Below are 72,089 nucleotides of genomic sequence, written 5' to 3' on the forward strand. Positions count from 1 at the left end.
CATACACAGATTTTTTAAAAAAATCCTTTTTGAACTTTTTATTGAGGTATTTCTGCTCTCTGCTGATGTTTATAAGAGTCTATCGGGGGGCGGGGAGGGAGTGGTTAAGTCTATTAGCAACAACAACAAACATCTTTGGACCTATCCCTTCTCCTTTTTTCATTCTCACCGAGCATACATATGTCTGCTTATTGCCTGCTGTCTTTTCAGTTTCATTTCTGCTGCTTCAGTTACAGATAAACATCTTCTAGGGTTGGGCGATGAAAGTGCATGTGTACTCTTCTCAGAATTGTGTCTGAGTGCAATATTGTCATAATGATACCATAGAGAAAAAGTGCTAGTCGCCATTACCATTATTCATATTATAGCACAAAGATCCCACCCAGGATTAGACCTCAATTTTGTTGGGCAATGCACTAATACCTAGATAGCTCTTGTCACCAAAGAACATAGGTTCTATATGCATCAACAAAAACAGTGAAACTGACCATATATAAAGTAGTATTAAATGCACAAAGAAAACAAACTGAAGAACAGAGACTTTTTTTTCTCTCTGGCTTGTAATTCATAGTCATCTGAAGTATTATTTGTAATACAGACAAGTACAAAATTTGTAGATGGAAATGTGGGTGAAATTATGAGTACCTAAACCCTGTGCAGCCTTGTAGAAGTCAAGAGAATTGCACTAGGTGTAAGGCAGTGCAAAATTTGGCATATACTTTTCAAGATGACTATGTCTTTTTATAGGGGGAACATAATTTAGCTACTATCTCCAATTTTTTGTAATAGTGGCTCAGGGAATTTTGAGTGTAAGCAGAGTCAGGATGAGCTCCACCCTGACATGTGGTAGTGAGTTGTGGCAAGTTGTGGAAAAGAACTTCAGAGGCTGATCTCATTTGTATAGGCACCCCCTCCCTGCCTAGCATGAGCCCATAGCTGCCCAAATGGTCACTTTGGCTGCCGTGGGATCCCCAGTTTCTCTGTTATTGGGGCAGGAAAAATAAATTATTATCCTGATTATGTGAATCAAGGGCAGTGGAACTGTACTTGGTCTTTTGTTATGATGGAGGGACTTGCCATCAACTAAGTAGCACTTGGTAGGCAAGGGACATGGGTTCCAAAACTCAGTGAATTGAGAGAAGCTGGGATAGGTATTAATACCTGGTGGTGGGGGCTTTATATGCTAATTATTCCTCCTCCCCCTCCCCAAACTGTAGAATATCAGAGCTAATTTTGATTCTATTAGGAGTCTAGTTGTAGACTGCTGAGCTGAATTCACTTTAGGCTAATGGTGCACCAGCCCTGAGGCTCACCCTACTACAAGCTGAAATCACAAAAAAGCTAAAATTATTAAGAGCTGAAATCACTGAGTGTTGTGTTAAGTAGTGGAGGGGCCTTAAGATATATTGTGGAGCAGTTTGCGGGACATCTGGAGCAGCTCATGGGATGGCTGGCAGAACAGAGTGGCTGTGGAGCGGAGCAGCTCGCAGGATGGCTGGCAGAGTGGAGCCCCATGGAGAGGTTGGGTAATCGGATTCGGACCATGTAAGGTGCCCCTTAACCCCCAATCACCACCCAAGTTGGGAGTTAAAACTCTGCAGATAAACTTTCGAACTCTGGGGCTGCACTGACCAGGGACAGAGACTTTTGGGTTGCTGGACTCAAGAACCAAAGGGAAAGTACATGGCCCAATTTGCTTGGGGTGGGTTTTTGCTCATGGGTTGTGTTATGAATCCTGTTGGTGGTGTTTCCCCAACATATTGCCACATTGTTTCTCTCTGTTATTAAAGGACTTTTGCTACACTCAGACTCTGTGCTTGCGAGAGGGGAAGGCCTAGAGGCTCCTCGGGGGTGGTGGTATATATTTGTCCCAGGTCACTGGGTGGAGGCTTGAGCTGGTTTTGCATTGTGTTATTGGAATGGAACCTCTAGGTACTGAATGCGGCCCTTGTTGCTGCCAACTCTGACAGGCAGAAGGGTTAAATGAGTCTAAAAATATGTTGCATTTATCCAACCACTGTACATTGCTCTGGAACTTTTATCAACTTACTGAAAAAGCTGAGGGTCCAATCCAACTCCCATTGAAATCAATAGAAAACATGTTTTACACCCTATAATTTTATGGAAATTCAATTCAAGACAATTTAGTTTACTTGGCATACAATATAAATTATGCAAAATCTCAGACTCAGACTCTGATCAATGCTGGATGAACTGTGGGGAATGTTATATCATGTCCTGTGGTCATGCCTACCAATCATTACTTGCCAGAAAGACATGATACTACTGAAAATAAAAATGTCAAAGCAAACTATGTACTGCTGGAGGCTGCACTAGACTCAAACCTCTAAATCCTTTATTTAAACTAATATTAGCTCTCCTACTAGGTGAGCCATATATGGTCACCAAATTAATAGATTCCAAGGTCAGAAGGGACTGCTGTGATCCCCTCATCTGACCTCCTGTGGAACACAGGCCATAGAATTTCCCCAAAAGAATTCCTAGAGAAGATCTTTCAGAAAAACATCCAATTTTGATTTAAAAATGGTCAGTGACAGAGAATCCACCAGAACCCTTGGTAAATTGTTCCAACGGTTAATTCCTCTCTCAGTTAAAAATGTACATCTTATTTCCATCTGAATTTGTCTAGCTTCAACATCCAGCCATTGGATCATGTTATATATTTTTCTGGTAAATGGAAGACACCTTTAGGAAATATATGTTCCCCATGTAGGTATGTCGCGGGGTGGTCACTAAAAGGCTTAAAACAGCCCGGGGAGAGGGCTGTGGCAGGGAAGGAAAAGCAGGGCTGATTCGGAGAAGCAGCCTCAGCCTGGGGCCATGCCCCAATCTTGCCAAGGCTTGTCTTAATCAGGGCCCAGTTGGCCCTTATAAGAGGGCAGTGGGCCAGGAGCACAGAACTCTCGCTCTAGCCTGTTGAGAGGGAGGGACTTGGCTGCTGGGAGCATACCAAGATACCTGAGGTGGAGCAGGGCCGGGGGAAGGCCAGAGGAGCTGGGGAGCTCTGGCCTGGAAATCCCCCAGGCTGCAGGCCTAGTGGAAGGCCAAATAGGTACTGGGGTTGCAGAGGGCAGCCCGAGGGTAGGTGGAAGCAGCAGGCCCAAACCCCCCATGCGTATGATGGCTGGCTTATACAGACTGCAGTCAGTCCTAGTGAAAGGGGGCTAGATGGTGACTGACAGTAGCCCATAGACCGAGGCAAGGTGGGGATAGAGGAGGGGGGTTCGATGGGAAGGGGAGACCCAGATCTGTGGGGTATTGCCTAGAGAGGCAGCACCCCAGGTAGAAGGACACCGGGTCCGAGAGGGACATGGGGGTCAGCGATAGCGAGACCCTGGCAGAGGGCGCTCCGGAGCTGGTAAAAAGAGCTAATTCCCAGACAGCCAGCAGGAGGCACTGCAGGGGTGAGTCATGCCCCATTACAAAGTACTTATGGACTGTAATCAAGTCACCCTTAATCATCTTTTTTGCCAAGCTAAATGGACTCCAAGAGTTCCATCTATTGCTTTAAAGCAGGTTTTCTAATCCTTTAATCATTCTTGAGGCTATTCTCTGAACCCTCTCCAATATATCAACTTCCTTCTTGAATTGAGGGCATGAGAACTGGACACAGTATTCCAGCAGAGTTGCACCAGTACCAAATACAGAGTTAAAATAACCTCTGCTACTTGAGATTCTCCTGTTTTATGCACCCCAGGATTGCATTAGCTTTTTTGATCACAGCAGCACACTGGGAGCTCAAGTTCAACTGTTTATCCATCATCATGGGCGGTGGGTATAATAGGCCAGGGAAGGCTCAGCCATCCCTGGTGGTGGTGCTGCTGCTGCTGGATCCTGAGTTGCGGGTTTTGGTGATTTCCATGTCTGGGCTTCCGCTGGAGGCAGTTTTTATTATGCACCATGCAGGTTCCAGAGATGCTGAGAAGGTGGTATGTGCTACTCAGCTTCCTGGGTTCATCAGTGGATTCCAGGGAGATACCACCTCCTCAGCCACCCAGGAACCTACATATAAAAGCTCAGAGGCAGCTCCAACTTTCCCACCACTGCCTGACTGCTCCTCTCCTCCTCCTTGGCCCCCCGGCTGCCAATCCCTCCTCCCCTCTCCTCAGGATCTAGACTCCTTTCTATACAGGTACAATTGCCTCCGTTTACCATGCCCCGTTAATGCAGGGAGAAGCTGCTCCACTTCCCAGGGGACATGGAGCAGCAGGGTCCAGTGCAGCGGGGCTGCAGTGCAATGGAAGCGGCCCCTTGCTAGGACCCAGGAGGAGCTGGTTGGGAAGAATGGCTGGACTCCCTGCATCCCAGCAGCTGCAGGAAGTGAATTGCACTTCCTCTGCTTCTTGTAAGGTCTCCAAGTCCAGGGGCTACTGCTGCGGAGCTGGAGCACTGGCTGCAGCGGGAGAGGTGAAACTTGAACAATATAATCTTTTCTAACACAGTTTTACCGTCCCCCCCGCCCATTTTCTATTAGGAGAGTGGCTTTATTGAGTTTTCTAATTGAAGAGATTTTCTTTCCCATGCCTAGGTATCAGAATTTTGCTAACCAGCCTTTAATTTCCTCCACCAACCCCCCTTACTCTGAAGTTAAACAAAAAGTTGCTGCTGCTTTTGAAAGTGGTATTCTTGACAGTTTCCATTTATGGGGCTTATATTGCACTCTGTGGGCTTTGAAACAGGATAGCCCAGTGTACCTCTTGCAGGGACAAGCCACATATCAGCTGTTTGGGGATGCGGGCAAGAGGGGATTGAAGGGGAAACAGGTATGTATGGGCAGAAGGCGGATGAAGGGAGATGCAGGGGCAGGATGGGATTGGGAACAGGGGCAGTGAGTGCACTGCTCGTAGGCTGGGGCAGTGCAGGGGAATCGGGACGGGGAAGAGAATCATGGTGCTCTGGTGGGAGGAGAGATGGGGAAAGGAGAGGAGGGACACAGTGAGTGGAGAGGGGGCAAGAGTGGAGTGTGGGCAGGGCTGTGACTGGAAGAGGCAGATGGAGAGTTAGTTTCCATGAGGGGAAGCGTCACCCGCTGCCCATGTCCATCATGACCCCCAAATCCTTTCAAAGTCACTGCTTCTTAGGATACAGCCCCCCATCATGTGAATATGCCGTACATTCTTTGTTCCTGGATGTATACATTTACATTTAGACCTTTTAAAAATGCATTGTTTGCTTGGACCAAGTTCACCAAGCTATCCAGATCACTCTGAATCAATGACCTGTCCTCTTCATTATTTGTCACTCCCCCAGTTTGTCACCTCCAAACTTTATCAGTGATGATTTTGTTTTCTTCCAGATCAATGTTAAAAATACTGTTGTTTAGGGCCAAGAAACAATCCTTGTGGGGCCATCTTGGAAACATGCCTGCTTGATGACAATTGCCAATTCTCCGATAATGGAGAACAATATGACCAACTTTGTGATATTTTGTTGAAACGATGTCTATTTTTGGTGATTGTTGAGTTACCAGTTTTTTTGCTCTGAATCTTGTACAGGATAGTTACTCAGAGTAACAAAGGCACCTGGACTTACCAGTGGAGGGAAACAAAAATAGTCCCAAAAACATTTGAGTGAGATTCTTAAAGAAGTGTTGGTATTCTTCCTTGCTCCATCCACTAATTAACTTCACCCACATGATATCACTGAAAGAAGAGTGTGCAGATTTTCAAAATATGGTCTTTGGGCTCAGGCTTCCCCTCATTGTGGTCCAAATGCAACTATGGGTTCCTTGTGCTTGGCTTACATTCAATGGGGCATTCATGTGTAACACCGACAGACTCCAGTCGGCGGCGGGCAGGATCGAACCTGGGGCCTCTGGAGCTTGGTGCATGAACCTCTACTGTATGAACTAAAAGCCAAGTGCCTGTTGCTAAGTCTATAGAGCAGACTATTTTATCTCTCTTGAAGTGGTCTTGGTGCCACTAGATGGGACAAACCACAACAGGTGTGCGGGTTACACATGCTCCATGCTTGGCTTCCCATTGGAGGTGCTCAGATGCCTGTTGGGTTCTGCTAGGATCCTTGATCAACACATAGGAAAAAAGAGTGGCAGCATCTCTTAAATTGCACTGTCACTCCCAATAGATTGGGCAGATCTTCATAATATGATTTCCCCTTTCCTTTCTTACATCCTTAGATGGCAGTAAAATAATACACTAAATGACAATATTGTTATCACTGGGCATCTGAGTTAGCACATATTGAGATGAACTGGGACTTCACACCTTTCAGAGCTATGGTCACTATCCGTTAGCCTCAAAAATATGAGCTGAATATATCTGCTCTACAATATAACAGCTAGAGCTGTACTTAATCTTTTAAATGAAACAGATGCCAGATGCCCTTCTGAGTAGTGTTTGAATCCAAGCCTAGCTAAAATAGATCATTTATAAAGTACACAGAATATACAAAGTACATAATGGTATGGGATTACTTTTTTGTACTACCTGTATAATTTACAGTTGTCTTTGTCACTATTGCATAATCTGGCCCCCTCCAAAATCCAGCAGATGATGCCTTTAAACCACACTATCATGTACCCTGTGAGAATATGAGAAAATAGCGGTATGATTTAGTAAAAATAAAGATATAATTGGCATATTAGCCACATGCCAAGTCAGAGCATAAATTATATGTATCACAAATATTCCACAGATTAATATGAAGTTTAATAATAAAGTACATGACTGCAGAATTATTTATACTGTCTCACTCACTGTTACTACCCTATTGTAATCCTCATTGTCACCATTGGATTAGCACTATTTCTGTGTATCCCTGCAGTCAATTGATTGCATTCTCTCTTGCTATCTCACACAGTTATTCCTTTAATCACAAACTGAATGTATTAATCCCAAATGTACTTCCCAGCTATATTCTGTTGGGTTTGCTTTTGTTTAATTTATCAGTCTACAATAAAAAGCATTGAGGATTCCCACTGAGGAGAACATGCAAAGTAAAGCAGGGTTATTGTTATGAGCATGACAACAATGGGAGAAGCATGTTAACACTGGGAAACAGAACTAAACTGAACACATGGAGCAGAGCATATCTCTTGTCATACAATCACAAGGTATGTCTATGCTAGACTTTGATTGCCAGTTATAAGTATTAAGTATCTTGAGTTGAAGGCTTGTTGGACACTCCTCCCATCTTTGTTCCAGGCTAAAAATATTTGTTCTTTATTCTAGGCTGATCTTTAGGGTTCAGAACAAATGCCTGTAGACTTGATCAAATGTGTGAACTTTATAAAACATTAAATACCTTGAGTTAAATGGCAATTAACTCAAGGTTTAAAAAAAAAGTCTGAAGATGAGCCCACGCTCAGATTCAAATCAAAATGTTTTACTTTCAGCATTTGTGAAAGGTTCTAGAAAAGTGAAGTTCTCTAATGAGCCAAACAGTTCTGGCTTGGCCTTCCTCTTCCATGCACTGACTTGCCAAATGGGTTTGAACTCTTACCTCCAAAAGCATAGTTCAAACTTGGAGGTCAATCATTTTTTGCCTCTTGGCTTAGGCTAATAAATGTGCTAGGGTGACCATATTTCTCAAAGAGAAAATGGGATAGAGCATATGGCTATCCCAAAGCCCTCCTCTCCCGACATGGCTAATTTGAGCCACTCGCCCGAGGCCCCTGAATCCCGCACGCGGCTGAGGCTGGCGTCGATGCTCACCTGAGCCCTGCCTAGTCCTCCTCCTGAGCTCTGTGTTCCCCCCCACGCTCTGTGTGGGGCTGGGATCACCGCTCACCCACCCCTGCATGTTCCTCTGCATCGCATCTCACTTTTTTTTTAAAAAGTGGTCAACTGAACAAGTTGGCAAAAGCAAATGGGACAAATGCCCACTTTGCCCCCCAAAGAAAAAATCAGGACGGCTGGGACAAGGCTTAAAAAAGGGACTGTCCCAGCCAAAATGGTACACATGGTCACCCTAGAATGTGCCAACTCATGGTTGGATTCTGAGAGATGCTGGATATTCACAACTCCCAGTTTTGTTAGTGCTGTTGCAAGTATTCAGAACCTTTCAGGATCAGGCCCTGAAGTTTTTTTGTGTTAAATGAACTGTTCCACTATGAATTCAACTGAGAAACTCATTTTCCATTGGACTGAGACAAACTCATTTCCAGTTGGATGCTGAATAGCTGTCATACAGGCACAAAGGATATACTTAAAAGAATAAATTGACACAAATCAGACATCAGGAATTATAACATTAGAAAACCAGTCGGAGAACACTTCCATCCCCCTGGTCACTCAATTACAGACCTAAAAGTCACAATATTACAACAACAAAAAGTCAAAAACAGACTCCAATAAGAGATTACTGAATTGGAATTAATTTGCAAACTGGACACCATTAAATTAGGTTTGAATAAAGATTGGGAGTGGATGGGTCATTACCCAAAGTAAAACTATTTCCCCATGCTTATTTCCCCCCTCCTCCCCCAGTGTTACTCACACCTTGTCAACCGTTGGAAATGTGCCATCCTGATTATCACTACAATAACCTGGGAGTATATGGATTAATGAGAAAGATACTTGAAGTTCGTTATCATTGCGGTTCTTCCAGAACAAGATATTAAACTGGAGTCCAGAATGATAAGGCTAGATTGCATCTCCGACATTTACTGTATTTTTCCAAACAGCCACATGCTAACCTTTCACACATCCTCTATGCCTGTCAAAGAATGCATGTGTTCTGGAATGCCATATTCAATGCTCTCTTAAAAACTTTAAGTGTTTACTATCTTTTCTTCTCCAAGCTTGTGTATTTTGGGGTTGCTGGATGAGCTGATATTACTCAGTTAACACTAAGAAATGGATTGCAGTAACTATTTTAGTGGACAAAAGAGTTATATGGAGAAAATGGAAATCTGCAATTCTTCCCTTATATACAGATGGACTCAGTGAGCTCTCTATTACTGCATTTGTGGGAAAAATGACTAATAAAAACACTTGGAAAAAATATGGGGCAGTCTGGTCACACATGACACTATGGTATAATTTTGAAGTTTAGCATATATCAGTCCAAATATCCTCATGGGTGCAAGGATCCATGAATAGTTTTGGAGGATTTTGGTCCTATATTAGCATTTACCTAAGCAATATTAATATTATTGAGGAGTGAGTTTCTGGAACAGCTGTGCAATATGAGGAGTAGTGGCAACCAACCTAATTAGTTTGTAAGATGAATCTTGACAAATTTGTGAATTGGATTATCTGACAGGGCTGCCGGCAATAGCAGAGGACTGGTCTCTATGACCAAGAAGGTCTCTGCCAGTCCCCATGTTCCTAGGAATAGTTGTTTTTCCCCAATCAGCTAAAGTGACACTGTCACACTTCATATCATAGGGCCAACTCCAGATGTCCTCATGTAGTTTTCACTTGGTGCTTTTTGAAAAAAAAATTCTTAGCCATCTTGATAAAAAGAGCAAAATAACTCAATAAATAAATAAAAATAGAAAAATGTTTGTTAACCCCTAGCCCCATACTTTTAACCAGCTCCATTGCAGATTTATGTATTTTTATGTAAAAGAAAATTACAAAAATTAATGAAAGAAATGTAGCATCAAGGGACTTTGTTAAATATCAGTGAGATTTTTAAAGTTTACTATATTTTGGTTCCTGAAAGTGATATTGTGTGTGCATAGTTTTATATAATAGCGCTTTAAAAAGTTAAACTAACTATACAGAATAAAGTTTAATCGCGTATATCATTAAAGTTGAATAGACTATTTTTTTTATAAACAGTTTCTCCAAATCTAAAGGGAATCTTCATTTTAAATCACAGGTGTTCAAATTAATTTCCCCCCCCACTCACACTAGATGAAATGAGTTTACAGCAATATAATTATTGCTGTAACATAATATTCTGCCATGCACTCTGATTTACCATAATGGGGACCAGAAATCAGATGTGGTGATTTCTGAGGTGTATATAGTTAGGTGAGTGCTACAATTTTTGCTTTCAGCGTACTAAACCTTTATGTTCATAAAGTGTATACCTATCTGTGTGGCCAGATAAATTTTATGAAACAGAGTTGATGGAGCATGAACTAATGTTCCCAAAGATTAATGCTCACCCTATGCCTCACCTGCTTTGTGGATGCCATTAACAAGGTCAGCGGGCTACCTTCACTCTAATAACATAATTTCACATCACATGGAAACAAAGGTAGTTGTTGTTTAATGCTTACTATTTGAGCACCACTTCCCACCCCCTCCATCCCTCTTTCTTTTCAAATTTTTACTCAGGGGAAAGGATGGTTAAAAAGGATCAGCATTTGGTCCAGGACAGCATGTGCTGCACACCTGGAGACACATTGGACCAGTGGTTGGCAACCTGCAGCCACTAGGAGCTGTGGGCTGCCATACCTGCAGGTGGTCAATTTAAACAAACTGTCTCGTGGCCTGCCAGTGGATTACCCTGGTGGGTCGCATGTGGCCCGGGGGCTGCAGGTTGCCCACCACTGCATTATACAGCTGGACTGTGGCCATATTGCCCCCTTGTGATTGTGATGTGCAAGCCATCCCTGGTAATCAGATCATAGTACTCTAGCACGCCTTAGTTTGAAATTTTGTCCTGCTCTTAAGTAGGTGTTCTGTGTGGGGAGAGACAATGGCTCCCACACCCTTCTCCTCTCCCTTTTAATGCTCCACCATATTACAAGCTGGATTTACCCTAGAGTTTCATATTTAGCAGTTTAATTTTGCACATGCATATTTAAATCTTTCATATCTAACAACAACAACAAATCCTTGTACTTTATTCTGTGCTATGTGCTGTTCTTTTCTTTCTGCTTTGTCGAGATCCTGCCATTCATGGTAGTCTCATCATTCTGAACAGCCATATTATTCAATATCCTAAATAGGTTTGGACTCATGCCACATCTAGGAGCTTATGTTGCCTTGTTGAAAGCCAGCTTAGAATCATGATCTTCACTTAGCTGTTACCTTGAATTTGATCCTGCCTCACAGGCATTGACTATACTTAACATATTGGCCTCTTAGAAATGTGAAGAGATTGGACCGCTGAATGAGGGTTTGCATTAGAAAAAAGCCATAGGTATTGTGAACCTGAGTCTTCCTTTGTAGAGTTCAGAAAGGAGTTTAGTGGATTTTGTAGAGGGAAAGATGATGCCAAAAATGTAACATAAATTGCTACATAACTATGTTAACGTATTCAAATATTGTAGTGAGGTTTTGTTAAGAGCTAAATCCTTCGTTCCTGTTGATGTCCAAGGACAGAATTTGGCCTTCTATATACTAAGACTCTCACTTTCCATAGTAAAATCATCTAGGAGTCATCTGTATCTTTCCCCCAGGTGTCATCTGCATCTCAGGATCTGACCATAATTTATCTACTGCAGCCTCTAAGAGATAGAGAGACAGCAACTCATATAAATTTACATAAAACATGTACAGCATAAACTATAAGCCACATACTGATTCGAGAGCCAGATTGGAACAGGCCAGCATAGAACAGGCATGACTCCAACACTATTTTAATGTGTGACAGGGAACAGAGTGGCATGGCTATCGCACATTGATAGGAGTGAAGCGAAAGGTTGGTGAAAATAATATTAAGATTTAGCACTTAGTGTTCTCAATTTACAAAGTATGTTATTGTTATTAATTAAGAATAAATGCAGCATTCCACCATGAAAGGGCCAACAGATTCCAAGTCACACATGGGAGAATGGACGGGGTCACCAGATGTCCTCCTCCCAACATATCCAGAGGCCCTAGGAACAGCCACGAATGAATCTGAGCTTGGGAACATAATGATGGTGTCCAGTATACCTGTAAAAGTTTCCCAGCTGCTTATTTTCTCATGATAGTATTATACTTCAACAGCTAGAATTAAAAGCTTCAGAAGAAATAGCATAGGTATACAGGTAACATGAATTATGTAAAGTTTTATTTAAAACTTTAAAACTCCAGTGCTTATGTAATTTTAGTTTCAAATTCCCACCCTCAAACCTGAAAATCCAGTCGTTACTATCTCAGCAAGAAATGACAACCAGTTTAAGCACTAATGAAAAGAAGTTGTTATAATTATAGATTTCATTATCACCCAACATAATAGAATAGAGCAAAACAATATGGGAAATTTACAGAGTCTTCAAGATGTAAGTCTTGTTAGTACCTACTGCTCAATTATTTTACATGATCTGGATGAAGAGCCTTAGGCTCAGTTCAAGATTCTGACAATGATGCTGTCACACAGGAACAATTCAAATTACTGAGTATCAGAATCATTCTTTTTCTAGTGATTTAGGAGAAGAGGATTATTTATAATTCAGCTGATCGCCATATTTGGGGTTGGGAAGGAATTTTCCTCCAGGGCAAATTGGAAGAGGCCCTGGGGTTTTTTTTTTTGCCTTCCTCTGCAGCATGGGGCACTTGCTGGAGGATTCTCTGCACCTTGAAGTCTTTAAAGCATGATTTGAGGACTTCAATAATTCAGACATTGATGAGAGGTTTAATGCAGAAGTGGGTGGGTAAGATTCTGTGGCCTGCATTGTGCAGGAGGTCAGACTAGATGATCATAATGGTCCCTTCTGACCTTAAAGTCTATGAGACCCTCATCTAGGCAATATTATCCACAAAAAGAAGCATAGCTACTAATGAATGAGGTGGTTCAGTATTACACCCTATCTCAGTGGTGGGTAACCTGCAGCCCACGGGCTGCACATGGTCCATCAGGGTAATTTGCTGGCAGGCCGCAAGACGGTTTGTTTACATTGACTGTCTGCAGGCACAGCTGTCTGCAGATCCCAGTGGCCGCGGTTCACTGTTCCTGGCCAATGGTTGCTGCAGGAAGCAGTGGCCAGGACATCCCTGGGTCTGTGCCAGTTCCTACAGCTCCCATTGGCCAGGAGTAGTAGCAAACTGCGGCCACTGGAAGCTGCGGGTGGCCATGCCTGCAGACTGTCAATGTGCCATGCCTGCAGACTGTCAATGTAAACAAATTGTCTCGTGGCCCAGCAGCGGATTATTGTTACGGGCTGCAGGTTGCCCACCACTGTCTTATCTGCTCGTCGGAGCCAGGAAATGGAATGGAATGGAAAATTAAAGCTTTTGTAGTTGTAGGAGTAATTTCTGAAAGTATAAAACAGCTAGAAAACTTACACTCTCAATACAGAGCCAATTCCAACTGATTCAAAACTTTGGCAAATTACTGATTCTAGGAAAGATTAAGCAGCTGGAAATCTTAAATTCAGACAGTCACTTGTACAAGATTTTTTTAATCAGAATCTTGATGATTTTTTTTTTTTGGTGGTGTCTAGTAGTTAGCCAATTTTGTGTTGGATGGTGGTCTTTACTAGTTAGAACAGGGGCCTGTGAATCAGGAATCTTGGTTTCTAGTTCTGAGTCAGTCACAGACTCCCTCCATGGACTCACACTCTGGCTGTTGGCAAAGCATTCATGGTAGTCCCCATTAAAATGTTTTCATTTTCTGTTTGAAAATAATTCTTGTGATACAGTTGACTCATCAGTAGTATCTCCCCACAGAATTGTTGCTTGCAGAACATTGAGACCAGTTACATGGAAGGTACTAATGAAGCTCAAATGTTATTATTAGTGAGTTCATAGTGGCCTGAGTTTACAATGCTATTATCTGCCAAGTCTGTCTCAATACTGCAGTAAGATTTCACAAATACACCCTGTTGGTTTTTTTAATAAGAGGACAAGTTGTTTGGAGCACTAACATAAGCCATTAAGAGAATTGACAGCAGGAGACCAGAAATCCTTGTTTCAGAAGTCCCTTTTAAAAACAAACCTCCCTTATTTCTGTTTGCCTCTCAGGACTATATCACTTTGTCTTTTAGGCAACTAATATAATGCTGGTGCTATCAGATAAAAACCACCACCAAAAATACATACACACAATTTTTGGATCTCACAATCCAGAAATGATTTTTTTCCTCAAGCTCTGTCTATCCACCATGAGTGGATTCATTCACAAAATTTGTTCCTCAAGCCTACAAATAAAAATTGTTGCAATAATGCAACCACCATCAACAAGCATATGCTGCAAAATAGTTTCTAGAGGGTACAGTTGTTTGTGTTCCACTAGTTTCATATTTGCAGTACTTACCATTCTCTGTACATGGTGCAAGGAAAGATCAAACTGTTCATAATGTAAGAAATATTGATTAAGTAATCAAATTTGTATTCTTTCTCTGTCTGGTATGTGCTATATTAAGAAGCTAGGACTGCATTGGTATGAGGTAAGTAATGGGGAGTTTCAGAGGGAGTAGTGGCGGACTCTGTGCTTGGAGGTAGTGGGATTGGATGAGTGGTGCATTTGGTCTGTTGGTGGGTTGATTGGTTGACTGTTTTGTATGTACAGGCTGCATATTTGGGCTGTGGGTAACAAAGGTGCCTTGCTAAAGGCTGAAAAGCTTTAATCCTTGGAACTTTGATCAACCTAGCTGTTTGAAGTCTTAATGGTTAACTGCTCCCTGGTGGTGAGGGATGAAGGTGGGCTGAGCCAAGCTAAGTAGGGGAGACTTGGTATAAAAAGTAACATCCTAGGTGAACAAAATAGCCACAGAGACAATTAACAAGAGCATTTCCGAGGGAGTGTGACAGGCTTTCCTTTCAGGTTCAACACTAGGTGTGATATCAAGATGGCCAGCAATAGAACTGTGATGACTGCAAGAGATGTACCTGTTCTCTTTCCTGCCTGAAGACAGAAGGGATTTAATGTGCATAACGTGCAAGTTGGTGGCTGTGCTGGAGGAAAAGATTATTGGATTGGAGGAGCAAGCAGACATGATACTAAGATTCAGAAAAGTGGAGGAATTCCTAGAAGTTTGGGAAACTCCAAGGAAGAATGGAACTGGTCACCAAGGAATCAGACAGAGGAACTGAGAGGGGTCTGGCATTTCATAACCACCAGAGGAAAGAGGTCACAGCAGCATTCTACATGTTGGAGACAGATGAGAAAAGGAAGGCTGTGGCCACCACACAGAAGAGGACCTTAAGAAATTCCAGACAGCTAGAAATTTTGAATTGATACCAGGTCCTCAATGTGGAAACTTTGCAAGATATCTCTCAAGATCCAGCAGGTCCAAAGGAACAGAGAGATGTACAGGACATATGAAGATGGTAGTTTGGCCCAACCTATAAGAAAATGAAGCTTGTCCACAAAGTGTTCTACAGTCACCTAAGAAAGACTGTTGACTCTTGCTGGAGATTCAATACTCAGAAGCATTGAAAGAACATTCTGCAAGGGACAGGCAGACAACAGGACACTGTACTGTCTTCCTGGAGCCAAGATATGCCATAACACTAAAATTGCCTTCGGAAGCTTATCCAATGGGCAAGGATCTGCTAGTGATGGTTCATATTGCCACTAATGACACTGCGTCAGGGGATATCTCACGGATGGATGACTTCAGGGAACTCAGAAGCATGCTGAAGAAGAAGAAGATCCAAGTGATCTTCTCTGAGATCTTTTCTATCCCATGATTGAAGGAAGACAGAATGCAAAAGACTCTGGAAGTGAATAGTTGGCTTGGTAACTGGTGTACGGTAGAGGGTTCAGTGGAATTTTGATCCCCCTTCTACTGAGGTGCATGCCCTCCAAACTATACAGCCCTCTCTGTCCAGAAAAAAATGGACCAGCCTCCTCAGGGACAGGCTGACTAGAGTAGTCAGAAGGGGGCTAAACTAACAGCAAAAGGGGAGGGTAAAAGAGGGATGATATGAGCACTCAGCACAAAATTGAGCTGTTGAGAACAACAAAACAAAAACAGCCAATTAAGGAACCAAATGACATGAAAAGAAGAAATTATTTAATTGCCTATACACCAATACTAGGAGCCTGGGTAACAAATAAGAGAGATTGGAATTTCTTATCTAGTTGGTATTACTGAAACCTGGTGAGATGAGTTGCATGACTGGAATGTTAAAATCAATTGTCATAAGCTATTTAAGAAGGCTCGAGTGAGCAAAAGAGCAGGGGCAGTGGCATGCCATCAAAAATGGCACTACCTGTCTGAGTCACTGATAACTTGGGGAAACAAATCTTCAATGCTAATGGATCAATGTCCTAACAGATAAAGCACAGTGTGGGGTATTAGTTGGTGTCTGTTATAAACCACCAAATCACAGTAGAGAACAGGATGACCACCTCCTTACATACCTATCTATAATATGTAGGGCTGGGGGGTGGGGAAATAACCCGTGTGATCCTGATAGAGGGACGTATGCTGGAGGTGTCATGCTGCCAGTAATAAAACATCATTGGAATTTCTGAACGTTATAGAGGACAATTTCCTACTCAAAAAGTGTTGCAGTTTACATGTGGGAATTCTATATCAGCCCTTTTTCTAACAGATAAAGAGGAACTGATCACAGAACTAAAAATTAATAGTAGCTCAGTTACAAGTGGTCATGACTGGATCATTTAATGTGGAAGCAGAATAAAATCCACATCAGTAGTATTTTTATATATATATATGTATCACACACATGCACTGATTTAAAAGGGCCAATTTCACAAAGCTAAAAACAGTTATGAGCCAGATCAGCTGTGAGGAAGAATTTAATCAGAAAAATGACAATGACAATTGGAGATTAATTAATGTGATGGGGCAAGGCCAGATGGCTATGGAAGAGTAGTGGGAGATAGAAATATTAGCTCCAGGCTAAACAAATCCCTGGTAGCAGGATAAGTGAAATGGCAGCTGCTCCAGGTCAATTAAGACACCTGGGGCCAATTAAGAACTTTCCAGAAGGCAGGGAGAAGGCTAGGTTGATTGGGACACCTGAACCAATCAGGGGCTGGCTGAAACTAGTTAAAAGCCTCCCAGTCAGTCAGGTGGGTGTACATGTCAGGAGCTGTGGGAAGAAGTTGCGCGGTTGGAGAGGCTGAGTAGTACACACCATATCAAGCACAAGGAAGGAGACCCTGAGGTAAGGGTGAAGTGGAGCTTGAGGAAGTGAGGGCTGCTGTGGGGGAAGTAGCCCAGGGAATGTACATGTCACGTTTCTAAAAGGTCAGCTACCATAGCTGATACTATTAGAGTCCCTGGGCTGGAGCCCGGAGTAGAGGGTGGGCCCGGGCTCCCCCCCACCACCACCTTTGCCCCCTGATTAATCACTGAGACTGGCAGACAACAGAGACTGTGCAAAGAAGGATAACTTCTCCTCACCTCCCTTGCTGGCTTATGATGAAAATGTCTCAGTAGACTGTGACCCTTGTCTCTAGAGAAAGAAGGGTTATGTGGAGGGTCACAATGAGCCTCTGAGGCTAGCGAAATCCACCAGGAAACACGGGACCCGTGGAGGCAAGGACAGAGCTTTGTCACAACTAGTGTCAAGAGTGGGATTTTGTTCACAGCGTGGCGGAAGAAAGAAGTTTTTAAAAAAAAAGTGCACTGGGGGTTTGGATTTTATTTGTTTTGGCTTTTGTTTGTTTGCTTTGTACCACAATGGAGGAGGGAGTAAGAGCTCTGGTACAAGCCATGGCAGCCCAGCAGGAGGCCACCCGGGTTCAGGCAATGGCACAACAGGAGTCTATGCGGCTACAGCAGGAAACCAATAAATTATTGATGAGTCAGGCGACCCAAGATCGTGCTCTCTTGAGAGAGGTGGTGGACCAGCTGAAGATCCTCACCACCCAGGCCGAGGGGTCCGATGGGACGCAAACCCTGAGGGCCACTGGTTGTCTGCTAAAGATGACGTCAAGAGATGACGTAGAGGCATATCTCCTCTCATTTGAAAGGACTGCTCAGCATGAGGCGTGGGAGCAGCAGCAGTGGGCCAGCATCCTTGCCCCTTTTTTGTGTGGAGAGGCCCAGAAGGCCTACTTTGACTTGCTTGCCACAGATGCCACTGACTATACCTGTCTGAAGGCAGAGATCCTAGCACGAGCAGGGGTAACAGCAGTGGTAAGGACCCAGAGGTTCCATGAGTGGAAATACCAGGAGAACAACCCCCCGAGGTCCCAGCTATTTGACCTCATACACCTCTCATGGAAGTGGTTAAAGCCCGAAGTGTGCAGGCCAGAGGAGACATTGGAAACCTGGTCATAGACCATTACATGCGGGGGCTGCCGCCAGATCTCCGCAAATGGGTAGGCCAGAATGATCCATCCAAATATGACGAGATGATAACACTGGTAGAAAGACGGATGACAGCCAGGGAACTGACCCGACTACCCAAGGAAGGCCCCTTTCGAAGCAAGCACCCAACTCCAACCCTGGAAGGTTGGGCAGCCAAACCCCTGGAGAGTCCTAGGTGGAAGAAGGGGGGGCCGAAAACCAGCGGGGATCCCAGAAGGAAGGGATTGGCCTGAGTGGGGGAGCCCCGGGACTAAACCTTCTAGCCCCTGGGATAGGGGAGTGATTAAAAGCAATTATAATCCAGGGCCAGAAGACCTCCCTAGTAGGCAGATGGACGCAAGCAGCCAACAGAGAAACTTCCACCACAGAAGGTGAGCCAGAAGCTGCCCCCAGCCATGACGGTGGTGAGCCGTTAGAAGAAGCAGAAGCCAGCCCCGGGAGCTTGGGCAGGTTAGTCCCGGGAGGGAGACTTTTGGGTGGGACCAGGTGGAGGACCCCAGATATAATAACACCAGGAAAGAGGTGGCCGAGATTGATGGGATACCCATGGATGGGAAGGTCGAGGGTCCCAGACCTTACTTTATAGTGAAGAAAGATATCCTGTACCGCGTGGTGCAAATGCAGGAGCAAGAGATACAACAACTTCTGGTGCCACAAAAACATCAAAAAGCCATATTGAGTCTCGCCCACAGTCACCTGTTTGGAGGACACCTAGGGATAGAGAAAACCCAGGCATGGATCCTGAGGAGGTTCTTCTGGCCAGGAGTACATGAAGATGTCCGGCGATACTGCACCTCTTGTCCGGAGTGTCAGTTACATAGCCCTCGCCCGCACTTGCGGGCTCCTTTGATACCTCTTCCAATAATAGAGGTTCCTTTTGAATGGATAGCCATGGATCTGGTAGGGCCCCTAGAAAAGACAGCTTGGGGCCACCAACATGTGCTTGTTGTACAGGACTATGCAACCCAGTACCCGGAAGCTGTTCCCCTGCACAGCACAGCTTCCAAGACAATAGCTAAAGAGCTAGTACAAATCTTTGCCCGGGTTGGGCTACCCAAGGAGATATTGACTGATCAAGGGACACCTTTCATGTCCAAGTTGATGAAAGATCTCAGTTCATTGCTCCATGTACAAGCCCTATGGACCTCGGTATACCACCCGCAAACAGATGGCCTTGTGGAAAGGTTCAATAGGACCCTCAAGGCCATGATTAGGAAAGTGGTGAGCCAGGATGGAAAGATTGGGATACCCTATTGCCTTATCTCATGTTGGCCATCCGGGAGGTTCTGCAAGCCTTCACGGGTTTCTCTCCATTCGAACTACTATATGGGCGCCACCCTCGGAGCATATGGATATAGGCAGAGAAGCCTGGGAAGAGGAGACAAATCCCGGAAGGAACATAGTTGAGCATGTACTGCAGATGAGACATCGGATAGCCTGAGTTACGCCCATTGTACGGGAACACTTGGAGAGAGCACAGGAGACCCAACGAACCCATTATAACCACCAAGCGAAGCTTCGACGGTTCCAACCAGGGGATCAGGTGATGATACTGGTGCCCACAGCAGAAAGTAAACTGTTGGCCCAGTGGCAGGGACCCTATGAAATAATCAAAGCCATGGGAGAGGTGAACTATAAGGTGCGGCAGCCAGGCCGCCGGAAATCAGAGCAAATTTACCACATCAATCTTCTAAGACCTTGGCACGATCGAGAGACATGCTTAGTCATGCATGAGACCCTTCCGCAGGAGGATAACTTATACGAGCAAGTGAGGATATCATCCGACTTGACGCCGATCCAAAAGATCGAGGCAGCTGACATGATCGCAACAGAGATGTGTTCTCTATAAAACCAGGGTGGACGACTGACACCTATCACCATATCTGCATGATCCCCGGGGCCAAGGTAACATTGAGACCCTATTGAATCCCAGCAGCCAAAAGAGAGGAAATCAAGGCCGAAGTAAAGAAAATGTTAGAATTAGGGGTTATTGAAGAATCTTACAATCAGTGGTCCAGTCCAATTGTTCTAGTGCCTAAACCTGATGGTACCATGAGATTCTGTAATGACTTTCGCCTATTGAATGAAATATCCTAGTTTGATGCATACCCCATACCACGCATCGACGAATTGGTTGACCGACTGGGTAGTGCCCGATTCTTGACTACACTGGATCTGACAAAAGGGTACTGTCAGATTCCTCTGACCAAAGAAGCTAAAGTAAAGACAGCATTCTCCATCCCGGATGGGCTATTCCAGTACACCGTGCTCCCTTTTGGGCTACATGGGGCCCCAGCCACATTCCAGCGCCTCATGGATAAGCTGCTGCGCCCCCATATTAGTTATGCAGCTGCATACCTAGATGATGTCATCATCCATACACCAGCCTGGGGAACCCACTTGGAGAAAGTTGAGGCAGTACTGCGCACCTTAAGGCGGGCTGGCCTCACTCCTAATCCTGCTAAATGCACCATAGGGCTAGCAGAAGCTAGGTACCTGGGATATATTGTGGGAAGGGGCATAGCGAAGCTCCAAAGGAATAAGCTAGAGGCAATTCAAAACTGGCCCTGGCCGACCCGAAAGAAGCAGGTCCATGCGTTCCTAGGTGTGGTAGGCTACTACCGACAGTTTATTCCCCATTTTGCCACTAGGGCAAGTCCCCTAATGGAAGTGGTGAAGGCCCAAGGTCCAGACATGGTAAAGTGGACCGACGCAGCAGAGGGGGCATTTACAGACCTTCGGATGGTCCTCTGTAATGACCCCATACTCATACCCTGGACTTTAACAGGGAATTTGTTTTACAAACAGACATTTCCGAGGTGGGATTGGGAGCAGTTCTGTCGCAAATGGTGGAAGAAGAGGAACACCCAATCCCCTACCTAAGCAGAAAGCTTCTCCAAAGAGAACAGAAATATGCAGTAGTCGAGAGAGAATGCCTTGCTGTCAAATGGGCTGTGGAGACACTGTGTTATTACCTCTTAGGCTGGCGATTTATTCTTGTGACGGACCATACACCTCTCCAGTGTATGCAGAGGAATAAGGAAAAGAATGCAAGGGTCATCAGGTGGTTCTTATCCCTCGAACCATTCAAGTTCCAGATACAGCACAGGGCTGGATGCCACCATGGCAATGCTGATGGTCTGTCACGAGCATACTGCCTGGCGTCCCAAGTTGCCCAACTCTATGGTGTTGAGTGGGGGGGAAGGGGGATATGTGACAGGGCAAGGCCAGATGGCTATGGAAGAGTAGTGGGAGATAGATATATTAGCTCCAGGCTAAACAAATCCCTGTTACCAGGATAAGTGAAATGGCAGCTGCTCCAGGTCAATTAAGACACCTGGGGCCAATTAAGAACTTTCCAGAAGGCAGGGAGAAGGCTAGGTTGATTGGGACACCTGAACCAATCTGAAACTAGTTAAAAGCCTCCCAGTCAGTCAGGTGGGTGTACATGTCAGGATCTGTGGGAAGAAGTTGTGCTGTTGAAGAGACTGAGTAGTACACACCATATCAGGCACAAGGAAGGAGGCCCTGAGGTAAGGGTGAAGTGGAGCTTGAGGAAGTGAGGGCTGCTGTGGGGGAAGTAGCCCAGGGAATGTACATGTCATGTTTCTAAAAGGTCAGCTACCATAATTGATACTATTAGGGTCCCTGGGCCGGAGTAGAGGGTGGGCCTGGGCTCCCCCCCACCTTTGCCCCCTGATTAATCACTGAGACTGGGAGACAACAGAGACTGTGCAAGGAAGGATAACTTCTCCTCACCTCCCTTGCTGGCTTATGATGAAAATGTCTCAGTAGACTGTGATCCTTGTCTCTAGAGAAAGAAGGGTTATGTGGAGGGTCACAGTGAGCCTCTGAGGTTAGCGAAATTCGCCAGGAAACGTGGGACCCACAGAGGCAAGGACAGAGCTTTGTCACATTAAGTACCCCTTACTAAATGCCCAGAAAGCCACAACTGAGGAAGAAGGCTGAGCAGGATTTTTTTTAAAAAGAAACTGGATTAGAAAGGAGTGAACGCTGCTAGAAGAAATATATATATAACAAACGGAAGAAAGGGGAACTTGGTAGTAATGAATATAAATCAGAAGTTAGGAATTATAGAAAACTGGTAAGGAAAAAGAGTTAAGGACAATTAGAAGGAGTTTTTAAAAATTCTATTAAGAACATAAAGAATCCTGAAAATCATATTGGTCCATTACTAGATGGTAGAAGTATTAATATTAATGCAGAAAAGGCAGGTGCATTCAATAAATATTTGTTCTGTATTTGGGAAAAACAGATGATATAGTCTCTTCATATGGTGATTCAATTATTTCCACTCCACTAGTATTTCTGGAGGATGTAAAATAGCAGGTCCAGATAGTTTGCATCCAAGAACTTTTAAAAGAGCAGTCTGAGGAGCTCAAGGGACAGTAATGTTGATTTTCAATAAGTTCTAGATGACTGGGGAAGTTCCAGAAGACTGGAAGAAAGCTAAAGTTGTGCAAATTTTAAAAAGGGTAAACAGGATTACCTGGGTAATTATAGGCCCATCAGTCCAACATCAATCACAGGCAAGGTATTGGAGTCGCTGATATACTACTTTATTAATAAAGAATTAAAGGAGTATAATGTAATTAATGCACATCAACATGTATTTATGCAAAATAGATCCTGTCAAACTATCTTTGTTAACTAAATTTGTTAGTCTCTAAGGTGCCACAAGTACTCCTTTTCTTTTTGTGAATACAGACTAACACGGCTGCTACTCTGAAACCTGTCAAACTATCTTGATTTTTTATAAGATTACAAGTTTGACTGATAAAGTAACATAGTGTTGACACAATACACTTAGTTCCACATGACATTTTGATTTAAAAAAGCTAGCCCAATATAAAATAAACATGGCAGACATTAAATGAATCAGAACTGGTTAATGGATAGGTTTCAACGTGTAGCTGTAGATGGGAAATCGTCATCAAGCAGGTGTTTCCAGAGGGGTCCTGCAGGAATCAGTTCTTGGCCCTATGCTACTTTACATTTTTAACAATGACCTGGAAAAAATAAAATAACTGATAAAGTTTGAAGATGACACACACAGATTGTGGGGAAGTGGTAAATAATGAAGAGAACAGGTCACTGATACAAAGTGATCTGGATTGCTTAATACACTGGGCACAAGCAAACCATAGGCATTCTAATATCGCTAAATGTATACATTTAGAAACAAAAAATGTAGGCCATACTCACAGTAGTGGGAAGCAGTGTCTCTGAAAAAGATTTGAGTGGCCGTAGTGAATAATCAGCTCAATATAAACTCCCAATATGATGCTAATGTGATCCTGGGATGCATAAACAGGGGAATCTTCGCCAAGAGTAGAAAGATTATTTTGCCTCAATATTCCAGCAGCAGTCACATCAGTGCCAAATACAATTTCAGTTCTGATGCCCATAGTTGGAGAGGTTCAGAGGAGGACCACGAGAATGATTAAAGGATTAGAAAACATGCCTTATAGTGATCGAGTCATTGATGCCCTGAGTCCATCTATTTAGTTCAACAGCGAAAGTTAAGGGGTGACTTGAGTACAGTCTATAAGTATCTACATGGGGAACAACTATTTCATTATGGGCTCTTCAAACTAGCAGATAAAGGTATAACAGGATCCAATATCTGGGAGATGAATCTAGACAAATTCAGACTGGAAATCAAGTGTACATTTTTAGTGGTGAGTAACTGTTGGAAAAAATTAATCAGGGTCATGGTAGATTCTCCATCACTGGCAATTTTAAAATCAAGATTGGATGTTTTTCTATAAAATATTCTCTAGGAATTATTTTGGGGGAAGTTCTATGTAATAGAGGAGGTCAGACAAGATGGTCACAATGGTCCCATCCGGCCTTGGAAGCTGATTAGAATTGTCACAAAATTATTAATTAACGAGGCATTAGAAGGTCAGAGTTAAAGATATACATTGCAGTGTAATTTTCAGTTCTTTGATGCGCATACAGCGTGTGATAGTACTGACACAATTAAACTGGACATGTTATAGAGTGCATTGTTGTGGGTGAGTATCATGAGGACAGTGAACTAATGCCACCCACCTGCCTCCACAGGTGGGAAAACTGATGGGAACAGCATTGATTGAGACAGCCTCAGTTAGATGCGGGAGGAGAACACATACTAAGCAGATTCAGAAGTGCTCCTTCCCTTCAGTCTCTAAACACTGATTGGCTAGTTTGGGGAGGATGGGAGCTCATTGGTCCCTCCCCCCACTCCCTTTCATTAATTTAAACCCTAGCCTGGGTCACACAGAACATCTTCCCCACCCTCCCAACACTGTACTGGTAAACTCAGTTGTGTTTTCATGATGCTGCAAGGTTTTGGGGTCCGGAAGGAATTGTTTTCCTCCCATAAGGACCAAATCGGCAGAGGTTGGGGGAGTTTTTCCACATTCCTTACAACAGTGCTGCCCAATTTTTCCTGTTGAGCCACCCTTTACTAGCAATGATATCTGTCTCTCCCCCACCCCCATTCCTGCACAGTTGGCTCAGCGGAGGAGCTAGGTCTGAAGGCGGAGCTGATGGCAGATCTAGGGATGGGAAGGAGCTGGAGCTTGGGGGCGGAGAAGGAATGAGGACAGAGATGGGCTGAAGGTGGATCAGAGCTGCAACTGGCCAGAGCTGGGCTGGGGGCCGAGCTGTGGCTGGGGATGGAGCTGGGCTGGGGGCAAAGTGAGGCTGGGTCGCACTCCTCAACTCCAATGATGTCTGGCCTGGGCCCTCCCAGGTGCTCCCCAAACATTTCTCCATGCCTCCTAGAGGGACATGCCCCAGAGTTTGGATACCATTGCCTTACAGTATCCTGGAAGAGCAGTTAAATTAGATAAGAATAGAATTTAAAAATCAGTGATAGTACTTGGTAAGGATGTTAGTCCATTGGATCTTGTGGCTGGTTTCCACTTTGGTTAAAAGGATAAAAGTATGCTTCTCATAAACAAATATTCCCTGAGATTTTACTGATGGACTTTGTACTCATGGGACAAGGGAAGACCTTGGGGAATTCATGGGCCATGGTCCTTAATTTTAATATCTTTTGTCTCCCTTGTAGTGCAGTGGGTGGTGGGCCTCAGAAGAGTTAGCTGAGTCATAGGGATAGGCTGAGGAGAGTGTATCCCAAGTTATGGGTTGTATGGTAGGGGCCCTGGAACCCAACACTGGAACCATCTAAAATGCCTGGTAGGTGACAGTTTGGATAACATGGTAGATCATCCCTCCCATCACACCTTCCCTGTGTTAAGTTTAATAAAGTTGCATCCTGACACTTAAAATCCATCCCTATGTTTATCCTCATTCTCTGCCACGTCTACATCAATGCGTTGCAAATGGACGTGATTGTTGCCTTGACCTAGGTGTCTTTTTTGCTTGAGTGTCCAGTGTTGTGAGAAAATATACCCAAGCAACTCTTAACTCTAAATTAAGGATCCATCTCTGCTGAAAATAATTAAAGTAGGTGTTCCCATTTCCTTGTTATTTCTCTCTCTTTTAACTAGTTTCAGTATTTTGTTCTTTTTATACCATGAAAGTAGTTGTACATTCCACTGAGACAATACTTGGTCTAAACCAGGCTGTCATTTCCATGTTATAAAACTGATACCCAACTACCTAACAATACATTTTTTCAGTTGATAGGCACGTGAACTGCTCCACCAAGTGACAGGTATTGTGGTGGCAAGTGAGATTGATGGGGGAACCATAGAAGTTTTTTCATAATCTGTTCAGACACATTCCACAAAAAGTAATGCCTCTCTGAAGATTATCTGACTTTAAACCCAAGTAGAGCTGAGTGGAAGGAAAATACTAGAAGGGAATATTTCACATTAAGAAAATATCAAAGCTGTGTAGGAGATGAGAGGTGGGGAATTTAAATCAATTCTCATCTATTTCTGATCTAAGGGAGGGTCAGGCTGAGGACTTGTTCTCTCTAATCAGTTCCCCCATCAACAGGTGGGGGGGGGGACTTGATTTAAGGATTTTTTTCCCCGGCATTGTTTATATAATGGTAATCATGAAGGGTTTAAAGATATGAAAGAATTGTTCTGACATAGCCAGTTGTGCAGAATGAAAAACATTATACATGTATTATTTAATGATCACTACTCTTTGTTCAGAATATGTTCAGTCACATAATAGGTGGTGATAGGCAAAATTCCAAAGATTCAGAAACAATTTGAATTAAGCTCCCAAAAGTATAGGGGCCAGATCCTCAGTCCCGTTGAGGCCCTTTATGCTACACTGGTGGTATAAATTGAATTTAAAGGTATCTTAACTGATTTCCTCAAGACTCCGCAGTTTCTGAGTCTGTTTCCAGATGGGACAGCAGAAGTATAGCAGTGATTCCACATGAGCTAGTGTAGGGGGCACGGCCAGGGAAAGGGGTAGTGCCAGAGGAGTGATAGGACGGCTGAGGACAGCCAGAGTGTAAGGCTGTATTGGATGGGGGCTTATGTGGTGCCTTCTGGCTTCTGGACGGGGGAGCTAGAATGATGGCATAAAGACACCTTTCTCCCTCACTGCATCCCCATTCTCTGCCTCTGTTTCTGAACAAAGCACAAGGCCCTGCCTGTTTACCTAAGTTACCAAACTATCCAGTCCCCAGCGGGCCAGATGTCTCATAGGAACAGGCTCACTGAACAGATTTCTGGTACTCTTCCTTACTGCTTTCAGTCAAGTACAAAAAAAAAAGGCTCTATCCCCATTGAGTTGGGGATAGCACGGGGGTAGCACAGGCAATGTTGAGCAGCACAGGCTAGCTGCCCCGAGTACATACCTGCACACATCCCATGGGCATGAATCCGGAGGGAGCTATACCATGCCACTGCCCTTGCTACCATGGCTACACTGCTATTTTTTTGTATGCTACCTCAAGCTGGGACTCACACCCTTAGCTCCAGGCATAAATGTAGCCATAGTGAAAATACCACTCTCAGAGACTCTCACGCTCCACAAGCCTAACTGGGAAATTCTTCTTCTTAATTCCTATTTCTAGTTGTGACCAGAGGAGCCTTGACCCAATCTCTCCCCATCACACTTGCCCTGCAAAGTTGAACAAGTTTTTATCCCATGTATAAAAAATATTCACAGAAAATGAATCTTGAACTCCAACATGGAAGTATGCACATGGAAAATTCGATTCTAACAATTAGACATTATGGCCATCATTTTGGCATGGCAACAGGGTTGAACTAGAGACCTCAAGAGCTAAAAGCATATGTCTATGTGATGCAGAGCTCAAATTGTAAAGGGAGGATGCTGACCAGTGGGTTGCCTATACCTATCCAATGAGGACACAGAAACAATATGATGTGATCCATATCTAAGATAAACTAACTAATGCAATTCAAATGGTAAATAAGGTATGCTGGAACTGCTCACTGACAACTTATTGACCCAAGAAATGGTGATAGCAGTTATTTCTGGAATTACTTCAAGTAATTCATAGAGCTGAAAGCTTGTAAAATACAGAATAGTGAATTGTGACTAGAAGAAGAGGTTACATCAATCAAGTAAACCATTCACTACACTTTTTCACTGTCTTACTGTTGCATAATACCACACACAGTAGTTTTCATTAAAAACAAAAATCAGGTACCACAGTTATTTCCAATTGCACTTGTAAGTGTAGGGAAATAATGTCCATTCTACCTAATTGATGATTTATGATGAACAGCCAGTTATGATGGGATTGGGTTATTTTATTAGAAGGCTTGAATGAATGTTTACTGTTTGAGGCACAAAACAAAAATTGAACCATAAACACTGTTTTAATGGTGGAATGTGTGAACTATCCCAGTGAACTAGGAACAGGGTGGATTCCTTTTGGTTCCTTAGTTACCACCCTGAGACGTAGTATCTGTAACAATAACTCTATGGAAGACACACTAAACCTAAGTTATTTACCCACCATTTAAAACAATAAGTAAAACGAGGAAACTATTTGTCTCTCTAGCAGAAGTAGAGGACCAAATTTAAACACTAAGTTTGGCAGGTGCAACTCCTATGGAACCCACTGGCAACTACAATGCTCACACCAGCCTTCGTTTGTCCTAGAATGTGACTACACACTCACATTTTAAGGTGAGAAGTGGAAAGGAAAGTGGAAACATGTCTAAAATAAAGAGTTTTTTTTTAAGATGGAAAGCAGAGAATACTTATTACCCATGTAAAGGTAGTAACAGCATTTATAACATCATGGCTGTTCTCTGAGTGTCGGTTTTGTTTGTAAACTTTGTTTTTCTTTTGCTAACTTTAGGGTTTGTTTGACTCCTTTTATGTCACCTGACCCATCAAGTTGATGCATCTATCTATCTAAGGTAGTTATAGGGGTCTTCCTCCAATCACCATATTATCTGACTGCTTCACATTGCCCATGTGAGGTAGGGATGTGCTATTTTTTCCATTTTTACAGATAGGAAAGTGAGGCATAGACAGGCCCATGGCCACACAGAAAGTCTGTGGCAGAGACTTCTCCCAAGTCCTAGGCTACAGCACTAGCCACTGGACCATCTTTCCTCTCTAGCATCTATCCCCATTTTCCAGCTGAGGAAACTGAGTCACGAAGTCATCCAGCAAGCCAGTGGCAGAGCCAGGAGTAGAACCCAGATCTCATCCATTCTCCCTGTTGAAGGAAAAGGCTCTGGCAGAGACTGTGGAATCATGGAAGTAAATGTGCAACTATGCTGATGGTGTCGGTGAGAGGGCTTTGGCTTCTTTGAAAACGAGCTGAAGTTCCGGGAAAAAGGATTACTGTGCTGGGATGGGCTCCATCAATCAAATACTGGGAAGAGCATCTTTGGACATCCTTTAAACTAGGTTCTATGGGGATTGTGACAAAATTCCGGCCAATGCACATCTAGGCTCAGGTAAAGACAACAAGGAAAGGGAATCTGGATTTGGGAATCACACCCTTAAATGTAGCCATCATTGATCATCACACTAGCACTCAGATCCCATCAATAGGCTGGTCAGGAAAATAATAAGACTTTTTTGCAAAAAATAGATTTTTATCTGTAGCTCACATGCCAGAAAAATATCCTTGTTTGACTACTGAGAAACTGTATGGAAAATAATATTGAATCTCATCCCTACTAAAAAAAAGAAAAGGAGTACTTGTGGCACCTTAGAGACTAACAAATTTATTTGAGCATAAGCTTTCGTGAGCTACAGCTCACTTCATCGGATGCATCCAATGAAGTGAGCTGTAGCTCACGAAAGCTTATGCTCAAATAAATTTGTTAGTCTCTAAGGTGCCACAAGTACTCCTTTTCTTTTTTGCGAATACAGACTAACACAGCTGCTACTCTGAAACCTGTCATCCCTACTAGAATTTAAAATACAGCACAACACTGAAACAAATCATGCATCTTGGCAGGGGGTCACTAGATGACCCCTGCAGTGCCTTCTAATGCTGTGATGCTGTCCACTAGGCCACACTGCCTCCAACCTCTTATCATCCTCATGTTTCCCAAAAGAAAGAAAACAATGATTTTTAGCTTTCTATTCATACCAAACATTTCACCAACAAAAATATCCCAAGCTTTTGCAAATTTTCCAGGACATAGCTTTTTAGGTCAAGCTGAAGCTGGAATACAGTTTCCAGAAATATGCAGCACTTGTAGATGTGAAGTATCTCCATTCATAGCAAAAGTATGTGGTTGATTTATCTTCATGTTTTCTAAAATTTTATATAGCACTGTGACAGTGTCAGGCCAGCTGGCTACAGGAGAGTGATTATATTGGGATCCGGGAAGAGGGCAGGCAAAGCCCACCCACTTCTAAAGGATCCTCCCCAGCCTAAGAGGGGGGATCCACAGGACCTGGAAACCCAAAAAAGTATGAGGAACTAATGAAATAACAGGGACAGGAGTGTGGTCAAAGGGTCAAACGAAGGGAACCGGTCGGGGACACCAGACAGAGATCACCGGACAGTGCCCACTGCTCCTCAAAGGCATCAAGGGAGTCAGTGGATGCCGCCCAGAGGAATTCTGCCTGGATAAGTGAATGGACGGAGGATTGGAAATAGGCCCCACAGTCACAGGAGACTCCATCGGCCAACCTCCTCACTCTGGTTTTATGGATTGCCATTTTAGCCAGGGCCAGGAGGAGGTTGACCAGGAGGTCCCGTGACTTTGTGGAGCTATGGATAGGGAGTGCATAAATAAGAAGATGAGGGGAAAAGTGCAATCAAAACCGTAACAAAATATTTGTGAGTAGCCGGAATAGGGGCTGCAGCCTGGCACACTCCAAGTATATGTGTGCCAGGGTTTCCCTCACGCCGCAAAAAGGGCAGGTGTCTGGGATAGGCGTGAACTGTGCCAAGTACATGCCCGTGCTTACAGCTCCATGAAGGATCAGCCAATTGATATCCCTGGTGGGCGTTGGGACCAGGGTGGAGTATAGGCTGGCCCACCAGGGCTCCTCACCCTCCAGAGGTGGCACGAGGTCCCGCCATTTTGTATCGGGATGGGACGTGAGGGTGAGGACATGAAGGGTGTGGAGCATGAGCATGTATAGATGTTTCCTTGACGCGGTCTGGAAGCGGGCCGGCTGCATATTGTGCAGCCGACTCCGGTGAAGGGGCAGAGGGGTCGGTTGGGTCCACGGGGCAGGTGCCCGATGAAAAGGTCCAGAGGGCCTGGGGTGGAGGGTGGGCGGGACGCGGCCTCATGCAGGACCCGGTCAAGGTAAATCTGAGCAGCGGGCGGCAAAGCGGCCCTCACCTCCTGAAGTACGCGCTGGGGAGTACGAGGCCTGGAGAGCCCCATGTGCTGAGTGAGCGTGAGGGGATCCAGCCAGTCTCCCTGGTCATAGTCCAGGAGGTCTCCAACTCTTGTGACTTCTGCCAGGACCAAGCTCTGGCGCACTGAGGGGGACTCCGCCACCTGCACACGGATCTGGGGATTGTGTAGCAGGGGCTCCACGAGGAGATCTGCCCCCACGGTGGCCACCATGGACCTGGTCGCTGAGAACAGTTTCCAGGTCCGGAGGTCTTGAGGAAGACCTCTCAGATGGAGATAAAGGAGTTGCCGGTTGTATCGGAGCCCTCAGAAGCGGCACAGGAAGGCGTGTGCTGGTATGCTCCATACCACACTACCTACACCATAAAGGAGACTCTGCAGGACCTGGAGGCGGAAGACATGGACCTGAGTGTGTAGACACTTCAGGCCCTGCCCTCCCTCCTCCAGGGGTAAAGGAGAGTGATTAAAGGTAGATATATTAGCCTCAGATTAAGCGGGTCTCTTTTCCCTGAGTAAGATAATGGGCTGTTCCACAGCAATCAGGAAGTTGCTGGAACCAATTAAGGCAGGCTAATTAGGACACCTGGAGCCAATTAAGAAGCTACGAGAATCAATTAGGACAGGCAGGCTAATCAGGGCACCTGCTTTTAAAAAGGACCTCACTTCAGTTAGTAAGGTGCATGCAAGGAGCTGGGAGCAAGAGGTGTGCAAGAAGCTGAGAGAGAATAGAGGTACTGCTGGAGGACTGAGGAGTACAAGTGTTACCAGACATCAGGAGGAAGGTCTTGTGGTTAGGATAAAGAAGGTGTTGGGAGGAGGCCATGGGGAAGTAGCCGAGGGAGTTGTAACTGTCACGCAACTATTACAAGAGACACTGTAGACAGCTGCAATCCACAGGGCCCTGGGCTAGAACCCAGAGTAGAGGGCGGGCCCAGGATCTTCTCATCCCCCCAACTCCCTATTGGATACAGGATGAGTTGACTTGGACGTGGGACCTACCTGAGGGGAAGATCCCTGACCTGTCCCCCGACCCACTAGGTGGGCCAGCAGAGATTGCAGGAATTGTTTTCCTTCCTTTCCCCCATGCTGGCCAGTGATGAGGTTAGCTGAGTGAATGGCAGATTTGAGCCACTAGCAAAGGTAGCCAAACTGAGGGCTGCCGTGAACCTCTGAGGCGAGCAAATCCGCCAATAAGCACAGGACCCACCAAGGCAGAGGAGGAACTTTGTCACAGTGCTTATGTAATTTGGCAGATTGAAGTTAGCTATTCATTTAGAGAATAAAGCATTGGCTGTGTCCCCAACGAGAGTGCCAATATGACTGTCAGAGACCAGAGCAAGGGCAACTATACCTAGTGAGTCAGCAAGGAATAGCAGCTCAGGGTGAGATGCTAGAGCCAAGGGTGAGATCCAAAGTCAGGAATCAGAGCCAAGGGTTACAGCCAGGTTACCTGGAGTAAGGCAAGGCAGGAGCGAGGCTTGGAACTAGGCAAGAGCAGGTGCTATTGCAGTCCTGGGCAAATGCTTTGAGTAGTTGGCAAACTACTGTTGCTGGGCTTAAGAGCAAGCCTGCTAGTATCCTTGGCCAATCAAGTGTGGTGTTCAGTCAGGTGATCTAGCTCAGCGTTTCTCAACCTTTTTGATACCAGGGACTGGCTTGCTGCCTTCCTAAACTGTGTCAGGGAGATCTCAGAGACCAGCGCCAGTCCCTGGACCAGTTATTAACAAACACTGGCTGATGCAGCACAGCTGTGGTCATTAGGCTGCCAGGAGACTGAGCAGTCACAGCTGCAGGGCTTTATGCCTGACTGTCTCAGGTGGCACCTACAGGTAAGAGAAATCTTTGAGCACATTAATCCTTCAGATGCTGCTAAATATTAATTAGTACAGTTTCTCTGAGATACATACCTGTCATATGCAGCTATTTTTATTCAAATAGCTCATTTTTTAAATGTGGGTTATAGTCCCACATTTAAATTCCCACATTTAATAATTGGTTCTGGGGCCAGTTTTGTTCAACATCTTCATTGATGATGGAATGAATTGCACCCTCAGCAAGTTGACACGAAGTTGCGGGGAGAGGTAGATACACTGGAAGGTAGGGATGGGCTCTAGAGTGGCCTAGAGAAATTGGAGGATTGGGCCAAAAGAAATCTGATGAGGTTCAACAAGGACAAGTGCAGAGTCCCTCACTTAGGACGGAAGAATCCCATACATTGCTACAGGCTGGGGACTGACTGGCTAAGCAGCAGTTCTGTAGAAAAGGACCTACAGATTACAGTGGACGAGAAGCTGGATATGTGTGTGTCCTTATTGCCAAGAAGGCTAATGGCATATTGGGCTGTAGAAGTAGCAGCGTTGCCAGCAGTTCGAGGAAATGATTATTCCTCTTTATTCAGCACTGGTGAGGCCACAACTGGAGTATTGTGTCCAGTTTTGGGGGCCCCACTGCAGAAAGGATGTGAACAAATTAGAGAGAGTCCAGCGGAAGGCAACAAAATGATTAGGGGGCTGGGTCACATGACTTATGAGGAGAGGCTGATGGAACTGGACTTATTTAGTCTGTAGAAGAGAAGAGTGAGGGGGGATTTGATAGCAGCCTTCAACTACCAAAGAGGATGGAGCTCAGCTGTTCAAAGTGGTTGCAGATGACTGAACAAGGAGCAATGGACTCAAGTTGCAGTGGGGGAGGACTGGGTTGAATATTAGGAAAAACTATTTCACTAGGTGGGTGGTGAAACACTGTAATGGGTTACCTAGAGAGGTGGTGGAATCTCTATTCCTACAGGTTTTTAAGGTCAGGCTTGACAAAGCCCTGGCTGGGATGATTTAGTTGTGGTTCGTCCTGCTTTGAGCAAGGGGTTGGACTAGATGACCACCTGAGGTCCCTTCCAACCCTAATCTTCGATGATTCTATGATTCCTATTACAAATCCCTGCCTGGATAACAATAATTGGCCACTGACTTTGAGTATTATCTGATCCAATGGTATCCCTGTTCTTGAATCACTTCACTGACCCCACTGTTAAAATGCTGCCTTTTCTGAGATGATATGGGCACTGTTTAACACCTTGCACTTTGATAGTACACAACAGTAATGAGAGAATGTGAAAAAAAATCTAGTGAGTAATCTAAATGAAGCTACAGGGGAAATTATAGATAAAGAGAATATAGTTACTTAAAGTGGATTTTTGCCAAGACACAGGCTACATAGTTGTGCATTTTGGAAGTGGTACGTTATAAAAGAGATGGAAAACCTCTGGATAAGTCTTCATAAGAAGTGAACTGCTTTCACAGACTTCTAGAGTAAAAAAGGTTCCTCTATTTTCTACAAGAAATATTACTCAGAACGTATTTTTCACATTTTAATATGTCTTTTCTTTTTATTCTCAATGTGGTGCACTGATATGAAGCATTGGATCATGTTTAATGCACGGTGGTAAAAATAGGTTGGAATTAAAAAAAAATCTATACAGACTGAATCTTGTCTGCAGCAGAGAGACAATGCCCCTGACAATGATGGAATGCCCCTGACAATGATGGAATGCATCACAACTAAATAGATATTTATACATTATAGAATCTCTTTGGAAGGAGTTAAAGTAGTCATCATTGATCATACTAGAGATCAGATCCCATCAATAGACTGGTTAGGAAAATAATGAGACTTTTGCAAAAAATTGATTTTATCTGAAGCTCACAAGCCAAAAAAGATCCTTAATTGGCCACTGGGAAACGGTATGGAAAATACTATTGAATCTAATCCTTATTAAAATTTAAAATACAGCACAACACACTGTAATCTTTGTGTAAGGCATACGGTTATAAATCTCGCTTTCCTATATAAGTAGTTCAGGTCCGAGCACTACAGAGGCCATTTTATATACCCATGTTATTATTCATCTCACTGAAATATGCTCTTTGGTGCTCAAGAATAGAAACGTGTTTACATCTAAACACCACAAAACAGTATGCTGAATATAATATTAGATAACACAACACTATGTGAACGACACATGCAGTATTGTAAAATTAGGACTATATTCCATTTCCTTAGAATAAAGGCTTCTCGTATCAATATTTTTAAATAAAATGTGCCATGGAACAAAAAGAAAAGTCACTTTAACTAAGTAACACCTAATATCAACATAAAGAATGCCTGACTACTCAATATACCCCTGATTTCTAAAACATATCTGCCACCATCTCCTCCCAATAAGCCATGAGAGTTGCAATTTTATGAAGATATTTATTTATAGAGTATTTTTTTTTTGGAATCTAACCATCTGAAATCTTTCCATGTTATGAAAGTGATTTGCAGAGATGAAGTGAGCTTCTGCTGGAAAGGGAGTTTCCCTTTAGCTAGAAAAATAGATCAAAAAGTTATTACCTTTGGATGGAAAAGTTAGTTAGAATTCATAATTGAGCCTCTCACTTCCAGAGTGCCTCTTAGTGTCCTGGAGCAGTGTTGCAAGGATTCTCTGAGTTTCGGACCTCTTTAGTCCTTCCAGTGCCAAAACAGTTTTATGTGGCCTAGCCCTCCAGCTAGGGTATGTTTCAGTTCAGTCCCCTGTTGGGAATAGCAGAAGTACAAAACAAGAAAACACCCTACTGGGGCACATAGGTTCAGCCTCCTTCACTTCTGCTCATCCATCCTCTTTTAGTCTGGGGAAGGATAGAGGAACCCAGGTCCACCCTCTCTTCTGGGTTCCTCCTTTAGTCAGGTTTCTTCACCTCTCCACCTTTGACCTGTTTGTCAACATTTCCCCCAGGTTATGGGACTTTCTGCTATCCCCACTTAGATCTGTAGTTTTACATTTTCTTCTTAGCCAGCTACAAAGGTGCTTCATCAAAGACCTCTCCTAGCTCCTCTCCATAGAAGCTCGGCTGTTGTTTAATTAATTACTTTGTCTCTCATCTTTAGGACAGTTAATATTTACCTCCTCCAAATGGCAGTGCCTCCTCAGCCCTCTTCCTGAAGATGGGGTTTGTGTTTCTGGCCTCTTGCCCTGGAATAATCAGCTGCAAAACTTTGCCAGCTCCCTTCATCTGAACATTCTCTTCCAATCTTATGGGTTTAGCCTGCCAGCCTTTTCCGGTCAGCAGAAGCCCTGTTGTGAAAGAGTTGGCAGCCTTTATGCTGGTCTCCTTCTCCCAACTCCATCCCACAAGCTGGAAGAGCATATTGAGTTGGGTCCCACAAGAATCAATTCTGGGTCTGGTTCTGTTCAATATCTTCATCAATCATTTAGATAAAGGCATCGAGTAAAGTAATAGTTATAAAGTTTGTAGACAATACCAAGCTGGGAGGGGTTGCAAGTGCTTTGCAGGATAGGATTAAAATTCAAAAAGATCTAGACAAACTGGAGAAATGGTCTGAAGTAAATAGGATGAAATACAGTAAAGGACAAATGTGAAGTACTCTGTTCCTTCCTAAGTAATCAGTTGCACACATGCAAAATGGGAAATGACTACCTAGGAAGTTATGGTGGATCACAAGCTAAATATGAATCAACAGTGTAACATTATTGCAAACATCATTCTGGGATGTATTAGCAGGAGTACTTTAAGCAAGACATGAGAATTCTTCCGCTCTACTCCATGCTGATTAGGCCTTAACTGGAGTAGTGTATCCAGTTCTGGGTGCCACATTTCAGGAAAGATGTGGACAAATTGGAGAAGTCAATTCCAGAGAAGAGCAACAAAACAAAAATGATTAAGGTCTAGAAAACATGACTTATGAGGGAAGATTGAAAAAAATTGGGTTTGTTTAGTCTGGTCTGAGTTAGGACATAACAGTTTTCAAGTACATAAAAGGTTGTTACAAGGAGGAGGGAGAAAAATTGTTCTCCTTAACCTCTGAAGATAGGAGAAGAAGCAATGGGCTTAAACTGCACCAAGAGTGGTTTAGGTTGGACAATAGGAAAAACTTCCTGTCAGGTTAGTTAAGCACTGGAATAAATTGCCTGGATAAATTGTGGAATCTCCATCATTGGAGATTTTTAAGAGCAGGTTAGACAAATACCTGTCAGGGATAGTGTAGCTAATTATTAGTCCTGCCATAGTGCAGGGCACTGAACTAGATGACCTCTCAACGATTCTTCCAGTCCTACGATTCTATGATTTTATGATTCTTCTGGTTATTAATAGTTAAGCCAAAGATGCAGAGCTGTTTTGGGGAAAAAAGAGAAAATATGTAACATGCCCTTTATCTTAATACAAAGAGTGTCCAAATGGATAATTATAGGATAAAATGGGCTCAAAACACTTGTGGTGCAATAAAAGAAGTTTTAGCTCTAAACATTTTAAGCTATATCCTTAGGCATGTCTAATAACCTTTGAGCAACAAAGTACAATGCACACTAAAGAGTGTGAACAAAATAATTGATAGAACACAAGGCTATAGATAGCCCTCTTTGAACAAAGAATATTGAAATCAATCCTAAACCTCCCTGGAAGCCAATATTAAGATCACAGTGACTGTGAAACATGCTGAATTGATGTTACTGAATTCTAGAGAAATTGCAGTTTATTCAATACATTACTAGGAAGATCTGTACAAGTGAATTAAAATAATTGTACCTTGGGATAATGAAATCATGCATGGATGATCCTGTTGATGACTAAGTATATTTACTGTTATAATAGTTGTCAACGGCTGGGTTGTCCTGTTATGTTACAACTTGCAGGAGAGGACTAAGAAAAAGGGGAATATTGTAAGGAATTCCTCATGAAGTCCTTCTCATATTCCATTGGAGAGGTTGTTTTTGCTCCTCTTGTATCTTACAGATCCCAGGAAATCTGCAGGACACCCACCTCTTTGAGCATTCATATTGCTCCATGGCAGTTCAGCCCCAATGAAGCCATGCTACCAATGTCTATCCCTGGTTGCAGCTGCTTCTGGGAACCCTCTTAAAAGAGGGCTCCTTCACCACAGAGGGGGTTCTGTGGAAAAGCTCTAGGCTGTATCATCTCTCTCTCAAATCATCTCGGTAGGCCATGTCAGTGAACTTTCCCCTGACATAACTCTCATCTCAGGCTACCTAGTTCTTTTCCCACCTCATGTGATCCCCATCTTTATACAGAACCTTCTGAGGAGTAAGGGGGAAAGGGGACAGAGCAGATCATGGGGGCATAACCTGGACCCAAATGTGGCAAAGCAAAATTGCCTCATGGTTTGAGCATAAAAAAATAAATACACAAAAGAGCGAAAACTGGAAAGGCTCATGCAACTTCCAGAAAATGTTGAATACCAAGCAAAATTAAAATTAAACTTAATTAAAACAACAACATGTAAGACTGGGGAACATTAACATGAATCAGACATTATTCAGCTGTATTGATGGAGCCCCTTAAAAAAAAAAGAAAAGCTATCCATGTTTCATCAATATGGCAGTGATAAGTTAGATTTGCCATAACTGAACCCAACAAAAATATATACATTCTGAAAAGTAAGGGGTACAGGAAAGATCCCTTTTGAGCCTTCACAATACTGTTCCAAATCATGGAAAATAACATCTACAGGAAAAAAATAACTGTGAAAGAGCTATAGAAACTGTTTCAGAGTGATCCTGCAATGTGGTATAGTCCATAGCTCCCGCATCACTGATATAATTTAGTAAACAGGGTATCACTCTGAGCTTGAGTATGTTTCTAAGCTGCTGTTACACTTTCTGTTCTCTGAAAACTTCACCAATTTTCAGTTTTATGTTCTATACACTGCACCTTTTCATTGCTAAGAACACTATAGGAGTGAAAAGGCAGCAGCCATTTTGTTCTCAGAACTGCAACAGGCTACGTAGAGCACATAGTGCTCCCTCCTTAAGAGTTTACTTTTGTGATAGCTCCTTATTTATGGAGACGCAAGAGGTTGCACAGAACCAGTGCATCTCCCTGTTGTAAAAGGTGTTTTATGGAGTTCTAATTAACCTCCTATCCTAGGAGAGACAAACAGGTTGCCACATAGCTTGAATTCCAGTTTTGTCTCCTTTGTTTCCTAGAGACTATGACACCATCTCTGGAATGCTATGCAGCATGAAGACATGTAATGGCTGAATAATACACTGCAAGTACGTATATTACACAGATGTTCCAGTTAAAGCTAACCAGTGTTTAATACTTCAACATATTTCCTGGAAATACATGACCATGTCCACACTGTTTGACAGGCCAATAGATGACAATTGCCTACTCTACTCAGTGACGGGTCTTGTACAAAATTTTAGTTTGAGCAATGTAACTGTTTATTACACCACAATGATCGGATCGTTAACATCTCAGATCTGAGATGAAAGTATTCACTTTCAAAAACTAAACTAGACTGAAAAGTGGGAAATGAATACAGAAACAAATCAATCTCAGACACTCAAATCTGAATTGAATATCATAGTGGATAACCAACTGAATATGAGCTTCAGTGCTATGTAGTTATTAAAAGGACAAAAGAGACCCTTAGATGTTTAAATAGGTGAATATCAAGTAGGAATAGCAAGATACATACATATATGTTCTAACGAATACTGTGCTCAGTTCTGGCACCCTCACTTGAAAAGGATGTTGAAAAACTGGAAAGAGTTCTGAAAAAAACTAAAAGGATGTTTTAAGGACTGAAAAACCTGCCTTACAGTGAGATTCCTAAGAAACTCAGTTCATTTAGTTTATTAAAAAGTGACTTGACCATGGTCTACAAGTAGAAGAAGAAGATTTCAGATATCAGACTTTTTTTCCAGTTAGAAGACAAGGACTTAAACGTACAGCAGTTGGATCTTTTTAAGCTAAAACAAAAATAGTAAGGGTAATTAAGCACGGGAACAGCTTACTTAGGATGTAGTAGATTCTTCATCACAGACAATCTTTGAATCTAGCTTTGGATGTCTTTCTAAAAATAGATGGTTTACTTCAATCAGAAATTAGGGATTTCCCGTAGGAATTTCTGCCTGAAATTCTTGTGATGTTACACTCCATTTTCTTTAAGAATATATGCTTATGATATGGATATAACATAACTGAGATATACTTAATGCAAGATGGCTCATGTAAGATATCATTGTAAAGATTATGATTTACTGAATGTGATTATCCAATTTGTATGCCTGTATCATTTCTGTATCTGAAGTTAGGAATATTGACCATGTATCTGTATTTCAAATGTGCTGCTTTGGGTGTCACCCATAACTAGTCCTTCGGATATAACAATGAAAAGCCAGACCAGGCTGATGGCCTATTAGCAAAGACAATGGACTGTGAAAGAGTTTAGTCTTCCTGTGGACACTCCAGACAGCCTATGAGTAATGGCTGCCACAGCCCTGCGGAGACATGGGTCTTAGTCACCTGGTACTCGACCTCATCCTTAAAATGCCAGTGTTTTTCCACTGGAACACAAAGGGTTCCCACTATACACAAGAGCTATATAAGGCAGGGGAGTGACATCATCAGGGTTCTCCTCTGCCTCCCCACCAAAAGAGACATTGAAAAACATCTGGGAGCAAGAACTGAACTGAGGGGAGAAAAATTGAACCCAGGCTGTGAGGGCATCCAGGCTGTGAGTGGAAATACCTAAAGTCTCAAGACTTGCAAAACTTTCTGTAATCTGATGAAATATTTGACAATATTTAGGGTGAGAAATTACTATTTGTAGTGAATCAAGCTTAGTTTGCCTGTTTTGTTTTATTTGCTTGGTAATCTGTTTTGTACTATTTGCTCTCTCTTTAACCACTTAACCACTTTTGTAGTTAATAAAATTTGTTTTGTTTATTATTAAACCCAGTTTATGTAATTTCTAACTGGGGGTGGGAAGCAAGAAGTCATGCATCTCTCTCTTCACATTGAGGAAGAGGGCAACATTTTATGAGTTTACACAGTGCAAATTTTTCTATACAGTACGAAACAATATACCTTTGGGTTTAGGTCCCCAAAGGGGTATTGATGAGAGTACTGGGTGAGCCTTTTCATACAGAGCTGATTTCAGTTTCTGTCTGCCTCAGGGTGTGGCCCTATCTGTGTGTGTGTGTGTGTGCGCGCGCGCGCTGCAAGTGACCAGAGAGCCTAAGTCAGTGAACCAGGGAGAGGGAATCCAGGATGGTGGAGTAGGAGAGGCTCAGTTAAACCCCAGTACATCAGGTGTCATCCCAGATGAGGGGTACAACCTATCACAATTCTATGGCCTTCTGTTATTACAGGAGATCAAATTAGATAATTATAATGTTCCCTTTGGGCTTTAAAATGTATGAATTCAGATGGATAAATATATAAGGAAAAAATCAGAATGTCAGCCCATACATCAAATACAGCTTGATTGTTTTTTAAAGTTTCAATTGTTTTGATTGACCCCAACAGAAGGGATACTTCTATAGATTTGGAAGCCTTTGATGGGTCTTTGTTAGGTCCAAAGGCATAATAATTAAATTGTGAGGAACCTCTGCCCTTGAAAAGACACCCAAGATCTAATTAGGGCAGTTAGCAAGACTCCACCAGAGAAAATAATTTCCATAAGATATTTATTATGTCATATGAAATATAGGATGTCAATGCTATGCAGAAGGAAGGAGAATATGGATGGGTTGTAGAGAAAGAGGAAAAAAGGAAAAAATTTCAAGTAGTTTTTATAAAACTCAGATTCTTATCTGCAGCTTATCAGAATCTAATCTTGAACGACTTTGAGATTCACCTACTGCTAAAACAAATGTCAGGACTTGTTTTTTACCCACAGCAGTTTACATAGTAACCTCATACATTTTTTCACTAATTTATAAAGAATAAAGTAACCTTACAAAAAAGGGTACTCATGCTCATAACATTGTTTGTTATTAGTAATACAGCTTGAACTAGATAAGAAAGACAAAAAGCAATGGGCTTAAACTGCAATAAGGGCTGTTTAGGCTGATTATTAGGAAAAACTTCCTAACTGTGAGAGTGGTTAAGCTCTGGAATAAATTGCCCAAGAAGGTTGTGGAATCTCCATCATTGAGAGATTTTTAAGAGCAGGTTAGACAAATACTTGTCAGGGTTGGTCTAGATAATACTTAGTCCTGCCATGAGTGCAGGGGACTGCAGTAGGTGACCTCTTGAAGTCCCTTCCAGTCCTACAATTCTAGGCTTCTATAATCAAGACTAGATTATCATAATTGCATGCATATATTTGGGTGTGCTTAATGTGCACAAATCTTCAGGAACAGATCAGGTAATTTACACATGTACATGGCACCTAACTACAACAAACACAAGCAAGTATCTGATGTGTGCACACAATGGGCATTTGTGTGCTTAGATATGTGCAAATGTAAGCATACACATGCCTAACTTTAACTGTTGGGTCCTTCTTTTTCATCATTGCCAATAAAGAGGGCTGGAGAAGTAAGATATTTCCAAACTATGAACATGACCATGCTCATTTATACAATGCTGAATTTAGTACCTTTTTGAATGAATGTAAAGTAGAACATAACAGATAATAAACTAGCTGTTTCACATAGCAGCACCCACTCTGTCTGGTTGGAGTTAACTTAACATTTACCATCCTCCATTGTTAAGTTTACTGTGGTACGTGTGTTCTTCTCTGCTCTAAATACACAAAATACCACAAATACCTTTGCAAAGATAAATATCACAGTATGGTAAATATCAGGATTTTAACGGTACCCACTGTACTTCAATCCTATCCTTTATCATCTGTATTTCCAGCCTGGGCATCTTTTGCTTACTATTTGTGTTCAAAGGATAACGAATACTGGCTTAGAATGAGCGATTCACACAGGCTTGAGATTTAGGATCACTAAACTCATTTTAGGTGTCCAGTGATTAAACTGCAAGCTCCCACCCCAATATTCCATACTTCTAAATTGCAAGGCAGTTTGATATGTATTTTAGTATGCCTTTATCTTTTCTGTTTTCCTTCGTTATCACTTGACACTTTAATTTCTGGGCATCTCTTGGAAAGTCCTCAGTGCCCTTTAAGGTGATTACTTATATCACACACTCCCCTCAACCCCACCACGCTTTTATAAAAAATGAACAATTATGCTTGATATGAAATGAGAGGAGAAATGAATTGAGTACTAAGCTTCAGTTGTAAACATCAGTATTTTTACTTTCTATTTTAATGGAAATTAGTTAGCAGTGTAAAATTAAATGCTTTCTTACAGATTTATGATTATAAAAGATGGATAATGGGTATAAATCTTTAGGCAGTTAAGCACTATTTTCTATGAAAAAAGATGAAATTAAAGTACAAGAATAATGTTTAAACCAATTTTTATGCCCTAGTATTAATCATTGTTAATAAGAGACTATCGCACTTTAAATGGGTCATCTATACTGAATAAAATGCTTTGAAGTATTGCATTAATCTATTAGGTTTCAAGAATTGAATCCTGAGTTGGAAGAGTTCTTTAAACCTCTGTAACAGCTACAAAAGCAATAAAACTAACTGTTTCTTCTCTTGAAGAACTAGTTTCATGCAGTTTTGATGTTTTGGTCGCAGCTCAGAACATGATTATTATGTCTTTTACATCTGTATGCACATGGTAATCCTTAAAAGCATCTCTATTAAATTATGGCAAACAAATCTGATGTACGTACAAAACAAGCTTGTTAATTTGAACAGCCAGAAGGGAATGGCAGCAAGGTAGTAGTTTACTATTTAAAGCCACTAGTGTTTGAAAGGGGAAAAAAAGAGAAAATAAATAGAACATTTAAAAATAAAATTCAAGCAGAGTAAAATCTCCAAAATCTCTTTCTACAGTTCAAACAGGGAACAAAGGCACCAACAGGTGCTGAGGCCATGGAAACCACAGGCACACAAGTGATAAGAGTCTTGTTTAATTTTTTCAAAATATCTGGTAGAAAAGGTCACTAGAATGACCCACAATCAAAACCAAGAACAACCAGTGCCAGAGTGGTAGTCTGGTCAAATTCTGAAGGCAATGTGAGTTGCACAACACAGGCAGGTCACACAGTTATAGCAGGGATCTCCTTTGCCATGCGTCATAGAATCATAGAATATTAGGGTTGGAAGAGACCGTAGGAGGTCATGTAATCCAACCCCCTGCTCAAAGCAGGACCAACACCAACTAGTCATTAGAATGGAAGAAACCAGAATGAACAGCAGAAGTTGACTGACCTGTTAATGGGGAACACGCATGCTGACTCGCTATTGGTTCATGGCCAAAGACATAGTGATGGGATTCCCCCCACTTATACATAGAGGTCTGAACCTCCATCATGCCACAGACTACTGCTGAATAAGACCTGCTAGTAATTTTCTTTTGTATTTCTTCTCTCTTTACATAGTCCAGGAGCATGTCACAGTGAATATTTTAATTGTGCGATTTTTTTCTGGGTCTCTGAAAACTATGCAACAGGACTATTTTTTTTAAAAAAGATAAAGAAATATGATTAAGTTGTGGAGTTGGCCTGGGGAAAAATCTTTATCTCCTTCTCTATGAGGCGCCTTTGGCTTCTCTAATTCTTTAGCCTCTTCTCATTCAAATATATATATTTGGGGAGCATTATCAGTTTTGTTCTCGATTATAGAATATAATATAAATATTAAAAAACATAAATAAATGGCATAAAACTCCCAAAAAACATTGAGTAACATTTTCAAAAACGCCTATAACTTTAGATCCTAACTTTCACTGAAAACCAGTGAGACTTAGGCATTTTCCAAAGTTTCAACAATTTACAGCAATTAATCAAGACAAGATTGTTTAGAAGACACTCAGACATTTACAAGGGAAGTGAAGAGGCTGCCAAAAGAAAAAATACACATGTGTATTTTATAATGGTCCACCTCTCGTGATTTTTAAAGCCAGTTGAAGGCAGATAAAAAAGGAGGAAGATGTTCAAACAGGATGTATACATCTGATTTTTTCTTTAAATATCAATGCATCTGAAAACATAACCAGATGTGTTGCCCAGTTCTGTACCCCATTTCTTTCAAGAAAGATTACTGCAAAAAATAACATTATACATTACCATTCAGTATAAGCCAGGATTTACCTTTAAGGCACAAGGCCCATGTTTTGGGTAGTGCAGAGGTTCACTGTCTCCTGTGCATCCTAGCATGCAAAGAGACTGTGCATACTTCATTATCCTTTGGGATAGTGTAGTCTGCTCTTCCCAGAACATCGGGGCAGCTCCTCAGCTGGTGTACATTGCTACTGTTCCACTTAACTCCAGGGAACTCTTACAGTTTATATCAGATGAGCAGCTGCTTGACTTGCTCTTCCACATATTGTGGAGCAGGAGTAGCATGACTGTGACTCTGGTCCTTGAACAGGGTCACCTACTGGGTAGGTGTTTGCACCAGGACACAAAAATTGGAGAAGGTATAAGTCCCAATGACAATCTGGGCCTTCCAATGGAATATGCACTAAAGTTGGGTATGTGTGCGTGAAAAACACCAAAGGCTCAGAAATTGCATCATATCATATTTATTGTTAGTTCCATATGGTAAGTGAATTGTGAAACAGGCAGTGGACATGATCAGAAAATATTTGCAGTCTTGCAAATAAACATTATATCTGATCCTCTTTACTCCACATTACGCTTTTTCTCCCAGTGTGGCATGTTCTTCCACTGGTTCATCTTAGGTATATGTGCAAGTTTTCCCCCCATCTGGTATTTCTCAGGCTGTAGCATTGACCTTGTGTATACATTTAGACACTTAGGATGCATTTTCCATCTTACGTTGCTGTGAGTTTAAGAGAGCACTGCATCATGGGATTGAGCATTCTCACTCTTGTCCTTAATATGTTCCTGCTTCAGGATTTACACTTCATTCTAGCATAGTACTTCCACATATGTACTTGTGGCAGGGTGGTCTGCTGCTTAGTGGAGTGGTATACATTAGGGGAGGTTTTCTTGTCCTTACCTTTTAGAAGTTTCTGTAGTTTGTAAAATTCTTACGTTACATGTGGCATGATTGAGTGAATATAATAGAAATGGAGTATGAAAGATTTGTTTCCCGTCCCCCGCCCCATTTTATGTCTCTCTATTCATGTTGCATTTTTCTGTTGTAGGTCTTCTTCACTTTCTTTTGGAAATCAAATGAGCACTAAGAGAGTGCTATCAGTTGGGTTACTATAACAATTGGCCAGAAAAGACATAAACTTAAATGTCCCGGTTTAATCCTGAAAGTCTAGATGAGGATTCTTGAGGAAAAGCAGAGTTTGGAGATAATCAGAAAAGGAGAAACACCACATACAGACAATTCTCCTGAGCTAAAAGTGACCAATTTTAAATGTTGTAAGCAAAAGGCATCCTGCACCTGAATGTTGGGTAATTAAACTTTTCTTGTGTGGGGGTTAAACCTTAGAGGAATGAAGGCTGAAAATCCCACTTGGGAAACTGGAATTTTGACTTTGGGTTTTTGGTCTGGAATGTTTATGCATGTCCTTTCCCAGTTTAGGGAAAGACAAATAAATATTAATTTAACCTTCCAGAGAGAAAGCACCTGTTTTATTAAAGTCAGCCCCATCGCATCAGATGCCCCTTTGACAGCACTGATGGAACCAGGTCAACAAGGCAGTTTTTGCTCAATTTATAGCCTCTTTTACTAGTAATTTCCTACCTATCTTTACCATACCTAAACAATAACTAGAATAGGGCTCCACATTTTTTAACAATGATAATAATTAAACAATAAAGTGTAATCATTCTCTTGACTCTCCTTCTCTCCTTCTGCAAAAACTAGAAGCTATGAATTATCCTGATAATAACAGGTCTGAAGTTTATGGGAAATCCCTAGTATTGCCATGTGCTAGACTATAATTATTTCTATGTAGCACAGTCACACTCAACTCATTCTGTCTATGAAAATCATACTCAAAATCATTTAATTCGATTTGCTAGCTGTGGAGAAACAGACAAAACCAATAGGAATTATTTCTTGTTGAAGTAACCTTACAAACTGTAAATTAGGTCTTGTCTACCTGCTGTTACAGCACTGTTTGATTAGCTGATTTTTCTTAATCGAATGTAGTATGGTTTTATTATATTTGGTGGTTACTACAATAGACTTGTGCTCATATATAGTGTTAGATTTATACAGTCCATACTTGTGTGCAGATATAAAACATGGAAAGCTTCTGGTTTCTTTCCCTTCAGAATAAGAAACAACAGATTGCTTTATGTGCAGACTCCAATAGGGTCTGGCAGCCTTATTCTGTCTTCACAGTGTGATGTTTATCTTGGCAGCATAATTCAGCGTTGTCATCCTACCTGGGTTCATGGTCCTTGCATTTCAACTAAAAATATAAACAACAATCCATATTTATTAATAAATCTAAGCTAATTATGTGTAGATGGAAACAATATATTTTTAAAGATTGTTGCATTGAATTGTTTTACTTTATTACACAATAGAAAGAACTAAAACTGGCAGTAGTTAATTGCTTTCATGTTAGAGATTAGCAGCTAGCAGGTCAAGTCAGAATTTGCAGTGGCACTGCATTTCCAATATTTCTGAGGTTTAAAATAGCTCAAGAAATGTTATCCTTGGGCTATTTGTGTCCTTTGGCAAAGGAAGCTCATTTAATGAAATTACTTATCTCAGACATTCAGAGAGAGACAGAGAGAGAGAGTGAGCGACATCCATTTCCAAATTATTTCTTTAAAAGAAAAAATGAAGGCCAGATTGCATAAAGAAGGAACAACCAAAGGAGGTCTTTGTGTTTAGAGAGAGGCCAAAGAGAAAACCTCTCTAGTGTATTAGTTGTCATATCTTCAGCACCCGAACTCTGTAAAGGTCACTGTTTCTGAGTTAATAAACTAAAAAATGTCATCAGCGGGCAGTAACTTTGAGGTCATTCAGAAAGTTAAGGGTCGTAATAAAATGAATCTAACAGATGATTAAACAAACAACCTTTATAACAGTATTTTAATTTTTTAAAACAGACATTAAAACATAGCAGTTTCATGGCTGTGCTCACTCTGTGTACACTAGGCCAGTGCTCTCAACCTTTCCAGACTACCATACTCCTTTCAGGAGTCTGATTTGTCTTGCATAACCCCAAGTTTCACCTCACTTAAAACCTACTTGCTTACAAAATCAGACATAAAAATACAAAAGTGTCACAATACACTATTACTGAAAAATTGCTTATTTTCTCATTTTTAACATATCATTTAAAAACAAATCCAATGCAATATAAATATTGTACTTACATTTCAGTGTATAATATATAGAGCAGTATAAATAAGTCATTGTCTGTATGAAATTTTACTGTGTGCTGACTTCGCAAATGCTTTTTATGTAGCCTGTTGTAAAACTAGGGAAATGAGTTGATGTGCCCTCTGCATACTGCTAAAGGTACGTGTACCTCTGGTTGAGAACCACTGCGGTAGGCTGAATGGACAGTCACTGTTTATTTTGGATTACATTGAAAGTGACCGAAGCAGCTGCTTAATCACATCTGGCCAGTTTCATTTTTTGAAGAATGCCATGGATTCTAGTCAGGACTGACGTTAAGGGGTATCAAGTAGGGTAACTGCCCGGGGAACCATGCCACAGGGGGCCCCACATGGTAGGGCTCAGGCTTCGGCTTTAGAAATGTTGCAGAAATCCTATGTGTGATCAGGTCAGGAAGGTGGGGTGGGGGTCTCACTCCTTAGTTTCTGCCTTGGGTCCCACCAGATCTAATGTCAGCCCTGATTGCAATGAAGTTACATTAGCGATTAATTTGATCCCTGAATCACTGCTGAGTTTTTTGTAGAATCCAGCTATACAAGTCTCTTCTGTGTCAGTTCATAGGGGTTTTCTGCAATCACTTTCTTCATGTTTAATATTTGTGGATTTGCATCACATGCATTTTGCTTTGTGTGAACCAGTTCCAGATCTGAAATCAAATCTCAGATGAAAAAACTGACCTTCACTCAGTTCTGTTTCAACCAGCTAGCAAAGTTCACATGGTTTTGATGTGAAACCAAAAATCGACCCTAGTTTCCTTGAAATTGGGCTCAAGTTCAAACTTCAGGAAATCTTTCAATGGAGCTGGGTACAGTTTGACATGGGGAGGAGGCTGCTTTTAAATGAAACTCCACAACCAGCCAAGCTTCATGGAGCTTCTGAATTACTATGAACATTTAAGACAGGTTGACATTCAGGCAACCTTCTGTAACTATGGTGCCCTCCTGGCCAAGATGGAGTCTGCACTGAGGGTGGCTCTGGCCAAGAAAAGGCATGCACAGGAACACACCAGGAAATCTCTCTTCGACCCCAAGGGCACCTGTTCCAAACACCCCACAGTAATCACAGAAATACCAAAATAGTACAATGCATATAGAAAAAGGAAATATTTCTTTAGAGGGATGAATGGAGAAAAATAACAGGGGAGAAGACAGAGGTTACATCCACCACAAGTCCTGTCAGCCCCAGTGGTATCACAATACAAAGGATAGACGCTGAGCACTTTGCCTAGACCCAGAGTTCAGGAATCCTGGGCAGCATTTGTCTGCCACAGAATCTTGGGTGCTCATGGCTGTCTTCAGCACCAGTACACTTTACCCAACAAACCCCTCCAGCTCTCTTTTCTGCCACTCTTTGCAAACCCACACAGAGCAATAACCTCCTCACTTAGGTAGGTACCACCTCCTTCCTTATTCCCAATGCAAGGTCACAAGACCCAGTACTCATTGCACCATGTAGCTCTGGGCAACAAATGATACTGGGTCCAACTCTGGTTTGTCCTTCTCAGGTGATTCCTTCCTGGCATGGTGCACCTCCTGGCTTCTGTCCTGGGACATCCCCTGCTGCCCAATCTATTCCTCTGTAGCTAGGGTGATCGGATGTCCTGATATTATTTGGGGCCGTCCCACTATTAGCAGCTGCATTGATTTAGCGGGTCTGGTGAACACATGCTAAATTGAGGGAGAGCACTCTCCCATCCATTTGTGTACTCCAGCTCCCTGAGAAGTGTAAGGGAAATCAGTGGTAGAGCATCTTTCATAGACCCAGTGCAGTCGTAGACACTGTGGTAAATGGATCTAGCTACGTTGACTTCAGTTACATTATTTGCTTAACTGAAGTAACGTACAGTTCGATTACCACGGTAGTGTAGACCAGCCCTATGTGTCCCTTATACCTCACGGACTTCGGCAGAAAATCACCCCCTTCAGGCAGGGCACCACTTTCAGCAAACTTACTCAGTACCAGCGGGTAAGTCACCAGTGGAGAAATCAAACAATAGTTCCACATAACCTCCCATCTCACAGAGATTCTCAAATCTCTCAAACCATTCCTGGTCCCAGCCAGGCCTCACTTGAAAGTGATAGCTGTTCTTCTTCCCAGTCAGCCCTCAGCTGAGTTGTGGTCTCACCCTTTTAGTCCCTCCCCCTAACTCTGGCACTTACTTCAGGTGGCACAGTCAGTGCTAATTGAGTCCACAGCAGCTCCCCCTCACAAAATAAGATAACAATGTAAAAAAAAAGAGCAAAATCACATTATCAAATACAGTACCAATTTGTCACCTTCTGTTTCATTGATATACAACTCATTTCATTTTTCATCAGTGAGGAATGAATATTTACCTGCTAACCCGAAGTATAAACTGACACACAGTGGAAGGAGGAGAATTAACATTTTTTGTAGTCAGCATGAGTTGAAATGTTAAGAATTGTTGTGCATATGTCAGATCTTTACACGATCCTTTATAAAGGTAGGGGGATTCTGACATAACTATTGACACAGATAAATATATTCCCAGTAAGTGGGGGGGATGGAAGGGAGAGGAACCATATAAAGCTAGAAACCTTTTGTGACTAAAAGGACTGTGGATTCCTTCAATCTGCACTTGGAATAACAGATTGCATTACAAATCCATGGGCAAAATAATGGATTAAGGTAAATGTACCTGTAATCCTGAATCCCATAAAAAGTTTACATGCGGCAATCCATCAGTTTTTACTTGAGTTGTGCATTTACATACCCTCTTTAGGAAAATTAAATGTGGATTTTTGGCTGCTTATCTAAACTATTTGTTCCTTGTTGTAGTGATGATGAACTTGAATCATGAATTGTGATGTAACTGTTAAAGAAAACATAGCTCTTAAACCCACAGGAAACTAAATAGCATGTAGGTACCAAAGTCTGACTATAGCATTGACTGGCAGCTAGGGGAATCCTAAGCCTGGGAGTAGGGTTAGATTTTGACTGTGGACGCGGGATTCTAGGGTTGAGCCAGACCATTCTTGCTTCATCAGTGGTACCACATCCACTGCTGCTGACTTTTCCAAGACCTCCCTTAGATTGGGCACTGGCGATGTAGGAAGGCTGAAGAAAAAGAAGGCAGATCATTAAAGGAGCAGAATTCTAGTGCTGGAAAGATTGATAGGAACCCATAATGGATAAATGCAGAGAGATGGGCTAGTGGGCAACAGAAGAAGGGCTGGCAGTTTCAAGCTGGCTCAGTTACTCCAGCATATGAAGCTGAATCAAAATCAATTGAACTCCAATGAAAATCTGTAATGTGACTTCAGTAGACTGTGGTTAGACTCTTGGTGCATAGACTGTCAGATGGAGAGGTAGCACTTGGGAGAAGCCTCATTGTGGGCCAGAATTTTGGATCCTTAATCATGTTGAGTAGTTCCTTACTCCACAAGCATGGAGTGACCGAGACTACTGGTGGATTTTAAGTACTCAGTGAGAGTAAGGGTTGAGAGAATCCAGCTCTGTATTTGGGGAGGATCGGTGAAAGGTCACATATGAAGGAGATTAATCAGGCTAGTACAAATGAAAAGACATCACATAGACACTGTTAACTAAGTGAAAGTGTTGCGATGCCTGGAGTGACTCCACAGCTGAGAATGCCAGTGGAGGCTTGCAGAAGCGGTGCAGGCTGAGGGATGTGCTGGCCGCCGCTTCCCGCAACCCCCATTGGCCTGGAGTGGCGAACCACGGACAGTATGATCTGTGGTCAGCCAAACCTGCAGGCGCTGCAGGTAACAAACCTTAGATTTCCTGATGGGCGTGTGCCAACAGTTGCCGATCCCTGCTCTAGTAACTAAACTATAAATGTATAGCTAAGAAAAAGAAAGGAGTTATTAAAAGGTCAAAGCAGATAAAATACTTATTATTGGATCAGACACATGAGTCCATTGTTAGCAGAGATATAATGTCTGCTCATTCTCCATAAGTCTCGCAGAGTCCTTCCATGACCTTCAGGGTCTCCCAAAATGTTTTTTGGGGACTCTCAGTGTGATGGGTGTCCCCTTGGGGTGCAGCCTGAAACTGGGATACCACTGTGCCCGCCTGACCACCAGCCTGGTTCCCTTTAAACTGTACTGCTTTGCAGCTTGCCAAGCTTCCCTTTGACTGCACTTACCAGCACACATACAGGCACAGACTGCCTCAGACTGCACTTTACCAGCACAACATACAGGTAGGGACACACTCAGCTGCAGAAACACACAGATGCTGAAATCAGATCTGCATGGGTAGGCTCAGCTAAGAAGCTGCCCAGTATTCAAGTGCACACCCCTCCTTTGGAGGGCAAACCCAAAATTATACCATCTTGCGTTGCACAGAGATCTGTACAGCGTAAGCTCATGAAATTCACCCCCTCCCTCAATGTGCGAAAGAATATAAACAGCTTTATGACCCAAGTATGATTTCCATGCACTAGTTTTAGACAAAACAAAAATAAATTTATTAACTACAAAAGATAGATTTTTAAGTGATTATAAGGGATAGCAACAGATTACCGTAGCAATAAAACAAAAACACACCATCTAAGCTCAATATACTAAAGAAATTGGATGTAAGTAGCAATTCTCATACTAAATATTGTCTAAGGAGATTCTTCTGGAAGGCAAGCTGCACTTCCTTGCAGCTTAAAACTCCAGGTATTCCTGTCACAGGATAGAAAACTCTCTAGCCTGAGTTCAGCTCTTCTCCCCTAGTTCAGTCTTTTGTTCTTCAGATGTTTCCAGCAGTCTTCTTATTGGGTGGGGAGTCAGAGAAGAAACAACCACAATGATGTACTCCTCCTGTCTTAAATAGCTGTGGCTATGGCAGGAACCCTGTGCTTCCCAGTTCATTCCCAGCCAGGTCAGTGGAAAAAACACTAATATTATGATGGAGTCCAGTACCAAGTCCAGTGACTTGGACACATGTGTCTGTAGGGCCACAGCAGCCATAACTCAGAGGCTGTGGTTAGATCCTCAGGAAGGCTTCCCGGTGGAAGATTAGCATCTCCAAACACCTGTTGTTTTCCCTAATGGCCCTTCCCAGCCAGTCATCTAGACTGATTACATTCTGTCTAGTGGGTGTTCCCCAGTGTAAACACATTTGTAATCAGATGCATAGACACCAATCTAACCTTCAGATAGAAAAAATGATACATGCAAAGAGGATAATCATATTCAGTAAATCATAACCTTTTCAATGATATGTCACATGACCTATCTTGTATAAAATACATCATAGTTATGCCATAACCATATTGTAACAATATCTCTATGAAGATATGGGGCATAGTGTCACACTCAATCCAATGGCTCAAACTCCCCCCTGTTTAGAGTTCAGCAGATCAGAGATGTTGGATCAGTCCTATGGACCCATATTTATCGCTCTCTGGTACAGAGAGAAAGCCAACAGATGGCCTCCCAGAAAACCCATCACAACATGTGTGACAAGGAATAGATACTTGAATCTGTGAAAAGTTCCATAGCACTTGCTTTGAAGATCAAATGCTTTAGCCCTAAGGCCTTCAGTCTTGCAAACCCAATGTGATAGTCAAACAATTCTTCATTAAACAAATTCTACATGCTAAATACATGCCTTTTGATCTAATGACAATTGAGTACAGTACATACATAATGCAAATGTAATACAGAGTTACAAGACATTGGAAAGGATTTAGCAGCTACAGTTAATTTGGTTATGCTGGTATACTTTTAACAGGATGTAAATTAATGCATTTAACATCTATTCTTGATTTTATCAATAGAAGTAGAATGGATTTGTATCTTGTAACCTATTTACATTCCTTTATTAACCACAGGCAGTGAATTAATTGCCTCTTTGAGGTCCTGCCCTGAGCTGGCTAGCTGTCAGCTCCATACCAAGTTAGGCTGATAGTATGCACATTTAGAACTTGATCCAAAATTCACTGAAATCAGTAGGAGGTTTTTCCATAGACCACACCCAGGCTTTAGATCAGACCTTAATGAACTTAATTATTAGAGTTTGTCTATAGGTGTGACTTACCGGCAACTGCAGTTTCAGAACAATCAAGGAAACTATATCTGTAGGATTTCCTGTTACATGCACTCCCTTCCACCCCACTTGTTCCCTAAAAGAACTGTAATTCAAAACGTCAGAGAACACTAGTCTTTCCAAGTAGAGCATAGCAGCGCACGTTACATGTCATTGGGCAGTAAGCTACTTGTTTGCTATCTCTCTATCGTTGTGAGGTTGCTAAAATGCTAATATAGTGCTGTCCAATCCCTCACTAATGCCACTTTGTTTGCTATTGTCAAGAGTTGTATGAGTTATAGAGTCACCCAGAGCAGAATTGGTAAACAGAAGCTGTTTAGCACTAAAACCAAATGTGAATACAGCAGTTCATAACAATGTAGCTAGTCTCCAAGCCATGAAGATCACAGGTGGTTCTAACTGTTAGGGACACCACTGTATACAGAGCAGCTGATAGCAAACCTCCAAAAGGATAAATTTTCCAATCTCCCACTCATACTGAGAAAGTCACAAAAATGACAGTCCCTAAAGATTGGGTTCCAACAGTGGATAGATATTCAGTGGCATGCAATGATATAAGACATGTCCTAATTCACAATCATGCAGCTTAACTTCTGCACATTTTAGAGGTTCAGATAAATGGCACCTGATCCAAATCAATACTGGAATTTGAAAGACCTGACCAAAAAGCTTGTTTCAAATTATAGGCAAAATCCAGAAGGGGTTGTTATCTCTTGATTTGTGATTCCCATTGCGGCCTGATTCTGTGATTTAGGCACCTAAAATTCTTTTGTGAATCTAACCTATACTGAATTTCAGGGGGGCCAGCAATCCTAAATCCCTGGTCTGCAGGGAGAAGGATGAAGGTCCCTGCCATGGAGAGGTAATGGCTGGAAGCCTGACACATAAAGGGTCCCCCTTGAGCAGACTAGGGAGGGAGAAGAGATGGGGCAGGGCTTAGCACATACCCCTCACCTTGGCATCTCCCCTTGGCTAGACGGCTCCCCATGTAGCAAGCTGGCTTTTGTGAATCCCATTCAGAGGCACCCATGCCTCCCCATTCATGTATAGGAACCCTAGGTGCCTAACTCAGTTTTTGTAAATCCAGTGATTTTCTAGGCTAAGCATCACCTAAGTTTCTTTGTGAATCTAGCCCTATTACTATCCCTAAGGGATGGCCTTGCAATCCATAGCTCACACAGATACATGTAATATTTATAGATACAAACATTTATGAAAAGTCCCTACATCTATAGCATAAAGCAACAATCTCAATATAATAGTCTTTTCAATTTTCCATGTTCCAAGGTCTTGCATTTGTCACATTCAGAATTATTGGACTGGCAGTGACACATTAGATTGGAGGAATGAACAGGCTGGCAGATTTGTCTGAGACAACTCACTCTATTAAGTGGGGTTCTCTTTCACAGAGCAATGGGGTGCTTCATAATACAGGTGGAATAAATGGAGGTGGAGAACAGTGACTAGAGCAGGAGTAGGCAACCTATGGCACGCGTTGAATAAAACGTTATGAGTGTTTTTTCAAAAGTTTACAACTGAATATGACTTAATACAGCTTTGAAATTTTGCTATGCAAAAGAAAATGCTACTTTCCCTTTATTTTTTTAAAGTTTATTTTTAACTGTATTTGCTTTTTTTTGTCTCTGCGCTGCTGATTGCTATAAAGATTAAAACTTTGTAGGATTTTTAATGGAAGTTTAAACTCTGCAGTAATTGAGGAAAAGGCCTTTCTTGCCATTGCCAACTCCTGAGTCACCCATTCTCCATGGAGAGCCTCTGTGGCTCATAGATTTATTTTGGCCTCACTCACCTCCACCAATGGATAGCAATTTCATTGTAGACTGTTCAGTGTTGTGGCCCTCATAATACGCCCCATCGAAGGTGAACTGCTTTGGGGGTCATCAGATGGCTGATTTTCAGTGGAACTACACGCTGCCTGGTCCTGTTCACTGGTCCAGGGGGGCTCCTGCATTTTAATTTAATGTTAAATGAAGCTTCTTAAACATTTTAAAAAACCTTCTTTACTTTACATACAATAGTTTAGTTATATCTTATAGACTTTGAAAGAGGATCTTCGTAAAAACGTTAAATGTATTACTGGCACACAAAACCTTAAATTAGAGTGAATAAATGAAGACTCGGCACACCAGTTCTGTAAGGTTGCCGACCCCCTGGACTAGAGAGAGGATCTAGGAAGTAGGCTGAGCAGTTAGGAAGGGAAATCTTGGAGCGTTCAGTCCTGGGGGGAAGACTTGAGCTGATCGTTATTAAAAAAGACATTAACAATAGAACAAAGTCAAGCTGCAAGAAGAGGTGAATGTTGGGGTCTACAACGGACTTTGTTTTCCCCACCCATCGAAAACACCTATTCATAATGAAACAATGAGTATAGATCCAATCTAATTAAAATGACTCATGCTGAAAAATATTTAACCATTGTCAGTTATCCTGATAATATTTTAAGGGGAAGTGGCAGTGGTGCTGTGATTTGTGAATAGTGACTGTCATTATGGTATTGCATCACTAGTAGGGTGAAATGATAAACTAAGGAATAAAATTAATAGAAGAATAGATTAAAAATAATGGTAACAAATAATGGGAGAAATTCTATCTTCCTGTCCATAGCAATATCTGTGCCTGGTGTTTTGAAAGGATATGATTATCTGAGTCAGGGTCTCATAATTGGAAATGTTAATACAGCAGAATGAATATTTATATAATTGCACTTTTGAAAGAATGCTTTGAAACTAATAGTAACAAAAGATGGACACATTGAGTTATTTGTATTTGCCCAGGTGTTGTGAATTAAGGCTATATTGTCTCCCTCTCTCTTTTACTGCTTAATATTTCAAGGCACAAACAGTAAAATCATGTTGATAAATTCACATAAATACTGTGGTGATCAAGAAAAGAGTACTTGTGGCACCTTAGAGAGTAACAAATTTATTGTGAGCATAAGCTTTCGTGAGCTACAGCTCACTTTCATCGGAATGCATCTGATGAAGTGAGCTGTAGCTCAGAAAGCTTATGCTCAATAAAGTTGTTAGTTTTTAAGGTGGCACAAGTACTCTTCTTTTTGCGAATACAGACTAACACGGCTGCTACTCTGAAACCGGTGGTGTGTATCAGAATATGTTTAATGTCCCGCGAGGGCCACACTAAAAAAGGATTAGCTGGTTAAATAACATCCCCAAACATCCCATTCGGTGTAATGTCTGTCATACATATACAGATCCATTGCTTTATGATGGATAGAAAGTGCCATTCATTTTTTGCTTCCTAAAAGAAGTTCACATACTGGATTCGAATTGTTAAAAATCAGGAATAAATATATGTGTACTTGAAATACTAGAAGCCCACTTTCTTTTCTTCCTCAACTGGATGCCAAAGAAACAAATGAAAAAGAACAAGACAATGGAAGTGACATACTTTCATCCATCTAGCAGTTGTTGATGAATGTTGGTCTGTTTTTCTGTGCTGATGACAAGAAAACAAATTCAGTGATATACAACCAGTCCAATGAAATTGCATGCCTTTATAGTTCTTCATTCACATGTTTTAAATCATTAAAATGGGAAATTCCCTTTTTAATAATGTTTGTATAGATAAATAAGCATAACAAAAAGAAAGTTATCCTAGATTGTAAGCTCCTTGAGGCAGGGAACACCTTCTTGTTCTGTGTGTTGCAATGCTTAGCACAATTGGAGTCATTGTCCACTATTGGGCTCCTTGGTGCTGCCCACATACAAATAATAAATAGTAAACAATAGATAATAATAATTACATGTACAAAACATTAAATATTTGCCAGAGAATCCCAATGTGTATTTCATCTTTTCTATAGTTCTAATATTAGCTTTATGAACAGGTATGTTAGTAGCTTTCTGGCTGTGTGTGGTTCTGAGGATATATCCTGACAGCTCAGGTAAAAATCTGCCATTGTTTGCACCCTGTGCAATACCATTGATTACATGGGACTGAACTAGAATGCATCCCACTGCAGAATTTGGACCTAAAGAGTTGGGGTAATGATTTTGCAAGCATGATTGTTACTAAATTTCAAATGTGCATAAAAATACCAAAGGTAAACTACACCCACATTGGTATTGCAGTAATTGATAAACTTATACATTGGAGGCCAGATCCTCAGCTCACCAAAGTCAGTGCAGCGATGGACTTGGTCCTATATCTGCTGCTTTTCAGTGATGCATAGGAGAACATTTTTTTGGTCCACTTTATTAGCTAAATTACCTCAAAAGAAGAAAAAGTTTCTAGCCATTTATTCTCAGTATTGAATTAATATGGTCCTTGGTCTGGTATGACAAATGAGAACAATCTTGAGCCAATCTCTGATTAGAGGGAGATAAAATTAACAGTTTAACCTATTTGAGCAGCAATTAGTAATCTGGCACTAGACCTTTTCTCATTTTAGCTTCAGTGCCTTTTAACTTGATAAAATGAAATAAAATCTAGGCTTTTTATCTGTCATTGGGGCTTTTCAGTTACAATAGCCCATGAATAAAGTACTAATATGCTGCCTAGGTGAAATGGCTGCTTTTCCAGACTGCAATTGCTAATAATAGAACTTCATAACATATTGTTAAAACTAATTATTTCAGCCAAAGTTCCTGCAGCAAAGAGCTACAAAACTACATGACTAAAGATAGCACACTAATTCTATAAATGGGACATGGTAGGAATATTTCAGTTGTTAGACCTACTATACAGGAGAAAACTACTAAGTATGTGGTCAGATGAATTACCAAATTCTGACTTGCTATGTGAAAAGCCACCATCAGTGACGAATGTATTCAGATAAGTACACACATTAGCCTTTCCACTTTAGACTTTTGTTCTAAGATTTAACTATGATCTTGCCTTCACCCATCATCAAATCACACATCATCATACTGTATGAGGCCAGTACTAGTTGAGACATTACAATTCATTCCATAAACCTGTGGTAAAATACTAGTAGCTAAAATAATGAATCTTTCCACTAGCTTACTCACTGTCAGAGACAAAAAACAGCCTTTTTAAAAATACCACTTCTGGCTCTGTCAATCTGTTTTTTCACTTCAGCAGGTGGGTATTGTAATTTTAAGAATGCTTGATAGAGATCTTGAAGGTGTTTGTCTCTGTCTGAGGGGTTGGAGCAAATGCAGTTATATCGTAGAGCTTGGCTGTAGACAATGGATCGAGTGGTATGATCTGGATGAAAGCTAGAGGCATGTAGGTAGGAATAGCGGTCAGTAGGTTTCCGATATAGGGTGGTGTTTATGTGACCATCGCGTATTAGCACCGTAGTGTCCAGGAAGTGGATCTCTTGTGTGGACTGGTCCAGGCTGAGGTTGATGGTGGGATGGAATTTGTTGAAATCATGGTGGAATTCCTCAAGGGCTTCTTTTCTATGGGTCCAGATGATGACACAGATGACACAGACAGCTGCAGCGGCACAGGAGCTAGCAAACAGAGCTCTAAACAGGGGAGTTTGAATGGGAGTTCTGTTGGAGGAGAAGGTAGTTGTACTTGGTTTTGTATTTTTAGTATTTGTGTGTGTGTGTGTGTGTGTGTGTAGGGGTTTTGTGCTGGGAGAGCAGCTGAGCCTGATTAGGGGGTGGGGCTTTGTGCTGAGAGAGCAGCTGAGCCCTGCCTAGGGGGTGGGGCTTCTGACTAGGGGCCCTATAAAGGTAGCCAGCCAGTCAGGCAGCGGCACAGACAGCTGTAGCAGCACAGGAGCGAGCAAACAGAGCTCTAAGAGTGGGAGTGGGAGTGGGAGTGGGAGTGGGAGTTTGGATTGTGGTGCTTGTTTGGGGTTTGCTTTTGCTGGGGGAGGGTGGTCTTCTTGGTGTGGCTTGAGTTTCCCAGATTAACAGGATTTAGGTGGGAAGGAGATGACAGATACAGAGGCAGCTGTGGGAGTGACTCCTGTAGTGAAAGACACATTGAGGATGACTGGATGTGGAAGCTGTGGTATGTACATGATCCTGAAGGGGGAACTGGTAAGAGTTTTTTCTGCATGAAATGCCGTCTGATAGAGCGGATGGAGGAAAAGATCCGGTGATGCAGGTGGAAAGTGTGGTTGAGTTTAGGAAGGGGTTTGAGCAGATGATGGAGCAAAGATATGAGGTATCTGAAGGGAAAAGCTCAGACTCACGGATGGAAGCAGGGCTGGGGAATTTGTGGGGAGACTGGATGAGGAAAGTGGTCAGTGGAAACATGTGACTCAAAGAACCAGGCAGAGAAAAAGACGGGCTAGTGAAGGAGAAATAGAGCTTAGGAACAGGTTTGCAGAGTTGGAAAATGAAGAAGGGGCTCAGCAGGTAGTCGCTGAAGGTGGAAGAGTAAGGAAGAAGAGAAGAAAGGCTAGCCCTATGGAAAAAGGGGAAGAGTCAAGGGAGACTACACCAAATATGAGCCCCAGGAGGATACAGGATGGGTTGAAGAAGATTGTAAGGGAAAATAGGAATGGAAAGAACTTGCAGCCAGAGAGAACAGGGGAGACACTGGAGAATAGCACTGTCACCAGGAAAAGGCAGGTCTATGTGATCGGGGACTCTTTATTGAGAAGAATAGACAGGCCTGTAACTAGAGCTGATCCAGAGAATAGAAGGGTGTGCTGTCTTCCGGGTGCTAAGATATGGGATGTAGACCTGAGGTTGAAAAGGATCCTAAAGGGAGCGGGAAAGAATCCCCTAATTATCCTTCATGTGGGAACAAATGATATGGCTAGATTCTCGCTGGAAAGTATTAAGGGAGACTATGCTAGGCTGGGGAAGACGCTTAAGGAAATTGAGGCTCAGGTGATCTTTAGCGGGATCCTTCCTGTTCCTAGAGAAGGGCAACAAAGGTGTGACAAGATTATGACTGTCAACAGATGGCTTAGGCAGTGGTGCTATAAGGAGGGCTTTGGGATGTATGACCACTGGGAGGCATTCGTGGACAGAGGTCAGTTCTCTCGGGATGGACTTCATCTCAGTAGGGAAGGAAATAGACTTCTAGATTCGAGGCTGGCACAACTGATAAAGAGAGCTTTAAACTAGGAATTGGGGGGAGATGGATGGGAGATGTCCAGAAAATCTCCACACCAGATTTTAGCATTGAGAGGGAAGAAGATGAAGTAAGAATGGATACAGCCGTGGGTAGGAGAAAGTATATAAGGAGTGAGGGCGGTGTGGATGCTAGTCTAATAGGTTATACTGGATGTAGAATGACTGTGCCTAATAGCGTACAAAATGTGAGCGAGGCCAAACAGCAAAAATTAAGATGTTTGTACACCAATGCGAGGAGTCTAGGTAACAAAATGGAGGAACTAGAGCTACTGGTGCAGGAAGTGAAACCAGATATCATAGGGATAACAGAAACATGGTGGAATAGTAGTCATGACTGGACTACAGGTCCACTCCTATTTAAACATGCCTCACTGAGGATTGAGATTGTTACTTACAGGGACACTCACTACACCTTGCAGCCCCTCCATGCCATAGGAGCTCTCAAAATGGCCCTGGGCCCCTGTTCCTTCATTCCCTTTCTGAATTGATTAAAGGAGTATGATCTGTAATACTCTGCTGCTGGGGAGACCCTGACTGCTTCCTGCACCTCAATCCCCACCCATGCATGGTCTGCATGCTGTTGATGGTTGCTTGTTTACTCCTTAATATCTGGACACTATGATCTGGGAAACCCCAGACCTGTGATTCCAAATTCTGTCATATGGGGGATAGCATTCCCTGCTCCACAAGGACAGTTAAAAAAGGTCAGAGTCAGATATATTCATTATGTGGAAATGAAGATCCACCATCCAATCCAGGTGCATCATAGCTATATATCATAGCACATACACCTAGCTAGTCTTTTTCTTTATGACATTGCCTGGTTTTCCAAAATAACTCCAGGATAAATTTCTATTTCATTGCAATGTTAGAACAAAGCAAATACAAATTTAAGCAGGATGAATGCCATTTTACAGTATGTGAATTACAGTACACAGAGTTTAGATTTATGTTCACTTGAATAGAAGTATAGATTACAACTTGGATTTATATAGCACCTTTCATATTCAGGGTATCTTAAAGCATATTACAATCTAAGAGACTAGCAATGCAATCACTGTGGGAGCAGATATGTATTCAGCAATAGCTAACATACATCTTCAAAGTTATTTTTATTGAGAGAGATATTGGAGTTACCCTGTACTTTTTTCAAAGGAAAAGAGAGAAAGAACAACAAAGATTCTTTAACTTCCACCTGAACAATCACAAGAGATGGGCAAAAGACAATTAATCAGATTACATAATAGCACATAAGCAGCTTTTGAATTTCAAAGCACTACACAAATTCCATGCCTGATTGTATAAATCCTTACTCACATGAATAGTTGCTCTGAATTCAAAAGGACTTCTTGGGTGAGTAAGGGTTTGTAGGAAGAGCCTTTTTGTACCTACTCTTGCTCCCATTAATAAATAATGTAAACGTGATTTTTTTATATTGGACTTTCTTTAATTTTTAAATTACAGGCGTCAATTCGCCACTGTTACCAGATTACCATTCCTTTTAACTATCTTGTCATCAGAGTGTACTTTTAGATACATAATTGACACACTTGTTGTGGTTACAGAGATCAATTGTTTCTAGTTTGGACAATCCAGTGACAAAGATGAATTGTTCAAGCATACATTTGTGAAAATTAAAACAAAGCCTCTTTTTCAACATGTTAAAATTTGCTTTTTAATCACGTCTTGCGGTGCATAATCTACTATTCAACCTTTTGCAATTCAAATTAGCAAACTCTTGTCAGGAAGTATTGCATTGTATGTTCTATCTTGTGATTTTAGTTACCCATGAAAGAATGATGAATGGATTAGAATCAAATTCCCAGTCCTTCTGATAAACACATAGCATGGCCATTAATTAAAGTTTCACCATTCCACTCTAATGTATAGATGCTACCGAACTGACATCTGTTGTGCAGGGAGTTGGAGAGTAAAACATAAAAATGGCCACACTGGCTCAGACCAATGGTCCATCTAGCCCAATATCCTGTCTTCTGACAGTGGCCAGTGCTTTAAAGGGAATGAACAGAATAGGGCAATTAGCAAGTTATCCATTCCCTATCATCTGGTCTCAGCATCTGGCAGCCAGAGGTGTAGAGATACCTAGAGCATGGGGTTGCATCCTTGACCATCTTGGCTAATAGCCATTATTGGACCTGTTTTCCATGAATTTAGCTAATTCTTTTTTGAGCCCAATTAAGATTGGAGCAGCAAAGGTGCTCTTCACTCTACCAACATATGTACATAATAAAAATTACACTTTTTTCACAAAAAATAGCTAGAATTCCTGTAAATATGAAGGGAGAATAGCAAGCAATATGTGAAAATTATTCTTAAGATGTTTCAGAGGTAATCATATGATTATTAACTGTCCAATTTAGAAGTAATGTGCAGCTAATGTTTGGAATACATAGTATATAATGTTGTATCATATTTTATAATTTTGATAATATTTTTACTTCAACATTTTTAAATAAGAACACAGGTACTCATCCATGGATATCCCATAAATTAAAAATCACCAAAAATATTGCCCACAATGCAGCTATCTTAGTCCACACCCACCTCCACAACCTTTACAAAAAGAGGGGAGGTGGGGCAGAAGGTAGCAGAGGGAGATTAGCTGTGCAGCATGCCTGGTAGGTTAACAATTCTGGGCTCTGCTAAGCCAATATCCAAAATCAGGCACCCTTTGAAGAGAGTACTCTGCCAGGTGCTCTCTTTCTTTATGTTGAAGGAGTGACAGATTGACCATCTCTGCTGATCTCAACTGTGGTGATGTATCCTGGGGCGGGAATCACTCTCTCAAGCAACCATGTCTTCAACCATTCAGTGATTTATACATTTAAACCAGCAAATTGAATTCCACTAATATGGAGTAATCCAGGAAGCCAATGAGACTGGAAATTACGTTTTGTGTGAAAGATACAGAATGTCAGAAAAAAATGAAGCAAAATTATCCAACCCTCAAAAGAAAAAAAAAGGGAGAAACCCAATAGTAAATGCAGAGGAAGTAGATTCTGAATGCACATACTGATCAATAATTCAGTTCAATAGTTCAGCAAATATAGAAATTTAATCACCTGAAATTCAGTTCTGATCGTACAGTTTAATTTTTCCATAAATGGACAATTACCATAGTAAATCTAAAAAAAAAGGAGGACTTGTGGCACCTTAGAGACTTAGAGGCATCCGATGAAGTGAGCTGTAGCTCATGAAAGCTTATGCTCAAATAAATTTGTTAGTCTCTAAGGTACCACAAGTACTCCTTTTCTTTTTGTGGATACAGACTAACACAGCTGCTACTCTGAAACCTGTCATAGTAACTCTAATGTTCTTTCTAGGGCTTAAAATCAGCCACACAAATACTATAGAGCAATTCCAGCAATTAGAACTTTGGAGCTACATGCTTCTCTAAGTTTACTCCTAACTGGTTAAAAGGAATATTTTACTGCTAAAATTGTTCATTCCAATGATAATGACCTGAACTGAAAGCAAAGTACAATTTCATGTCAGAGAATATGAATGCTTTACTGGATTTTATCTCTATGAATGTTAATAACAACTATAATTATATCTGTCCTAACAAAAATGAGACAGAACTGAATATGAATATTGACTATTATTTAAATATCTTCTGCTTTAAAATGTGTATTTCAAATTTAAAAAGTTAAATGAATGTTAATATATTTGGCATTCCAAAGTGCAGTATATCTTGATTCTAAAGAGCAGTATTAGCTCTTAACTAGTGATGAGGAAACTTTAAAAGGTTTGGCTCACCACCAAAGAAACATCCACATATTCTGATGCTTATTTGACCTCTTTGGCCTTCAGCTTGAAACTTCTTAAAATCAAAATTGTATGCAGGAGGCAATGATACACAAAAAAATGCAGAAACATTTTAATTTTGTATCTGATTTCAGCAAAGTACTCTACTTACTTTTGCATTGCATTTTTATGAAGCTTTCTATTGAGCCTTATTATATGTGTGTTTGTGTAGGGTGTGTGTATGTATGCTGAAATAATTCTATTTTTCATTATTTAAATGATTTGAAGTGTTTGTGAGCTATTCCCAGTAAAATTACATATCATGCTAACCAATTCTACCAGATAATGAGATACTCTGGTTATGTTTCCTAAAATCAACTAAAAATATTACTTGCCTTTTGGAATATTTGCTATCTACAGTAACATATAAAATGAAGCTTTGTAAGGACCTTGCAACTATGCCTTTTTAATATTATGGTTATAAACTTTAAGAGACTAAGTATTTGAAGTTAAAATGCAAACTATAACAATTTCTTAATCTCAGACACAGTTCCATACTTCCAAGAGCAATCAGATAAAATATGTGATGTATCATCTTGCTTTAAAATGATGGAACATGATTGAAACAGTATATATTATACAATCTTTAGACAAACCTTGAAGATAAACACTACTTTTTTTAGAAATTGGGGCACAGAACTAAAATTGATGTGATTTTCAGCACTGAACTTTACATTTTTTTTGCCAAAACAGTCATTTAATATAAAGCTTCATAGAAATAAGATTCATTAAAATATATTTGTTATTCATGCACTTGAAGTCTGATCACATTGCAGCAAAATTAACAGGACTTAAGACATCGGTTGTATGTTTATGTGATGGTGCGTACAAACCCCACACTGAGCAACAAGGGCTTAAGGCCTCATTTTGGGCTCAGCCAGCCCCGCCCTGCCACACCTGCAGCAAATGCTCTCTATCTATTGGAGGAATTAAAAGGCAGTGAATTAGCTCAGTTGTGAGTAGTGCTGAGGGTGATCAGACCTGCAGCCCATTGCTCCAACAGAGCTATGAAACCTAAAGACTCTGATGCATCTGCCCAAAGGGGCCCTCCGTGAGGAAAGGGAGGACCCTTCGCAGAGAGGGAAGTATTCTGTGGCCCTGGATGGTAGTGACTCCCTCTTGTTTCCTTGGGATTGGATTTTCCTATGAGGTGACCTCAGGGGGGCAGACAAGAGGAAGAGGCCCAGGGAGGACAGCCTTAAGTAGTGTTGGTTGCCAGGCTACTGGTAGCTAAAAGGGCCCTGGTTTGGAGCCTGGTGGAATGGGAGAGCCCAGGCTTCCTCCCCACAACCCCCTTGGCAGTCTGGGGCTGGGGTTGTGGCTGTGGCTACTAGGCCATACTTCCCCAACCAGACCCTGAGTGGAGACCATTACAGTTTAATTATACTTAGTTATTGGACATTTTACACTTCATAGCATCTTTAATCCAAGGATCTCCTCATGGTTTACAGACTTGTATTAAGCATTTAAGTATTCTGGGACAGGTCTATAAAAGTGTATATACCTAATCTCTAGTATGTGTTCACAACACTTTATTTCTGCTCACATGCATTTTGTATGTGTGTGTGTATACACACACACACACACACACAAGGTGTGTTTATTCTTTGAAAGCTCCCTGTGAAAAGATGTCTCCTGTGGAGGTGAGTAATTATGGTTCTGTCCGTTCTAACATGGGTAAATCAAGAGAATGAGGGCCAACATTTTCAAAGTTTGGAGCCTAAATTTAAGCATGTAAAGTCTACTTGTAGTTAGTGGGAAGACTCCTCAAAGATATTTAGGGTCCTAATTCCTACTGAACCAGGGGAAGTTAGGCACCTAAATAATGTTGAGGATCTGGGTCTGTGTCCTAATTTTCAGAAATGTTAAGCACCCAAAGTCCCATTTCTGGGCACCTCTAAAAATCTGGGCAATTTTTTAGATGTGATACCTGGATTTAGGCATCTAATGGTATTTTCCCAGGTCTGAGCATTTGGGTTAAGTAAGTTACCAAGGTTATACAAAGAGTCAGACACAGCTTGGTGAAATCCTGTTCCATTGAAATCTATGGCAAACACCAATTCATTTCAACAGGGCTAAGATTTCACCTCAACTCCAATTTCTCTGATACAACCATGAAGAATGAATAAACAATACTGATGCTGGCAAACCAGTGCCAGCTCTTGCCAAAGCTTTAGGCCTCAGCTGAGCACTGACATTCACTGCTGTAAACCAGTCTGTTTCACCTGTGTGTTAATATGTTTAAGATGGGTATTGAATTTATAACAGTTTAGACTTTATGAAACCCTTACAAGATGCTGCATGCTTATTTTCACTTATTATATATTTAACATACTATAAGGTAATTTAATTTTTCCCCCTTTATAATTGTTAAAAATGTTTGCCCTGAAACTGTCAATCTGTTAGAATTGATCATCTCCTGCTCATCAAAAAGGCTATCAACTCAATGGGCCATCGTAGGACATCACAATACAAAGACTTTGACTGTCCCTTCACACCCATGAAGAGGTTTGGTGCACAAGGGCTCATCCTATCAGCTTGAGAAAAAGAAAATAAAATGCTCAACTTGAAATTTTTTCATCTGTTTTGCTGTTTGGACTGTCACAAGACTGGAGCTACAAAACAGAAGCACAGATCCACTTGGTCAACCTGGTTAGCCCTAAAAGATATTCAGTGCTGACAGGCTACTACAACTCTGTCACCTTCTAGAGCCATAAACTGTAACTCATTTGCATATAATGTTTGCCTGCTTTAACTTGTAAATAACTCCTCATTTCTTTTCTTAGATAATAAATCCTTAGTTAGTTGCTATAGGATTGGCCACATGAGCTATCTTTGGTGTAAGCTCTACCGATCGATCTGGGTAAGTGACTGATCCTTGGGATTCGGAGTAATCTGAATTTTGGTGTGACTTTTGGTATAAGAAACCAGCTACCGCTAAATCCAGCTTGCCTGGGTGGCGAGAAACTGGAATGCTCAAAGGGACTGTCTGTGACTCCATGGTAAGACTGTTATAGTGCTTTAGGAGTTCACACTTGTTGTTGGGTTGGTGAAATGTAATGATAGAACATTCAGTTTGGGGTCTCTGCCCTGCTTCTTGACAGTCTGTCCTGGCACTCAGGTTCGTGGCACTCGGCATTCCAGACAGCATGATCAATGCATTTTAAAATCCTTATGCAGGAACGTTAATTATAAAGATATCTATCACTATTTTGATAGACAGATTTTCTTTTAATAGATAAATAACACCAATAATAATTCTTCCTTTTACACGATATTGTTTTGCAGAGATTCCATAATACAAACGATGTTAAACTTCATTCTTACTAGTGTTTGAATTTATTTATCTAAATGAAGTAGAGTGGAGGCAGGTTACCATAGCTACAGAAGAATGCTGGAATAAAACTTTTCTTAATTGCTACATATTTGTATCCAAACAGCTTATCCATATCTTTCAGTTTCAGTCTTAGACTTTGAAGTTGCAAGAATAACTTTGAATTTGAATCCCCTGCTGATAGAAGGGAGTCTATAAAGGGAGCCAGAAAAAATGAAATCTTGTCACTGTATAACTCCTAGTACAGAAGCAATGATTTCTTCTTTAAAATATTCCTATCCAGACTTTTGCACAGTGTTTTAGGGTTGCAGTCCTTCTAACAGTGCTAGATTTGTGAGATTATGATGTACATGTAGAATATTGTTTCAAGGGAAACAATGTCAGAAATTACCCAGAAACAGGAATTTTAATTGATTGACCTGAAGTAGTGCAAGGTGCAAAGATTAACACTGCTTCCAAAGCCTTCTGTTGTTGGGCATTTAATTATTTTTTTAATTTGCCATCATTTGCCATTTCTTCACATTTTAGTTTATAAGGCAAACCCATTAAGAGAAACAAAAATATCTACTTTAGAGTGGTTAGGAGAAATATTTATTGTTGAAAGTTAAAACTATTTTAAAGGGAGAAAATAATATTGGGTTATCATCCATTACAGTGATATTTTTGCCCAAATTTTATTTTTTTCTGAGCCTCACAATATCATCTGAGGTCAGTATTAATATACTCCTTTTACAGAAGCGTGAACTCAAGTACATAGACTTTAAGGACAATATTTTCCAACTTGAAGGCTTAAAGTTAAGCACCTGGTGCCAGGGTTGCATCTGTGATGTCCACTTTTAGCCTGTCAGGATATGACTCACCCAGCTGCAGGTCTTAGCTGGTAGGTCACTGTCTCTCTGAAGTCTGAGGTAGCAGTGTTTGGCCATCTGGCCAATACACACTTCAGTCTTACCTCTTTTGTGATATTCAGAGCCAAGAGGAATCAGGGACATAAAACAACCACAACTCAAAATAGGGTCATTCAGGACTTGTCTATTCAGGACTTGTGTTCAAACAGTCCATGCTTCCACAAATCCCTTAAAAACTGGTTGTCCCTTCTAGCCAGGGATTATCTAGAGGGCTCACAAGCTCAGTGTCTGGGTTGCAATCAGGCTTCTTTCCTATCAGGCCTTCCTGGTCAGGCCTGAACTGGGCTAGGTCTCCTCCTTTTAATTCCCCTCTCCATATTTGCCGCAAGTGTAGTGGGGCAGGGCCAACTGGGTCCACAGGCTCTCCTTAACCCTTTTGTTGGCAGTATAGTGCTTAACTGCCTCATTAACCTCCTCATTGACAGTGCAGAGCCTCTGTGACCCATCACACACCTAAGCACAGGCGCCAACTTACCATTGTGCCAAGGGATGCTCGGCTCCACCCGTTCACCTCAAGGACACCCCCCCACCTCTTCCCACCCCGGCTCCACCCTGCCCTGCCTCTTCCTACCCCATTCCACCCCCTCCCCAGAGCATGCCATGTCCTCGCTCATCCTCTCTTCCCCCCCCACCCAGCCTCCTGCACACCACAAAATAGCTGATTGTGGCAGGTGGAGGTGTAGGGAGGGATGGGATGGGGAAGCACTGATCAGTGGGGCCTGCCCGTGGGCAGGAGGTGCTGATAGAGGAGCTAACAGTGGGTGCTCAGCCCCCACTATTTTTCCCCCATGGGTGCTCCAGCCCCAGAGCACCCATGGAGTTAGTGCCTATGCACCTCGGTCTGTATTTAGATACCTAAATTAAAGAGGACCAGTAGCACTTGTTAAATACAGTGGGATCTCTGTGTGCTCAGCACCTCTGAAAAACAAGCTCTAATGGTGCTTAAAAAATATGGTGCTTAACTTTAAGTCTTTAGAGTGGAATATTGGCTCTAATGATTTACTCAAGGCCAAATAGAGAGTCAGTGGCAGATGTGGAAACACAACACAAGAATCCTGGCTCTCAGTCCTTTGCGCTAACCAATACTGAATAACAATGCAGTGTAAATGTATTGAGCTACTCATTTTTTACCTTCATTTCTGTTTACGTAAACTGGAGGGGGCAAAGAGACATATGTTGTACTTTAGCTTGTTTTGCGGCCCAAAGACTTTTCCTTTATTTCTTCCTTTCACGGGTAGAAGATCCCTGCCTAGGTAGTTCTGGATATCATCAGGCACCAGCTGACCACAACAGGCTGCCTCTGTTGCTTCTTACGGGAGATAATCCTGATCCTCAACACTTTCCTGCTCTCCTTTTCCCCTTCCCTCATAAGTCCCTGTCCAAGCAATCTTATGGCCTGGAGGTGAAAGGAAAAGCACCCTGTTTTGCCTCTTACTTCACCAAATAATTCTGCTGCTGTTGGCTTTGCTTTTAACTGGCAGTCTTTGCACTTCTCCCAGCAGCCTCTTGCCAGGACAGTCTTCCTCTGGCTCCTCCTTCAGCCTCCTTCTCTGAACTTGCGATTTGCACCTCAGGCAGATGAAATGGGAGATAGCTGAACAAACTCTGCCTGTTGATATTGTGCTCCCCATTCTGGTATCTGAGCACCTTACAGAGATCACAACAAATAAACAAGCAGCTCTTTGATTCTTCATTCTCCCCTGGTGTTTAGTCTGGAAAAGCTATGTTGAAAAGACTACTTTAGCCTGATAGTGAGAGCTCCCTCTGGCAGACAGGTAAAAGGTCTGCAAGGAAGAAAACAGAAGCTGACTAGAACTGCTATTATTTTTGCAGGGCAAATTAGACGGAACTCTGGATTTGGGTAGATTTACTGACTTTCCCTTAGTTACCCCTTCTGATCAATCCCAATTATTCCTAAATTCCCCACCCTCTGCTTAATTTTTGCTGCCTCTCCTCACTCAATTCAGATGATCCTTTCAATCAAGTCATCATTGATTTTTTTTTTTTGGGAGGCCATGGTGCTTTCCCCCTGATTTACAAGATAACAGATGTTTGTTTGTTTGTTTGTTTTTGTGTATGCATGTATAACGAGCCATATTCTCCTCTCCCTCCCTGCAGTCTTCTTCAGGCTGTTTGAAGATGTCTTTTAACACAAGGACATTTTTCCATTCTGATTAATGGAGATTGATGTTAAAAAGATTTACATTAGAAAATTCCCATGTTTACAACAAAACCTTAAAAATATATCATATCAAATTAAGATATTCCAAATAGTGCCCACACCAAATTTAAAACAAATTTGAGGTCACTGTATCATTAGTCAAGCTATTGACCTCCTTTGGGTTCTTTCCTATGGTTCCCCTCCATCTTCTCAAGGCCTGGATATCTACAAGTGTTTAGGATGAATGAGTCCTATAGGTTTCCTTTCTGCTCTTTCTAGTCAATGTTTTCATTTAAATTACATTCTCTCCTCATCCTTCATTTTACACATATACCTGAAAGATCTCAATCTATCCTAACAGTCCTGACAGTTTTTACCATTGGAAAGGATGCATACACACCACACAATATGTCAGGTACAGAAGATGACACTATACATACTTGTTTATCCAGTTGTAGTCTGAGGCGCACATGGTACATCCCAAGCAAGCACAAGTCACAGCTGCAGTCCTTGTGCAGTGACAGTGTGAGGCTAGCATTGTCAGCCACCACAAAGGGTACATGAAAGAGGCAGGACTAGCCAGTGACAGAGTGAAGCACATGCCATACTCTTGGAAAGCAGCAGGAGACACACTCCCTCTGCGCTCTGGGGAGTTCGAGGAAGCATTGTACCCAGTGTTTTCCAAAGCTCCCGCTATGGGTAGTACAACACCGCCCTAA

At 41.8% G+C, this 72,089-nt stretch overlaps 1 long non-coding RNA gene across 1 annotated transcript; it reads right to left on the bottom strand.

The window, feature by feature from the left end:
* Positions 1 to 36,156: 36,156 nt before the first annotated feature.
* LOC122458440 lies at positions 36,157 to 39,702 on the bottom strand. Its single transcript, XR_006278489.1, has 3 exons — positions 39,692 to 39,702; positions 37,685 to 37,688; positions 36,157 to 36,295 (listed from the first exon to the last, which is right to left on the bottom strand). It is a non-coding gene; the product is annotated as an uncharacterized LOC122458440 (long non-coding RNA).
* Between the last annotated feature and the right edge of the window lie 32,387 nt (positions 39,703 to 72,089).

The sequence above is a fragment of the Dermochelys coriacea genome, chromosome 2 (assembly GCF_009764565.3).
Source record: "Dermochelys coriacea isolate rDerCor1 chromosome 2, rDerCor1.pri.v4, whole genome shotgun sequence".
Taxonomy (NCBI): Eukaryota; Metazoa; Chordata; order Testudines; family Dermochelyidae; genus Dermochelys; species Dermochelys coriacea.